Source organism: Hordeum vulgare, chromosome 1H, assembly GCF_904849725.1.
Source record: "Hordeum vulgare subsp. vulgare chromosome 1H, MorexV3_pseudomolecules_assembly, whole genome shotgun sequence".
In the NCBI taxonomy this organism is placed as follows: domain Eukaryota; kingdom Viridiplantae; phylum Streptophyta; class Magnoliopsida; order Poales; family Poaceae; genus Hordeum; species Hordeum vulgare.
In genome coordinates this window covers 6878284-6950372 of record NC_058518.1, presented here as the reverse complement: position 1 = coordinate 6950372, position 72089 = coordinate 6878284, and the positions used below count along the sequence as shown (strand labels likewise).

General features: G+C 43.8%; 2 protein-coding genes and 1 pseudogene across 2 annotated transcripts; all 3 read right to left on the bottom strand.

Moving 5' to 3' along the window:
* Window positions 1–11569: 11569 nt before the first annotated feature.
* On the bottom strand, window positions 11570–20334 carry LOC123404039. The gene is made up of 2 exons (XM_045097954.1): window positions 20206–20334; window positions 11570–14671 (listed from the first exon to the last, which is right to left on the bottom strand). Exons 1-2 carry the CDS (start codon window positions 20283–20285, stop codon window positions 11575–11577), a joined length of 3177 nt encoding a protein of 1058 aa, XP_044953889.1. The 5' UTR covers window positions 20286–20334; the 3' UTR covers window positions 11570–11574.
* A 19974-nt stretch (window positions 20335–40308) lies between these two features.
* LOC123395057 lies at window positions 40309–44022 on the bottom strand (annotated as a pseudogene).
* A 130-nt stretch (window positions 44023–44152) lies between these two features.
* Window positions 44153–47197, bottom strand: LOC123404030. The gene has a single exon (XM_045097942.1). It carries the CDS (start codon window positions 47195–47197, stop codon window positions 44183–44185), a length of 3015 nt encoding a protein of 1004 aa, XP_044953877.1. The 3' UTR covers window positions 44153–44182.
* Window positions 47198–72089: the final 24892 nt, after the last annotated feature.

Genomic DNA, 72089 nt, shown 5'->3' with positions numbered 1-72089 from the left:
CCCAGGCACGAGCCAACTTGTGAGGTCTTTGCTGATCCACTCGGAGCACCAGGTCGCCTGCTTGGAACGTGCGACTCCTGATGTGTCGTGCGTGAAAACGCCGTAGATCTTGTTGATAAATGGTTGAGCGAGTCAGTGCCATCTCGCGCTCCTCCTCTAGAAGGTCCACTCCGTCTTGCCTTGCTTGTTCTGCTTCAGCTTTGGAGAAGAGTTCGACTCGTGGAGCATTGTGAAGCAAGTCACTCGGAAGGACTGCTTCTGCTCCGTAAACGAGGAAGAACGGTGATCGCCCTGCAGATCTGTTCGGGGTTGTGCGAAGACCCCAAAGCACTGAAGGTAGCTCGGTGACCCATGCGCCAGCGGCATGTCCCACCTCTCGCAGGAGTCGGGGCTTCAAACCTTGTAGAATAAGTCCATTCGCCCGCTCTGCTTGTCCATTGGATTGAGGATGCGCCACGGATGCAAAATCCACTTGGATACCTTGGCTTGCACAGAAACCTTTGAATCTGTCCGAGTCAAAGTTTGTCCCGTTGTCCGTGCTTATGCTGTGAGGTACACCGAATCTGGAGATGATGTCCCTGACAAACTTGATGGATGTTAGGGCGTCGAGCTTCTTGATGGGCTTAGCTTCAATCCATTTTGTGAACTTGTCGACTGCCACCAACAAATGTGTGTATCCTCCTTGGCCTGTCCGGAATGGACCGACTGTATCTAATCCCCATATTGCAAACGGCCATACAAGAGGAATTGTCTTCAACGCAGATGTTGGCTTGTGGGACTTGTTGGAGTAGAACTGACAGCCTTCACATCGGTCGACCATATCTTTAGCCATTTCGTTTGCCTGCAGCCAGAAGAAACCAGCTCTGAATGCTTTGGCGACGATCGCTCTCGAAGAGGCGTGATGACCGCAGGTTCCCGAGTGAATTTCTTCCAGGATTAACTGTCCCTCCTCTAGGGAGATGCATCGTTGAAGAACGCGTGAAACGCTTTCCTTGTACAACTGGCCATCGATGACAGTGAACGACTTTGACCTGCGGACTATCTGCCTGGCCTGGACTTCGTCTTCTGGTAATTCCTGCCTCAGGATATATGCAATGACCGGTACAGTCCAATCGGAGATGACAAAAAGAATCTCCATGATCAGATCAACCACAACAGGTATCGACTTCAGTCGGATCTGTCGAACTCTTTGGTTGTACTGGTTCCTCTATGAAAGGATCTTCTTTGACTGAGGGAAGGTGGAGGTGCTCGAGGCAGACGTCACTCGGGACTGGTCTCCGAGTGGATCCGAGTTTTGCCAACTCATCAGCTGCTTGGTTCTTCAGTCGCGGAACATGGTGGAGTTCTAGACCTTCAAACTTCTTCTCGAGCTTCCTCACCACATTGCAGTATGTGGTCATGGTGGGGTTCCTGACGTCCCACTCTTTCATCACTTGATTAACCACCAAATCCGAATCGCCATAGACCATCAGGCGACGGACGCCGAGTGTGATGGCCATACGCAGTCCATAAAGGAGAGCTTCATACTCTGCCTCATTGTTGGAGGAATCAAAGTGTATCTGCAGCACATATTTGAGTTTTTCGCCCTTTGGCGATACGATCACAACGCCAGCGCCGGAGCCATTCAACATCTTGGACCCATCGAAGAACATTGTCCAATGAGCCAAGTAGATGTGGGTCAGTTGCTGCTGTTCTACCCATTCTGCTATGAAGTCAGCCAGGGCTTGAGACTTTATAGCTTTCCTGGCCTCGAACTTGATATCGCAGTACAACATCTCCATTGCCCACTTCGCCACTCGGCCTGATGCATCCCGATTGTGGAGGATTTCCGCCAACGGAGCATCAGAGACGACAGACACCGAGTGGTCTTGGAAATAATGGGCTACCTTCTTCGCAGTCATGTAAATCCCGTAGATAAGTTTTTGATAGTGGGGATACCTCTGCTTGGAAGGAGTCAGGACTTCGGAGACGTAATACACTGGCCGCTGAACTTTGTATGCTTTGCCTTCTTCTTCTCGTTCGACTGTAAGAACAACGCTGACGACTTGATTTGTAGCCGCAATATACAGAAGAAGGGGCTCTTTACTGAGCGGAGCAGTAAGAACCGGCTGGGTGGAAAGTAGGACTTTGAGGTCGACGAATGCGACTTGGGCTTCGTCTGTCCACTCGAAAGTATCTGATTTCTTCATGAGTCGGTATAGAGGGAGTGCTTTCTCGCCGAGTCGACTGATGAACCTGCTCAAAGCCGCTAGGCAACTTGTGAGCCGTTGAACATCGTGTATTCTGATCGGCCTCTCCATTTGGACGATGGTCCTGATCTTTTCGGGGTTGACATTGATCCCTCGTTCGGAAACGAAGAAACCAAGTAACTTTCCGCTGGGAACGCCGAATGAACATTTGGCGGGGTTGAGCTTGATATCGTACCTACGAAGGTTGGCGAATGTTTCTGCCAAGTTAGTCAGCAGGTCGGAACCTTTGCGTGACTTGACTACGATATCATCCATATACGCCTCCACATTCCGACCGATCTAGTCGAGGAGGCATTTTTGGATCATGCGCATAAAGGTAGCTCCTGCATTCTTCAAACCGAATGGCATAGTGATGTAGCAGAAGCACCCGAATGGGGTGATGAAGGCTGTTTTTAATTCATTGGGGCCATACAGACGGATCTGATGATAGCCCGAGTAGGCATCAAGAAATGACAAACGCTCGCAACCCGCAGTCGAATCGACAATTTGATCGATGGGGGAGAGCGGAAAATGGTCTTTCGGGCAGACCTTATTGAGGTGCTTGAAGTCGATGCACATTCGGAGCGACTTGTCCTTCTTGGGAACCATGACAACATTGGCGAGCCACTCGGAGTGGTGAACCTCGCGAATGAAGTTGGCTGCCAAAAGCTTGGCTACCTCTTCTCCAATTGCCTTCCTCTTATGCGCGGCGGACCGACGCAGGCGTTCTCGGATAGGCCGAGCGGTGGGATCCACATGCAGTCGGTGCTCAGCCAACTCCCTGGGTACACCTGGCATGTCAGAGGGTTTCCATGCGAAGATGTCCCAGTTCTCACGGAGGAATTGGGTGAGCTCGGCTTCCTATTTAGGATCGAGGGTGGTGGAGATGTTCGTCGGGGCAGTAGTGTCGCCCGTCGGGTGGATTCTGACCTTCTTCGTCTCTCCCGCCGACTGGAATGCGGACTCCGAAGCTGGCTTCTTCGAACGCATCAAGTCAGCGGGGTCGACTGTTTTCTTGTACTCGTCAAGCTCGAGGACGGCCATCTGTTGGTCGGCAATTCTTGATCCCTGCTGCAGACACTCTTCGGCCCGCTGTCGATTGCCCATGATGGTGATCACACCTTTCGGGCCTGGCATCTTCAGCTTCAGGTATACGTAACATGGACGGGCCATGAAACACGCATACGCTGGGCGGCCCAGAATTGCGTGGTAAGCGCTCTGGAAGTCCACCACTTCGAACGTCAGCTTTTCCTTGCGGAAGTTCTTGTCGGAGCCGAAAACGACGTCGAACGCGATCTGGCCGAGTGACTTGGCCTTCCGTCCAGGGACGACTCCATGGAACTGCATGCTTCTCTCGCTGAGTTTGGACATCGGAATGCCCATCCCCTTGAGAGTGTCGGCGTACATGATGTTAAAGCCACTGCCACCGTCCATGAGGACTTTGCGCAGTCGGACTCCTTCCACCACTGGATCGACGACCAGAGCCTGTCTCCCTGGAGTGGGTACGTGCGCCGGATGATCCGACTGGTCAAAGGTGATCGCAGTCTGAGACCATTTGAGGAACTTGGGGTTGGTAGGGGTGGCCATGTGCACCTCCCTGTTCACCAGCTTCAATCGACTCTTCCTCTCAACGTCAGCAAAAATTATCAGTGTTGCATGGACTTGGGGGAACGGTGTTGGAAATATGCCCTAGAGGCAATAATAAATTAGTTATTATTATATTTCTTTGTTCATGATAATCGTTTATTATCCATTCTATAATTGTATTGATTGGAAACACAATACTTGTGTGGATACATAGACAAAACACTGTCCCTAGTAAGCCTCTAGTTGACTAGCTCGTTGATCAAAGATGGCCAAGGTTTCCTGACCATAGGCAAGTGTTGTTACTTGATAACGGGATCACATCATTAGGAGAATCATGTGATGGACTAGACCCAAACTAACAGACGTAGCATGTTGATCGTGTCATTTTGTTGCTACTGTTTTCTGCGTGTCAAGTATTTGTTCCTATGACCATGAGATCATATAACTCACTAACACCGGAGGAATACTTTGTGTGTATCAAACGTCACAACGTAACTGGGTGACTATAAAGATGCTCTATAGGTATCTTCGAAGGTGTTCGTTGAGTTAGTATGGATCGAGACTGGGATTTGTCACTCCGTGTGACGGAGAGGTATCTCGGGGCCCACTCGGTAATACAACATCACACACAAGCCTTGCAAGCAATGTGACTTAGTCTAAGTTGCGGGATCCTGTATTACGGAACGAGTAAAGAGACTTGCCGCTCAACGAGATTGAAATAGGTATGCGGATACTAACGATCGAATCTTGGGCAAGTAACATACCGAAGGACAAAGGGAATGACATACGAGATTATATGAATCCTTGGCACTGAGGTTGAAACGATAAGATCTTCGTAGAATATGTAGGGTCCAATATGGGCATCCAGGTCCCGCTATTGGATATTGACCGAGGAGTCTCTCGGGTCATGTCTACATAGTTCTCGAACCCGCAGGGTCTGCACACTTAAGGTTCGACGTTGTTTTATGCATATTTGAGTTATATGGTTGGTTACCGAATGTTGTTCGGAGTCCCGGATGAGATCACGGACGTCACGAGGGTTTCCGGAATGGTCCGGAAATGAAGATTGATATATAGGATGACCTCATTTGATTACCGGAAGGTTTTCGGAGTTACCGGGAATGTACCGGGAATGACGAATGGGTTCCGGGAGTTCACCGCGGGGGGGGGGGGGGGGGGGGGGGGGGGCAACCCACCCCGGGGAAGCCCATAGGCCTTGAGGGTGGCGCACCAGCCCTTAGTGAGCTGGTGGGACAGCCCAAAAGGACCCTATGCGCATTGGAAGAAAAATCAAAGAGAAAAAGAAAAAAAAGGAGGTGGGAAAGGGAAGAAGGACTCCACCTTCCAAACCAAGTAGGACTCGGTTTGGGAGGGGGAGACCTTCCCCCTTGGCTCGGCCGACCCCCTTGGAGCTCCTTGAGCCCCAAGGCAAGGCCCCCCCTCTCCCACCTATATATACGGAGGTTTTAGGGCTGATTTGAGACGACTTTTCCACGGCAGCCCGACCACATACCTCCACGGTTTTTCCTCTAGATCGCGTTTCTGCGGAGCTCGGGCGGAGCCCTGCTGAGATAAGATCACCACCAACCTCCGGAGCGCCGTCACGCTGCCGGAGAACTCATCTACCTCTCCTTCTTTCTTGTTGGATCAAGAAGGCCGAGATCATCGTCGAGCTGTACGTGTGTTGAACGCGGAGGTGCCGTCCGTTCGGCACTAGATCGTGGGACGGATCGCGGGACAGTTCGTGGGACGGTTCGCGGGGTGGATCGAGGGACGTGAGGACGTTCCACTACATCAACCGCATTTCTTAACGCTTCTGCTGTGCGGTCTACAAGGGTACGTAGATCGAATATCCCCTCTCGTAGATGGACATCACCATGATAGGTCTTCGTGCGCGTAGGAAATTTTTTGTTTCCCATGCGACGTTCCCCAACAAACGGATCCTCCTTATCCTCCTCATCCTGTTCATTGTCCTTTTCACTCGGTTGCCCTTCGCCGAACCCCTGGATCAGGAGGCGACACTGTCGAGTGGTATGCTTCGAATATATGGGGTTGCCCTCTTCATCCATCTTCGTATGAACCGGACATGGCTGGTCCAGGATGGGATTATTGAACTGCTTCTTCTTGGGGGTGAACTGAGCCTTCCCTTTGCCCTTGAACTTGGCGTTGGTTACGGCTGCAGCTTTTGCCTGCGGAGTGGACGGAGCTTTCTGCTTCTTCTTCCGAGTGTTACTCCCATCTCCATCGGCGACTGTTTTGTGCTTGCCGCTTCGGATGCGGTCCTCTTCTTCGCCATTTGCATAGCGTGCTGCTATCTCCATCATCTTGCTCATGGAGATGTCACCTGTTCGGCCGAACTTCAGGTACAGATCCCTGTACCGCACGCCTGCCTTGAAGGCGCAGACTGCTTGATGCTCTGTGACGTTCTCCACCGTGTGGTAGAGAGTTGTCCAACGCTGAATGAAATCACACAGGGGCTCATTCTGCTTCTGGACGCGGTGCTGGAGCTCCACGAGGCCAGCAGGGCGCTTGCACGTCCCTTCGAAGGTCCTAATGAACACTCGGGCCAGATCTGCCCAGCTGTAGATGCTTGAGGGGGCCAACTGGTTCAGCCATGCTCGCGCCGAGCCGTCGAGCATCAGAGGGAGGTGCTTCATGGCGACATGGTCGTCTCCTCCTCCGATCTGGACTGCCACTCGGTAATCATCCAGCCACGTTTCTGGCTTGGACTCTCCTATAAACTTGCTAATTCCCGTCGCCAATCGGAAGTTGGGAGGGATGTCAGCCGATCGGATGGCTCGAATGAAACACTCGGGACCACAAACGATGGTCCTGCTTCCACTCGGACGGTCAATATCATAACCATCGCGGTGGGATCGGCCCCTGTCGACCCTCCGCTGGGCGATATGCCCTCTCACGTCGGGCCTTGGGTCGTAAGTGTCACCAACTGAACGCCGATCATCATGATGTCGGGGCCCGTCGGGCCCACTCCGCGAAGGGGTGCGTGAACGGCGACGATCTTCGGGATTTATGGAACGGCTGCCTCCCCTGTGTCGCTGACGAGAACCAGGGCTATGAACTGACCGATGCGTATTCGCATGAACTGAACTATTGTGGATGTTGTTGTGCGACTGGGAGACAGCCGAATTTTGCTGCTGCGCCGTGTGCAACAAGGCGCGGATTTGCTCGATCCCCCTGCCAGCTTCTGAATCAGTCGGCTGAAGGGAATCGGCTATCTTGGCAGCCGCAGCCAAGTTGAGGAGGGGTGTGCAGAACAACTCCAACTCCACGTTGCTCCGCCGAGTGTGCCGACTCGCAGAACGGCGAGGCGGACGACGCGTGCCGGACGTTTTGCCGATCTCGTGCTCGTTCCGGCCAGCTTGACGGGGATCTTCATGGGAGTTGGCCATGTGTACTTCTGCTGCAGGCCCGCGAACTGCGTACTCGGAAGGAAACTCAGTCGGAACCGAGTCCGAGCGCTGGGACGGCGGGGCAACCACAACCGACTCTAGAACCGCCACTTGTGAAGACGCGTTCTGGCGCGCCTGGGCGTGTTGCACCCAACGCTGGAGCCGCGGACGACGGGACCGCTTGTTGCGTCGCGTGACGGCGGTGTAGGTCGACATCGGAGCCGAGTGCTGGAGAAGAAGAACGCCGCGGGCGCCGGCACGGAAGTGCGTAGCCCCGCGGCGGGAAAGCACCTCGACGTCGAGAGGGGTGTCCCGAGGCCATGCCGAATCGTCGACGATGAAGGAGAGAGCGCCGAAGAAGATCTCGTGACCCATGCTCGAATCTCCACCGGATGACATGACGAAATGATGTAGTCGCAAACTCGCCGGAAGTCGCTTCGACGCCTGCCCCACGGTGGGCGCCAACTGTCGTGGGTATAAGTCTGATAGTAGATATGTAGGGTACGAAAGGATGGGCAGAGCCTTAGCTACGGCGAGGTTGTATGAGTTCAGGCCCCTCAGCGGTGGAGGTAATAGCCCTACGTCTCAGTGCTCTGGGAGCTTGTTGTCGAGTGGAATATGGAATACAATGAGTTGCTCACCATTGCACCAGTGGGGGAGGGTGGCTTATATAGAGTGCGCTGCCCTCCACAACGGTTCGGTGCACAGGGGTGGAGTAGTGGCGAATAAATGCCTACGTTACAGGTAACGTACGTCTTAAATGCTAATAAAGGCACATGAAAACGTATGACCGTTTCCCTCGAGGGGGGTTACGATGCACCGAGTGGAATCCAGTCGGTTAGTTTGATAAACTCCGAATGCTAATCTCCGACTGGATGGTCGAGGATCTGTTACCGACTGGATGAAGGGAACTCCTTAGTTCAGTCGGAACTGACTAAGGGACTTGTCCCTTATGAGGGGTAGTCCTTGGGTTGGACCTACAGGGCAGGCCTATGACCCTACCCTAGGACTATGACCCCATCAGGAAGTTTATAGGTAGCCGCTTACTAGTAGCGCGACTTTATACCCCTCGCAACTGCTACTTACTAGTAGGGCGGGTTTTTACCCATCGCTACTACTAAGTTGATAGTAGTAGCGCGGGTTTTTACCCATCACTACTACTAAGTTGATAATAGTAGCGCGGGTTTTTACCCCTCGCTACTACTAAGTGGTCTCAACCGTGCCCTCTGGGACATGCAATAGTAGTAGTGCGTGGTATAAACAAGCGCCACTACTAAGTTGATAGTAGTAGCGCAGGTTTGTAACCACGCTACTACTAAGTGGCCTTGAGTGTGCCCCCCGAGCTCGTTCCCCAAATCCCTCCTCTCTCATCTCCTACCCCAAATCCCTCCTCTCTCATGTCACTCTCCCCCAAATCCCGTCGCCCCTCTGCTCGCTGCACCAAGCCTCCTCCCCGCCCTCGCACTGCACCCGCGGGTCGTCCTCTCTCATCTCCTCCCCCAAATCCCTCCTCTCTCACGAGCGCCCAGCAGGCCGTGCACGAGTCACCTTCCTCCTCTCCTGGCGGACTGCCCCGTCGAGTGCTTGCCGGCACAACCCCGGTCACCCCAAGGACGTCAAGGCCGGAGCCCTCTTCTCCTCTTATCTCTCTCGTAATTCTCCTTATCTCTCTAATCTCCCTAATATCCCTTCTCTCTCTATTTGAACGAACTGTAGGAGACAGTCGTGGCCACCCTCGAGCTCTGCGCCGCCTCTCCTCATGCCGGGCCTCGCCAGCCGCCGCCTCCGCCGGAGCACCACCATAGGCGAGCTCCCCGTCGGCCTCTTCCTCCTCCTTTTTTCCTTCTCCCTCTCATGGTCTCTGTTGTCTCGTTTTGCCATGGACAGGAGCTTGCGACCTATCGCCGTCGCCCCAAGATGCCGGTGGTCGCCGCCATTGACATCTAGCACCGGAGATGGACGGATTCGGCTGCTCCCCTTCAGATCCCTCGACCCGCGACCCCCTCGTCGAGCCAACGTTAGATCTGGTCTATCGCTGCCGGTCCACGCCGCCGGTGACCCCTGCATTGATGGATCTAATCATTGCAGCCATTGACAGCATGCACGGGATCGAGATTTTTTTTTTGAAATTAATAGTAGTAGTGCGGGAATAGAGTAGCTGCTACTGCCATCGAGATTTAGGAGTAGCGCATCTACAACCATCGCTACTGCTATCACAAGTAGCAGTAGCGCGGGTAAAACACGCGCTATTGCTAAAAGTTAGTTGTAGCGCCCTAGTAGTACCGCGGGACCCTGCGCTACTAGTATGCTAAAACCAGCGCTACTAGTAGCATTTTCGCTACTAGTGTAGTGATGTGGAGGCGGACATGGGACAATGCAAATGCCCCATTTCTCTTCTAGATTTGGGTTGAAAATGGGTGATTTCACACAATCTTGTCGGATTTAGGGATCCTGTTGGAGTTTTTCTTGTCCTCACTATTCGGAATGGGAAATGGTGGGACATTTGAGGAGGCCCCTCGAGATGGCTTATTTCATGGTTGCTGGTATGGTATGATCAATAAATATAAGTTTGTATGGTGGTATGTCTACCTGTGAGAATTCCATCTCTTTTGGCCAAAATTTGCGGGAGCTACATGTTACCGGGCTTTCCGATGAATGTAATAAAGGCCCACTGACCTCTCCTCCCCCTCCCTCCTCGTGCACGGTGGCACGATGGTAGTGAGAGATCCTATTCGACGCCCGTGTGCATCCAATAGTTGAGCTTTCGCAGAAGGGTGTGCAAATGGGTCGGCCCATTCAAAGGGGTCTGATGTAAAGTTTCGTTCAAAAATAAATGTGGGTGCATGGATTCCAACTACAGACCTCACGTTACAAAGCACCAACGATTGTTAGTCGATCTGATAACTGTGGATGGATAAAACACATTGCTAACCTATAAAGTAATAGCTAGAACGGTAGATTCATTTTTGTCTGAATGAAAAATGTTCTTAAAAAGTAGAATAATGTTTGAAAATGTAAACACATTTCAAAATTTCAAAAAAACCTTTAAATACGAATAATTTTCGAAAAGGTGGACACATTTTTGAAAACGTGATCAGATTTTAATATATGCTGAACAATTTTTAAATATATAGATTGAACCTTTTGTTACATACGCTGTACATTTTTAAAATACACATTGAATATTTTGCAATATATGCTAAATTTTTTTTAAATATACGATTGAATATTTTGTGATATACTAAACATTTTTTAGTTGCACACTGAACATTTTTGAACAAATGTTGAATTTTTTTTTAAATAGAGGATGAGCATTTCCTTCAATATACAACGAAAATTTTGTATATAAACAAGGAATGGACTTTATATAATACACACAAGAAAAGAAAGAAAAAAATGAAAAAAAATAGAAAAGAAATAGAAAGAGGAAAAAAAAATCTCAGACCTGCCCAATAGGTTTCTTCCTAGTTTCATGCTCTTTATAACGAGAGTTGAAAAGCCGAGCAAAATACCCACAATACCTGCATCATATAGTGAAATGGGTCTTCACAAATAAAGTACAACACACTTGAGTCATTGTTAAAAAAAACACTTGAGTCAAGTACAACATCTGAATCAAATAAATACACATACCACTTAAAGTCACAAAGCCACACTTGATATTTATACATATATCGTGCTAAACACCAGTATTCATTACTCATTTACTTACAATAAAATAACGGATACTCCAACAAAATGTGTTCGAACAAGGACAAACAATACTGATTCCACTGAGATAAAGTGGTTGGTCAACAATAACCAGGGAAATTGGACTCTTATTTGGAAAATAAATTTTAACTCATATGGATGACATGAAGGTGTATAAGGAGGCAGGGATGTGTGTATGTAGGTGGCATGTATGCATGGATGAAGACTGCAGGGACATTATAGTATATATGGATGAATGGTGGAACACTGTTAATGAGACAGTGTTGAGAAAAGTACTCTGTGGTGTATGGTGGAACACTTAAGGTAGGATTGGGAGGAATCGGAGGCTCCAACACCCTCGGACTAGGAGTTATTTCAACACCGGCGCTGTCATGGTGATGTCATTGTCGTGGAAGTGCTGGAGCAATGAAAACTCTTGGAGGTTATACTTATCTTTGGAGCCGATAAGTATCATCTTGCGGACCAAAGTGGTTGGCATATATGCAGCATAGACGTATGGTGGAACACTGTTAACAAGGTAGCGTTTAGCAAAGTATTTTGTGGTGAATGCATGGTTGATGAACGAATGATAAACATGTTGAGTGAAATCACATACCGACTGATTGACGAAAGGATGTGTTGATGGAGCATGTGTTGATTCATCTGAGGTAGCTGCTCATCTCGGCGCACTCGTCGAAGGAGGCGAACTCCGGTGGAAGCTTAGGGTCGTAGCTGTCGAGGTGCAGGGGTGAGCCCCACTGGAGCTTGCTCCACCAGCTCCTCTCGCCGTTCACTTTGACTGCCTCCAGCTGGCGTCCTTGTAGGCGCGGGAGGTGTCGGAGGCTCCAGCACCCCCGAACATGGAGCTCCTTCCACACAGGTGCTGTGATGGTAGCGTCCTTGGTGTGGAAGTGCTGGAGCAATGGCAGCTCCTGGAGACGTATCCTTTGGAGGCTTGGCAGCTGATAAGTATCATCTTCTGTATAACTGCTGACGAAAATTGTCTTGAGGTTGTAGCAGAACAGGATGTCAAGTGTCTTGAGCCATGGTAGTTTTGTTCTATGTGGCACCACATGCTCCAATCTTGGGCAGTCTTCCAAGTGCAGGTGCATTAGGGAATTGAAGGTATAATTGTAGTATTGTTCACAGAAGAAGTATAGACTTTTGAGGTTACAAACATGCAGATTCCGTAGTTTTTTTAAGCCTTTGGTACCATTAAAAACCTTTGTCATTTTATGGCACCGACGTAGCTCGCATTCTTCCAGCTCTTGAAAATTGACATCCCAAGGAAAATAGTCGATAGAAGAAGCACATGTCACTGATATTGATTTGGTGACAATTAGAAGATACCTTAAACCATCAAGTGTAGACTGCTTCCCAGAGATATCCATGTGGCGCTCACTTCGGCGAAGGGGAATCGTGACCGGTGGCACCATTGCAATTTCATGTGCATAAAAGCTTCTGTACACATCCACATAAGTTGATTCCCTCTTCACTAACTCCTGCAACATGCTATTGAGCATGCCTTCTTCATCTTGCAGATGCATGTTGTTTGTAATGCATGGTGCGACACGAACATAGAACGATTGGAGAAACCGTCCTTCTCTTACTAAATCGACAGCAGTATTACGGAAACTATGGAAGAACTTGGGGTTAGTAACACACACATGGGAAATCTGATTAGAATGATTGCCATTTTCTTCTGAACAATGATCCAAGTAAAACACAACCGGGAGTCGGTCCAGCCTATGCCAAGGAAATCGCCTCAGGGAAGGAACACCAAGCAAGAGCAATCGCCTAAGCTGGGGAATATTAGGGATGTCAGCCGGGAGCTCCTTGATAGCTGTACCAGACAAATCTAGCTCCTCCAAAGCACCAAGATTCTTGATCTCGACCGACTCAAGTTTTTTACATCCTCGCAAAGACAAGTGCCTTATGTGAGGTGCGCCAATTAGCATGAAGGATATAAGGCTAGGATGCCCTTCCAATTTGATTCTTTGGACCCTAGAGATTTGTCTTGTGAGTGACACCAAGTTCTTGTTGTCTATGAGCTTGAGCGACTGCAGCTTATGTATTTCTTCAAATATCTTCTGCGGAAAATATTTTATTTGAGTCCCAATGACCACAAGGGTCGTTAAGCTGGATAGAGAAGCCATGGAAGGAGGTAGCTCCACAAGATTGGAGCAACTGGTCAGGATAAGCTCTTCAAGGTTTGACATGTCCTGGAAGAAATCGGGGGGAAAAGTAGTTATTTCTGAATAGGACATGTCCAGATGTATTAAATTCCACTTTTGGCTTGCCACATCTTGCGTCAGATGAGCAGACGGAACTCCGTTCATATCAAGAATTTCAAGCTGGTATAGAGTGGCCAATGGTGAGTTTGAAGTATTATTTATTGATGAGTCCGTGGCACTTGATGTGGATGAATAAGAAAGAGTTTTTAAACCATGACAGCCTCTAAGAGAAAGCAGCCGAAGGTTTATTAGGCAACCTATGGAAGAAGGGAGTGATTTTATTGGAGTGTAGGAGATATCAAGAACACGAAGAAAACAAAGCTTGGTCAAGGAACTGTCCAGCTTGGAAAGTATGAGTGATTGATGTGAGCAGCCTCTTACAATAAGTGCAGTTGCCCCCCTGCTTTCCTCTGGTCTAAACCATTCTGGGCTTACATGCCATCCATTGTCACTAGCGAATGAAATCCATTTCTTCTTCTCATCAAAGAGTTCATCGACTGTGATGCCTTCCGCAATGAGGCCATGGTATGCTAGGAATTGTGCGCCGGTATTGGTGGCTTCGTAAGCATCATTAGCAGGAGAAAAAGGTAGCTGCAACAAAGAGTATTTCTTAAACGCTTCAAGGATTACCATTCCAACTTGATGCATATTTGAACACTTGCTGCTGATAGTAGTGGTTTCTTGTTCTTCTTCCTTGATGGCCACCATAGATGGCAGGATGCCCTGGGCGGCCCAATGGTGGATGAGCTCGTCCGAGGTAACAGCTACCACTTGTGAATGTTTTGCAAAGATGGCCATGGCATAGTGGAAGCATTGGAGGGCTCTCTGATGCCAGTACTCCTTGTTTTCTTGACGGGTCATGTTGAGTATGTGCTCTGCCGATTGATGCAGTGCATAGAGGGTAAGCACCATAACATGTTCATCTTCGTCAATGGATAGTAAATGGTCGTTCTTGTTGTAGGCATCATGAGAGGCGGTCGAGATGAGCCATCGAGAATTTGACCACATGGGTGAAGGAAGCCCGGCATCCAGTGTTAAACTGTGTGACTCAATTGGCCACTGGAGGTTCTCAGCCACTAGCATGTACCTTTGGGATACCAAATGTTTGATGACCTGAGGAACAATAGTGCCCTGCACGTGCCATTCCAAATCTTCAGAGGTACGGCCATCATCATCGCACCCGTAGGTGTAGTACTGTACCTGGTCGTGCTTTTCCTTGATCCCGTTGTAATATTGGTCGAGCAGACCAAGCTCCTTTGCTGCAGCGAGGGCCAGCTGGTACTTTGTGCTCATTAAGCCTCTTCCTTGGGCTTGTTCTGCCATTGGTATGGGCTTCAGATCCACCTTTATCACGTGTTTGAATTTTCCAACGTTCTTAAGCATTTCCTCCACGGCCATGCCTGATATTGCCCGTGTGAATGAATTCATGGGCCCTACCCCAACATTCCAAGACACATAAAACCCAGTGGACAGTTCAATGACCAATTTATGATATGCAGGTCTCTTAAGGTATCCATTAAACCTGGCAACATCAGAAAATGAACTAATTACTACGACTTACGAACTAATCATAATGCGCAAAATAAAATGGTCAACAGCTAGCCGGCAATCCAACATAAATTTGTCAACCTCGACTGTGTTCGCGCGTGCATGATAACTCGAGCAGCTTGATTAATTTCAACAAGTCTATCATATCAAACTACTCACTCCATACCAGAATATACGTCGCTGAAAAAGTTGAACAACAGCTGCTTCAACGGCATATATTTCGGTGCAGAGTGAGTACAAGAAATTCATTCCAACGGACCCATGCATAATATGGCCAACGAGCAGCTTGATAACTCAAGCAGCTTTATTCCTCGACAAAATGCATGCGTATACATAATAGGGCCAACGTACCCATAAGAAATCCATCCCATTAATTAATATGACAACCACGCAACCCAATCACTATATCGCCCCCAACCAGGTGTAGCTAAGACAAGATGAACTGCGACGCGAATTTCAATGAGGAGACAGGCCTGGGGCGGTGCAGTGGCTAGGGACTGTCAATGGGCCGGTGTCTGCCTCGATGCGGCATAGTGGAAGAAGCAGAAGCCGGGGTAAGAACGACTTCCAGACTGTGACATCTTCCTTTCCCCTCTCGTAAGAAGATTAGGAAAAACCTTCCTCCCCTTGATGTCGGCTGGCAAAGCCCATGAATTCGCCTCCTCTCTGCATGCCGCTCTAGCGGCCAGTGGCGGGGAAGGAAATCCTAGTGCCTTGCCTCTGGCTAGTAGACAGATTAGTACTTTAGTCTTCACATGGATGACTCTTAGACGAATGGCAGCCCTTCATTCTTGAGTTAGTCTTCCGGGCTCCGATCCTTCTCGAGTTTGTGCCTCGGCACAGATTAGACAGAGCTTCAGCGTAGATTCATGTCACCTCGGCGAGGATAGGGTTTCTCGTCGTGCGTAAGAAATTATGAAATTTGGATTCATGTTCTTATCAAATCAACGGTTCAACGGCAACAATTGCGGCTCTAGGTGCTAGTCCATCGGGGCACGTGCATGGAGAACTTTCGACTATCATCCATAAGGCAACCACTGAAGATTCAGGATACCCGCCATGTCTTGCTACCCAGCCGCCGCCGCTCGCAGCTCCGCCACCTCCCCGAGCCGTCCCACACCATGTGTCGCCTCGTCTCCCCGCGCCGCTTTGCGCAAGCCTCTGCACCCTTGCGCTTTCCGTTGGCCTGTGCCAACGTGAACCCCGTGCTACACTGTTGTCTTGCGTGTGGCAATGGTGACAGACAGCATCAGTCGTCTCACTGAATTGCGGGTCCTAGGCCATTAGCTAGCCATTTGTATGATATTTTAATGGGAAATGAAAATACTGATTTGGGGGAAAGATGTTTTTGGCAACCAAGAAAAGATCTCACCTAAGATCTTCCCCTCAATTATATGGACACAAAGTAGAACCACTTTTTCTGAGTTTTTTTACAATAACTGTTGGAGGTTCTGTAATCATGCACCGTCTTACTCGTGTACCACCACTCGTGGCCAAATGGTTCGGTCCTGATGTGCTTACCTGATAGCCCTCGTGCCCGGCCACTAGTGGGCCTGGCCCGACACGTTTATAATCAGGCCGTGCCGATACATGGACCCTCTAAGGCGATGCTTGAGTCGGGAAGCTGGGGTGCCTATAGCCCAATAGATTGAATTTAGGACCAAAACAGCCCAATGAGCCAAATCCTATGCGTGCTAGTGTGCTAAAGCTATGCATGCCAGTGTGCTAAATGTATCGTCGAGCGGCCCGTTTACGAAGCGCGGCATACCCACCACACGGGCTGGCACGACATGAACCGTGTATCAAATGTGTCGTGTTGGGTCGTGTCGGAGGCACGTTTAGGCTAGGTTGGGTCATGTCATGTTGTGGACTGGCACGTTGGCCACCTTTGGTCACCGTCTGTCCCAATGAACATCGGTCAATTACGCGTCCTCTTCCTCTCTACCCCCACATGCATCAGCCCCTTCATGTCCGTCTACTATGTAGTCCTACCTCGCCCGATCCATCATTTCCCATTCACACTTCTGTCCCATGCTCCTGCGCCAGCCCAGCGGACCCTGTGCCAATGTGGTCGTCCATGGCCCGTTGTAGCAGGCGCCACCGCTACCTAGGCTGATGGGCGACTTCCCTGATCCAAGAGAGTCCCCAAGCTAGGCACCCACATTATCATGTTGGGGTTCTGTTGCCCATGCCGTAGCGAAAAGGATCCAGTCAACTGCCACCATGAAGTAGTGTAGATCAGCGGCTAGAAATCCACCTTGTTGATATGGATCGCCAAAAGTTGTGGGACGAGTTCACATTGCAATGGTCGTTGTAGGAACCAATGACTTGATTCTCGAACCGGTAGCCATAGAAACCCTTCAACCAGGGGGCTTCCCGGAACCCATGGTATTGCATCCAATTTAAGCATGGTTGGAAGTAATTTGCATCCACCCAGCTGGCATACTCAGCGTAAGATGAGGTGAGTGTGTAACACTTGACCGATGGAGCATGAGTACCCTATCTCTCCGGACGGAATCGAAATCAAGGATAATTATGTCCATGCCCATAAATAGTACAGTATTTGTACGAGATTTGTTTGCTCGTATGGTTATGCTCGGGTTACCAGGGATCACTAGACATGACTTTACCTAGGTTCGTGCCCCCTAGTGCACGGTAATGGCCCTACTCCTGCTTGAATTGGATTACAACAGTGGTTACAATGTGGGAAATCGGCATGCTTGGGGTGCAAGTCAACGAAGACAGTGTTGTTGGTGATACTGGTTTCCGGATCTTAGGACATTGTGAAGTGTAACGATGATCCTAAAAGGGAGTATGACCTTAGAAGAACAATCATACTGAATCGACTCAAACTTGTTTGTTATACTTTGAGATAGTATGGTCAGCATTCAATTGTTATAACAAGTTGTGTTTTAGTTCCTTAGACCATGAGAGTATCGTTGTCACTTCTTACCGTACGATTTTGAGTTTCTCAAACGTCATCTGTAACTATCTAATCATAACGACCACTTACAGGTTCATCGGAAAGTTCGACAATGGGCTAGATAGCTCGAGTGGAATTTTCTCCTTTGATTATGGTGAGATATCCTTAGGGCTTTCCAAGTGTGATGACTTCCATCGTCATCTGGCCATAGACAGGTGACATTGTCACGGGGATGCCGAAACACATCAACGAGAAAGAAGAACAAAGCCCGTAACGAGGACAACAATATAGTGAGCATGAGCATGACTCAAGAAGATACCGATGCATCTCGGGTTTTGTAAAGTATCGCGAAGCAAAGTGAATATCACATGATAACAAAAGTTCCACTCGAATATCATCCGTGTACTCTTAGCGATCGATATGGATGTCCGCGGTTTCACTATACGTCATTGAACAAAGGGGTTTCGTTCATGTCTATGTGTTTCTGAACCTACAGGGTCAAAAGATTAAGGTAATTAATCACGATATCATGAGTGTTAGTAGTGCGGGAGTGGTGAGAAGATATTTTTGAAATTGTTTCATTAATATTCAAAATAGTCTTGAGAGGATCCGGAAGCGTTTTGAGGTTATCGGTAGGGTTTTGAAGAATATCGGGCAATAGAGGGTATTACGGATAAATAATGTATAAGTGGAAAATGTTTTCAAAGATGTTAAATTAATAATGAATGGCTTATATAATAGTTAGAAGTCTTTTATAATTAATTTAATATCAATTAGCCTTAAAAGGCCAAGAGGTGGAATGCAACTTCGGCCACATGCGCCCAAGTGGAGGCGGCGCCCGCCTTTCCCCCTTGGGAAGGGAGGGGACGCCGAAATGGAGGCAGATTCTTGCACCCACTTGGCCGGCCAAGGGGAGGGGACATTCCCTCCCCATATGGCGTCCCTCCTTTTCCCCTCCACCAATATATATTAGAGGATTTCCACCCTTTTGAGCAAACATGTTTTGGAGCCACCTCTAGTTCTAGTTGATTAATTAGAGTGTGACCTTGATCCTCTAATCCTCATAATTAGATGCTGAGTGTGTTTGAGATCTCCTCCCTCTGATTCTCCAGCAATCATTATCTCTTGACGGCAATGCGTTGTTGGATCGTGAAGACCATACGCTTGCAACTCGTAGAGAGGCCATGCTTTCGAATTTACATTAAAGGGACTGTTCGTGGGCGGTTCATGGGATCATTCATATACGTTGGACGGACTCTAAGTATGATATACACCGACTCGTCTTCTATTGTTGCAACTTGGAGTCGTAAACGATGAATATCTAAAATGTTATTGCATCTTCATGTGTTCATGGTTGATTGTAGGGCAATTTTTTTATTTTGTACTGCATTTCCCGACATCCTCCTCATGTATGTGTAGGATTCCCGACCAATTAGGTCAGTGATCTCCATATGGGCCCCCAAGGGTATGCATATACCTATGCACATATGGCATGTATACTATGTACATTGTATATGATATGATAGTATGACTACCGGTCGTTGGTAGTTGTGTTTTCATCTAAGCCCAGACTAATGAACTCATGCTAACATTTTGTAGAACCGAATAATGTTTCCCTTTATATGATGACTGGAATGGCTCGAATGCATGCACAATGTTCTTTTACCAATATCGGTACAAATCTGCTCTAGTTTTGAAAGTCTCGTTGTAAGAATGTATCCGTTCAAACGGATTGTCATTGGGATACAAAGTTTGAAAGTCATCACGTTTTTACAAATATTGAAAGAAGGCAGTTCACGTACAAGTACCAATATATAGTCCAAAGCCCGTAACGCAATTACGATTCGCTTGTTCAGATGCCGCATACACAGTGACCCAAACTTAAATCGTCCAGCATTCTTGCACAACAACCTAATACGTGGCTTCCAATCGGAATCATGTGTGGCACATCTTATGCACGCAATATATATCTATATATGTTCTACTACAAGTGTTCTGTCCAATTTGTAGTTGATGTGATGTCTTGTTGAATTCTGGAATTTATTTCTGGTAAACTATTTTGTTACAGAAAAAAAAAGATATATTCAGTAAACTATTATGTCAAAAAAGGGGAAAAAGTAATTTCCAAAATACACCCCATAATCAAATGGAACCTTATTCATCTTAATTTGTTCATCAGCATGTTAGTTCTTATCTATTTCCAACTACTCCCATCTGAAAATACTTGTCATAAAAATGGATGTATCTAGATGATTTTAGTTCTAGATACATCTATTTTTGTTTATTTGTGTGACAATTAATTCCGGACGGAGGGAGTATTTACATCGACTTTTGTTGCAGGCAACATCTAGTTGTATTGACGGCAGGGGCAAAGCAACCTCAAGATATAAGTTCGGCCTCTGCTTCTATGGTAGAGGACTATATGTGTTCGGGGATAGTGTATCATGTTGATTTACTCTAAATGAATGTCTTATGATTATTAAATAAATTACCACTTCAAGGTTTTTCTAACAAAAATGGACATGGATAAATAATAATAAAAACATGTAGTAAAATTAATGATTGTAAATTAGAAAGTTACATACCAAAAATCTTTATCTCTCAGATCATCACGCCATTTATCCCGCACATGGTCAGGCCATTTTTTCCATGAAGATGATGCCATAACTTATGTTCAGTAGTGTAACCAAATTAACTTTCTAGGTTGCACAAATTGAGCTGGAAGAAAAACATGACGCGAATCGGTTATTCATAAGGAATCACATTATCGCCAGCATATAAGCAGCCAAACAAAGTTTATATATAATGTGCATAAACTGGATAGTACTACTATTAGAACCTTGTCAAGATAAGAAAGTACAGTTCAGTCTAAGACATGTTAAGAAAAGTAAAGACCAAAACAGTGCTGGCTGCCATTTATGGAGGCGAAAGGAACGAGAAGAAGGGTACCGTCCATGGCTGTTTCTCAAACAGAGGTTCAAGGAAGGAAGACTCCAAATCTACGGTGGTAAGATGGTCAAGGGGAGATACAAGTGGGGCAGCTTTTGATTTTCTCGGTGAGGAGTCTTTTACTTGGAGCGAGAGGATCATCGGAAACAGTTTTATTCACCACGAATGTCAGTCAAGGATGTTGATTTTTCTGTTCAATTATATTTTAAATGCTCATATCTCTTGATAAGACGGAGATTTTTTTTTTTTAGAAAAGGAGGATTGCCTCCAGCCTCTACATCAGCATGATGCATGCGGCCCCTTTATTAAACAAGCAAACGAAGTGCGGTTCAACATAGTCTCGAACAAATAAACGTAAGATGGAAAATTAAAACAAAAGTGCCACAACCGGCAAAATGGGCCTAGATTTCTACTCATCTATCCTATTAATGGACTGACATCCAAACCGATTGAAGATATCCTGCAGTACCCAGTAAATAAGACGGAGATGGATAGACAGTTCTAAATGTTGCTTCTGTGATCAAGATGAAACAGTCAAACACCTCTTTCTTGAATGTACATGCTACTATGGCGCACTGTGCACATAGCTTTCAACATTACTAAACCAATAACCATTAACATGCTATTTGGGACGTGGCACAACGGAGTTGACGGAACTATAGCTAAGCACATAAGGACATGAATATGTGCGCTGTTTTGGGCTATTTGGAATACGAGAAAATATCATATTTTTAATGGTAAGGTTTCCGATAATTTTTTGTATGTTATTTACAGAGCTACAGCTTGGATCCGTACGTGATCATTATTCAGCCATGTGAAATCGAGGGAGCCTATGACTATTGGGTGCAACCGATGGGAGACGGTCGCACGGGCTATCTTTAGCCGGTTTAGATGACGAGTTACTAATAGACTAGGTGTATAGGCATCGTAGTCTATTTGTTTCTTTTCGCCGGATGTGGCAGTCCTACACCGCCCGAGTGCGGTTTTCTTTTTACTGTGTTTCGAATTGCAGCACTTTAGACCTTGTTTACTTTCTCGTTTAATAAAATGGCTGCATGTGTCGATTGATGCAGAGGCCGGGGGATGATCCTCCTTATCTAAAAAACAATATCGCTTGCTTGTCGTCTAAATTTCTTTGAATATCATTTGTAGGGGAAACCTACATAAAAAATGCGAGGCTCTGACACCGGCGTATTCACTTTTGTCTACAGAACATGTAGATAGGGCATAAACAGTCGATAAGAGAAGGTATGAACTCTTTGCTCTGGAACAGATGGAAAAATATATTGATTACATACAATTATGTTTTTAATTACTCTCTAGCAATACTAGTCATTCTCTTGCCACCTAAATTTATTTCAAGAATCAGTGAAGACATAGAGATTGGTATACAATTGTATTCGGTACAGATAAAGCTAACCACATATTTACCTCTCAGCTCTGGGCTGGCCTTCTGAGAAGCTTTGGACCGGGAATAACTTGTCACATGCAGGATCTTAAACTACATATGGAATAACTTGGATCAACAGGGGAAAAGACCAGTTTTTTCTATTGATGGCTAGAAAAAATATTAATCATAAACTAGGTATGAAACCACAAAATAGAGTGATAACACCATTGCGAATTCGAATCAAAGTAATGCTTCTAGCTAGGACATAAATGAAAGAATTTTGATGAACAATATTGAAAATTTTAGTTGCAGAAAAACGGAATGGCTGGGAAGGAGAGGGCGAGAGGTTTAAACAAATGCACTCTTATGACTTATATATACCAAAACTGAGAAACTGAACCATCGTATGGTCCAAAGACGGGATGTTTGATTTCAAACTTTTTGCTCAATAGATAAATTATTTAAGGAATGGAACACATCATGAATATGATTGTGAGCATAAACATGACACTGACATCTCTTACCTGATAAATGACGGGGCTATATACATATGACATAAATATTGTAAGCACAATCATGTATAGAATGGACTATATACATATGACATAATACTTATTCATTAACCATCAATGTATGTTTTACCTCACAGCGGCTAAGAAACATGAACTGGGGATAAGTTTGTATAGTATAAATATTAATTGTCCATGTTTCCGCTTAACAGCTGCAGACTAACTTCCTTGTACGGTCCTGAGAAAACACAAGGTAATTGACCTTGCTTGTTATATAGCCAGAAATGCTTAAAAAACACAATGGATGATATATAAAGTACCTGGTCATTGAATTAGGCACCGTAATGTGTATGTCAAGAAATGGTCCGATCAACCAAATTTATTTAAAATATCTCAGTAGTGGGACAAGCCAACAATCTTTTGTTGTTTCTGGTGGAGCTGGTAACTAGAAAAATCAAGCAATCATAAATGTGGAAAGACAACAAAGGGGTGAAACCAATGATTTTGTTTTGTTTGGTTTTTCCAGTATTTATCGGTGGAGAAGAGAACGAAAGCCTGGACAAGAGAATAACACAATAGTAATGATGGAAAGCCAACGACTTCTTTTTGTTGTATTTGTTTATCAATCGAAAGCTCGAGCTAGATAAAAGGAGTAGTTGCAGATTTGAAAAAAGAAAGGTAAAGGGAAACACAAATGATATTTTTTCAATGTTTATCACTAAGAACTGGATTGCAGTTTGACTACAGAAGAGCAAAGGCAAAGTGGAGCATGTAATCAACTTGTTTTTGTATTGATCACTAGAAACCAAGAATATTTTTGTATATGTGAAAGGACAACAATGAACTGCAACAAATATATTCTTTTTCCTCTTGGAGCGAATAGAAAAAGAGATTAATGGTTGAACATGCACATATTGTTTTTTGTTGTTGATATCACTAAGAACAAAGACTATTTTCTATATGCAGGAGAACAGGAATCGAAAGGAGGAAACACCAACAATTTTTTTTATTGATGGCTAGAAAAAAAGATTAATCCTAGACTGGATGTGAAACCACAAAGCGGGTCAAAATACCAACAAAAATTCAAACTGAAATGATCGTGGGAGAGTGTGGTTCTCATGTGTTGTGGTTTGTATCGGTTCTGTTTGTTGGTGGTTGTTGCTTTATATATAAAGCAGGGCGAAAACCTTTTTCGATAAGTTGGTCATCATGGCACTGGCTTTCAATCATGTGCATTACTTATTAGTCATTAGTGAAGAGGTTGCTTGCGTGGACTAAATTCCCCAGCCAGCATCGACTTCCCTATGGTAGTGCATGCATGCATCTGAGGGTGTCCATGCCTTTGGCTTGAAATAGATATTTGAACTGAGTACCAGATTGAATTTGTGCATGGTATCTAACATGTGTGCATACTAAATAAGGACTCTTCTAGATTATTCAGTTAGCTTGAGGTATTGTGTCTTCAAACATGTAGTTTATGTGTGCAGCAACTAAGAAAACACAAGCAAATTAACCCTGCTTGTTATATAGCCCATAAATGAGTAAAAAAAACACAAAGGATATGTAAATTACCTGGTTGTTGAATTAGGCACCGTAATATGGACGTCAAGAAATGGTCTGATCAACCAAATTTACTTCAAATATCTCAGTAGTGGGACAAGCCAATAATCTTTTGGTGTTTCTGGTGGAGCTGGTAACTAGAAAAGGAAGCAATGATAAACGTGGAAAAACAATAAAGGGGTGAAACCAATGATCTTTTTGTTTTTTTTCTGTATTTATCCGTAGAAAAGAGAACAAAGTCTGGATAAGAGAACAAAGTCAATAATGGAAAGCCAATGACTTATTTGTGCTGTTTTTTTTATTATCAATCCAAAACTAGAGCTAGATAAAAGGAGTAGTTGTAGCTCTGAAAAGACAACGGTAAAGAGAAACACAAATGATATTTTTTCAATGTTTATCACTAGGAAACAGGATTGCGGTGTATATGCGGAAGAGCAATGCAAAATTGGAGCATGTCATCAATTTGTTTTTGTATTGATCAATAGAAAAAATATTTTTATATGTGAAAGGACAAGAATGAACAGGGAAGCAACAAATAATTCTTTTTCTCTTAAATGACTAGAAAAAGGGATTAATGGTGGAACATGCACATATTTTTGTTTTTGTTGATCACTAGGAACAAAGACTACTTTTTATACGTGGGAGAACAACAATCGAAGGGGCGAAACACAAACAATTTTCTGTATTTTTTGTATTGATGGCTAGGAAAAAGAATACTTCTAGACTGGATGTGAAACCACAAAAGCAGGTAAAAATGCCAACAAAAGTTGAAACTGAAATGACGCTTCTAGGTATTAGAAGACGCAGCAATAAGAAGAACAGTGTCAAAGTTTTGGTGGTAGGACAAATAATGAATGGCTAGGACAGGAGAGGGCGAGGCGCCTCAACGCCCAAACTCATCACTTATATATACACAATACTTGAACATCAACAGGAGGAAGGACGTGATGCTTGGAACAGCAGCAAGCAAAGAATATAGTTCTCTGAAAGATAAAGAGTTAAAGGAAGGAAACAAATCATCAATGACGAAAGAATAATAGGGATAATCTGCCATGTGCACCAAGGCCAAAGGGGCATTATGTGAAGTCAAAGTTGTGTAATGTTTAAAGTGTAGCTTTCGGGATCAATTCAGCTCTGAGATTCATGGTTCTAGATCCCTATGGCCCTGCCGCTAGGTATTCACGGTGGATGGTCATACTTTTATCTGGTGAGTCAAATAGATAGGCCGTAGATATTTGGGTGGTGAGAGAAGAATTCAGGAGTCGATGAAACAACAAGTCTTAAATCTGTGATCGGTTATCCTCCATATGTTTTACATACACATAGCACACCAGACAAAGAAAAGCAAAATCAAAAGAAGAAAGGGATGGCAGAGCCACAAGCTTTTAAGATGGAATAACTTGGTCATCATGGCAATGTCTTTTAATCTTGTGCATCACTCATTAGTGAAGGTGGTTTGGTGAACTAAAAGCATCAGCCAGCTAGCATCGCCTTTCCTATGAAAGTGCACACATCATCTGAGGGTGTCCATGCCTTTGGCTTGAAAACTGAAATAGATATTTGAACTGAGTTCCAGATTGAATTTGTGCATGCTATATATAATATGTATGCATACTATATTTGGACACTTGTGGATTGATCGGTTAGCCTGAGGTATTGTGTTCTCTAACATGTAGTTTGCTTGTGCAGTGACTGTTGAGAATAAGCCGCAACGGAGCTCAGACGCGTGCGTTTGTGCACGCTGGGCGCGTCGGTTCCTAGCCGCGGCGGGACTCAGCCGCGTGTGTACGTGTCGACTGTAGGTGTGTGTGTGAGTCAGCGCGTGTGCGTGCGCATGCTGGAGTTAGTTGGCGCAGGCTGCGTGTCAGAGACCGCGTCGGGCGCAGGACCGGGTCATGCGTGGACGTGTTCGTGCACGTCGGGAGCGTGATCATGGAGCGCGGGACATGGGGGGTGCGCGAGTGGGGGCGCTCGGTTCGCTGCATGCCGTGTCAGGGCGCGTGGCTATATAACCTTCCTCGCCCGCAGTTTGTAAGTGTGGGATGATCGAGTTTGTGCTCGAGGAAAAATAGAAAACACCGTCGCTGCGGCAGGGTGTTTGTGTGTGTGGAAACTTCTGTGTCCCCCTCCTATCCGTTCCTCCATGTCTCTGGTGGTCGTCCTCCGACGGCGGTTCCATTTTTATCAAAAGAACTTCCATGTACACTCCTAAACTAAAACCCACAAATCACTCTACTTTTAAAGCATTTGGAATAAGCTAAACTAGCAGTGAGAGATGAAAGGATGAAGTAGCTAACGTTTTAGAACACTTGTGTAGTTGGTGCACCGTCAAACCTAGACAAATCTTGAGGAAAATGAAGCTTGGAGGAGAAAGCTTAAGTATGGCTCGGGCATTTCATCGAACACCTCCATGTGCATGCATAGAAGGGTGGCAACAAGAGCATGACATGCACACCTTGGCCAAAAAACAGAGGACAGGGTCGGCAGGGCGAGGGTATATGCATTTCTTTGGATCCGGTTGGTGACCAGAACCGGAACAGAAGACTAACCTTTAGTACGGTTCCAGCCACCAACCGGGACTAAAGGTGCTCCGCTAGGAGCGAGGACCATTGTTCCCGGTTCGTGTCTGGAACCGGAAACAAAGGGGTCAGACGAACCGGGACCCTGACCCGGCCGGCGCACTAGCCTCACGAATCAGGACTAAAACATCCATTGGTCCCGGTTCGTAATTGAACCGGGACTAAAGCCCTTTTCTCGGCTGGACCAAAGCCATGTTTTCTATTAGTGCATGTCCGAAATTTTAATATAAGAAACTGTACCGGGTAAGATTTGTAGAAATAATATTGATTCATTAACAATCAACGTGTGTTTTACCTCTGAGCGGCTAACAAACCTGCACGGGGGATAACTTTTTATAATTTAATGTCATGTAGATTCTTAGATCACTGAGAAATATATATTCAGCAATTCTTAAACTGACGGCTTCCAAATATATTATAATTGTCCATGTTTCTACTTAAAAGCTAAACAGTAGCTTCCATGTACGGTCCTAAGAAAATACAAGCAAATTGACCCTACTTTTATATAGCTCAGAAGTGAGTGCAAAATCACAAAGGAGAATATATAAAGTGAATGAGTTTACAGCAGCAAGTAAAGAATACAGTTCTCAGATAGATAAACAGTTAAAGGAAGGAAACAAAACGTGAATGATCAAAGAATAAAGGGGATAACCTTCCATTGTGCACCAAGGCCAAAGGGGCATTATGTTTTTTTAGAAAAGGAGGCTAAGCCCCGGCCTCTGCATCGAAAGATGCATACGGCCATAAAAGGGGCATTATGTAAAGTCGAAATTGCATAATGTTTACGGTTTAGCTTTCAGGATTAAGTTAGCTCTGTGATTCATGGCTGTATCTCCCGATGGTCCTGCCGCCAGGTATTCACGATGGATGATCATACTTTCTATATGGTACGTCAAATACATAGGCCTCATATATTTGTGTGTGTAGCTAGGGGTGTTCCAGAACATATACATGAGGCAATAATAACCATGTTTTTTTTTCTCGGCTGGTATTTTCGGAAACCGGTGCTTCCGCTACCCACCGAAAAAATGGAATACCGAGTGAATAAATTGAATTTATTTGAATTTAAACGTCCACGTTATCTCAATTAGAGCATGTACGGCTACTCAGATAGAAGTTATCTCTTAACATTGGTGTGTGTGGCTAGGGGTGTTCTTTGTCTGTGTGGCTAGGGGTGTTCCGGAACATACACATGAAGCTACTCGGACAATTTTTTTGAATTTAAACTTCCAGTGGTTTCAGCTTTACGGGAATTTTTTCAGTGAAACCGAAAAACGGAAATTAAGGAAGAGAAATTCAGGAGGAAATGAAATGAAGTCTTAAATCTGTGACCTGTATGTTGATCCAATCCTCCATCTTTCACAAACACATAGCATATCAGTCAAAGAAGGCAAAGGCAAAAGCAAAAGAAGAAGGGCACGGCAGAGCCACAAGCTTGTAAGACCGAATAAGTTGGTCATCATGGCCTTGTCTTTTGATCCTGTGCATTACTCATTAGTGATGGTGCTTTGGTGAAATGAAAGCACCAGCCAGCATCGCCTTTCATATAGAAGTGCACTGCACTGCACGCATCTGAGGGTGCCCATGCCTTCAGCTTGAAATAGATATTGGAACCAGGTTCCACATTGAATGTGCGCACGCTATCTGCTCTGTATGCGTACTAAAGATGGACACCTCTGCATCAGTTACGTGTGTGTTCAGTAAAAGAAGTTGCGCCCAGTTCCATGCAAAGAAATCGACGATTTCATTGGCATTTTCAGGTATCCGGGAAGAAATCACAAATACTGGGCTGGGCTCTTGAGATATCATGTTCCACTGCTTGGAATGAAAACCAGGGATAGTGTCAACCACAGCTGAATTCATCACATCACATGCAAAATAATGGAGTACTTCGAGTTCTTTCTTGCATCCGCTAAGCACTTGCTTCCCTACAAAAATAATTATCCCACCGTTTCTAAATATAAGCCTTTTTACAGATTCCACTACGGACAATATTTGAATGTATATAGACATATTTTATAGTATAGATTCACTCATTTTGTTCGGTATGTAGTTCATAATGAAATCTCTAAAAACACTAATACTTAGGAATGAAGGGAGTAAACAATTGAGTAGGGAAACTCTTTTCCTTTGCAATCTGTACGGGGTGGGGGATATCTTCTCCGTACCATTTTATCCCTGGACATGAGGGGATGGGTACGTCGCCATGCATGCCGTGCTCTGCTCTCCGTCTCTTCCGTCCACCCACCACGCCACCGTTTCACCAAATCCTTCATCTCAAATTCATTAATCAGTTGCTTCTTTAGTTCATTAATCTCTAACACGCACTTTGCAGCAATTAGCATATCAAAAAAATAAAGGAGCAAATAAATAGCTGAATCATTAAGAGTTTTCAAATAAACACAAATATCATAATTAGACCTTTTGAAACCTTGAGAGAGCATAAAGGTGCTAAATCTCCTGCACCACTGTCTAGGAGATTGCTTCAATCCATAAAGAGATTTATTTAACAGACAAGCTTTTCTTTTCCAGAAATAACAAAACCTTTAGGTTAATCGAGACAGATATCCTCTTCTAATACTCCATGTAAGAATGCAATTTTAACATCTAACTGTTCAAGTTCAAAATCCCGCATGACAATAATACTAAGTAAAGTGCGAATAGAGCTATGCTCCTTATAGTCAATACCTGGAATTTGGATATAACCTTTAGCAACTAACCTTGCTTTATATCTTGCCTCATCATTAGGAGAAACACCTTCCTTTCTTTTGAAAACCCACCTGCAACGAATAGGTTTCTTCTCTCCAGGTAACCTTACTACATCCCAAGTGACATTCTTTTCAAGTGATTTCATCTCATCATGCATAGAGGTCATCCACTTATTACTATCACCGGAAATAATAGCCTCGAAATATGAAGAAGGCTCAGCATTACCTTCAGTCTCTTCTGGAACAGATAAAACAAATGCAACAATAGTCCAGTCTTCAATTAACCTTTTGGGTGCATTAATACCCCGCCTAACTCTGTCACGTGCGAGATTCCAACTAGGTGGAACAATAGGCTGATTTGGAGTGACATATTCATCATCAACGATGGGTCCATCATGTGCATCAAACTTTTCCTTATATGTATCACCTGAATCAATAACATGCTCCACCTGAACAGTAGGTTGTTGTTCATTCTCAACAGGAACATTAGTAGATGGAACATCATGTAACATGGCAGATTCATTAAGGATAACATTTCTGCTAATAACAACCTTATGTGTTTCAAGATTCCACAATTTAAAACCTTTAACACCAGATTTATAACCAAGAAATATGAACTTAACAGCCCTAGGCTGCAAGTTTTCATTATCAACATGAGCATAAGCAATGCAACCAAAAACTCTTAATTATGAATAATCAGCAGGTGAACGAGAGCATACCTTAATTGGAGTTTTCTTATTAAAAGCAATAGATGGTGAAGGTTAATGAGATAACAAGCAATGAAAGCGGCCTCAGCCTAAAAATGCCTATGCAATCCTGCATTGGACAACATGCAACGGGATCTGGAAATAATGGTCCGGTTCATACGCTCAACAACACCGTTTTGTTGAGGACTATAAGGAATGGTGTAGTAATTTTACTTTCTTTTCAGTTTGCCTCTAAATCATAATCTTCCACTCCTTAAAAGCTCAGAATTCTTGCCATTTATGCTTCAAGAACTAAGACAAACTTTTCTGGAATAATCATCAATAATAGTTAACATGTAACTAGCACGACCTAGTGACTTTATCCAGGATGGTCCCCATAAATAAGAATGCAGATAATTAAGAATACTTTCAGTTGTATGAGTCGAAGTGTTGAATTTCACCTCTTTTGCTTGCCGAAGATACAATGCTCATAAAATTTCAATTTACCAGTTTCATAACCATCAAGAAGACCTCTCTTATTTAACTCTACAAAACCAAGCTCACACATATGTCCAAGGCGCATATGCCAAAGGTTGGCAGCATCACAATTACAATTCTTTGAAATAACTGGATTAGCATTACCTGATATGGTAGAACCTCAAAGGTAATAAAGACCACTGATCAAACTTAATTCATCTTTCATCACAATAAGAGAACCTTTGGTTACCTTCAAAATGCTATCTTCACCTGAATACGTGTATCCCTTTGCATCAAGGGCACTCACAGAGATAAGATTTTTCTTCATCTTCGGAATATACTGAACACTTTTCAAAGTTCTGATTATGCCATCAAACATGTTGATTCGAATGGAACCGATGCCTTCAATCTTGCATGGTAAATTACCAAAACCCAAAACAGAACCAGCAGCAGTAGTAGAATCAAAAGTAGTAAACCAATCTCTATGCGGCACATATGAAAAGTACATGCATTGTCGAGTACACACTCATCATTGGTCTCGGCGCATCTAGCAATAACAACAAGAGCATCATCGGAACAATCGTCACAAGCAACATTAGCAAAAAAAAATTACCTTGTTTGTTACATGCCGTTAAAAACAATTCTTGAGAGAACTAATATGCGGATCAAATGAATAGAGTACATAGCACCTAGTTGTCGCTGGATGTAGACGTTGCAACCGAACAAGAAAAAAAGTAACCTTATAGCCTTTACGTTCTCAACAGGAGTAGTAGCAGGTTGAAGGCCTTCAAAGAATGGTTAATCATACAGCCAACAATCGGTTATAAGGAGTTATCATGTCATATAGAGTCAACCTAATAGCCGGCATATACAATAGTAAATTTTAGATGTGTAATACTTTAGTAGTAGTTGGCCCACCTTACAATCTCACAAAGTGTATTGGGTCTCGTGCTGCAGCTGGCTACTCACCAAGAACCCGCTTCTTTTCTCTCTCCTCCTCTCTCTCCTCCAACTAATCAAGGATATAATATTTCAATCCTTATAGCCTGCTTATGTCACCTTATTATACTTGCTCTTACGGTTGCAGCGAAAAAAAGTGACGCGAGAGGTACAATTGTTTACGTGAAAATCCTTGCAGTTGTTTACGTGAAAATCCTTGCAGAAGAAAACTAGAAAGGCACAAACGCACAATTCATTATGAGGAGGTATATATAAGGGTCAATACATGAGAGTTCTTGAAGGACAAATAAATGAGTTCTACTCGTACGCGTCGCTACCAATGCAAATGCCCACACTGTTTATACTACGTCTAGTCCAATAAGACAGAATTTGAATCATAATTTAACAGTGTCCATCCTGTATAAGAATAACAGTGGCGAACGTTTTGGTGGTAAGAGAAAAAAATGGCTATGACCGAAGAGGGCGAAGTATATCAACGCCTGAAATCATCACTTATATATACACAAAACTTTTTTTAGAAAAGGAGGAAGACTCCGAGCCTCTGCATCTGAGCGATACATGCAGCCATTTTATTAATTATTCACAAAGACCTTACAAAGTAATACATCAGTAAGACTAAAGCCACCATTTAGACAACATATGTCGCTACTTCTATACAATTGATGAAGGGATGATGATAGTCTGGGCCTAATACCAAATAGACCTCGTAGCCAAACCTAACATCTAAGACCTGATGTCCCAACCAAGCCACCTGCCGGCTATGGGGCATCCACCGGTCCGGCGCACACTCAGAGGTGGTTGCCGCCAACTGCCATCAATCCATCTTCAGAACTGTACTGATGCATCCACGTTGCCCGGTCTAGCTGCCATCAACGCCACCATGACGCCAGACAGCGTCGCCCTCCTGCGTGAGTCCATCCTCGAACATTAGACGCCTAATCACCAGGGCGCCACACCATCGAGATCTGTCGCCTTCAATGTGCAGGATGAAGCACCGCTCCACCAAAGAAAACATCCACTGGTCCACCGAACCCGCGTACACCTCCAAGAATGACGCCCCCAAGGGGGGACGACACAAGCGGGCCACCGTCTTCTGATCTATCGATCTAGGGTTTCCTCCGGAGGTAGCAGATAGTGGTCTAGAACTTCTCCTCGGCGATGCCTTCAAGAAGGGAGCGTCGCCATCGCCGGCCTTGGCATCTAGCCAAGAGCAAGTTTTCACCCAGATCTGTTTGAAGAACTCCATCCAGCTTCTTGTCCACGGGTTGCCGCCTTCTCTGCTGGAGACTAGATCAAAGGATCCAACCGCCGCCGCCTGAACGGCCGAAGCACCACCACGGTACCAAAGCAGCCCGACACTGATTGGACTGCGAGTAGGAAGACGGAGACTGTAGAGGTGATGCCTTCAAGAAGGTAACGACGCGTAGGCGTCGTCTTCACCCGCCATGACCGAAGTTGGATCACGGATTTCACCGGCAGCCGCCCGTCCCCACTCCATGCACAGCCAGCTGGCCGACCACCTCCGACGAGGAAGAAGGCCACCACCACCAAGCCTAGGGCCGGCGCCACAGGCATCCTCGTGTTGCAGATCTAGTCCATGAGCAGTGCACCGCTAACAGCGATTGAGATCAGTAGCACACCGAATCAGCCCGACTGAGTCAAGGCCAGATCCGTCGTTGTTGGTGTCGTCCTCCTACGCCGCCGCCGCACCACAACCAAGCATGTGCCGATTTGGCGGAAAAGGAGCGCCGCCTCACAACCAGATCGAGATCCGAGGAGAAAACCGCCGCCGCCGCCACGCCACAAGGGCTTTGCCCTGTGACGCCCCGGGCGACTGCGGCGGAGGGAAGAGGAGGTGGGGGCAGCTGTAGGAGGTGGGCGGGGGCTCCCCAGTACGGGGCGGCGCTGCCGCACGGGGGAGGCGGGGGCGGCTGTAGGGGCTACGGTGATCTAACTGGAATACAATTTTCTGGTCATATACACAAAACTTGAACATCAACCGGAGGAAGGACGTGATGATTCGTTATAGCAGCAAGCAATGAATTCAGTTCTCTGACAGATAAAGAGTTAAAGGAAGGGAACAAATCATGAATGACCAAAGAATAAAGGGGATAACCTGCCATGTGCACCAAGGCCAAAGGGGGCATTATGTAAAGTCGAAGTTGCCTAATGTTGGTTTAGACTTCAGGATTTATTCAGCTCTGCGATTCATGGTTGTTGATCTCCACGGTCCTTTTGCACTGATGCAGAGGCCGGAGGTTATCCTCCTTCTCTAGAAAAAAAGATCACCACGGTCCTACATTAGTTATTCAAGATGGATGATTGTACTTTTATCTGGTACGTCTAATACATAGAGGCCTTAGACATTTTGGGTTCTAATAACCCCACACGTATGGACGTTAAGGGTTGTTGTCCACACATTTCGTGCGATGTTTAAGGGAAACAACTCACACGCTTGTGTGTGGGCAAAACAGCTAACGCTCACACCACATGCATGCATGTGGGTCTCTTTTTGGATTTCTAGTTTTTAAAATGTTTTATCTTGTAAATGAAAAATCCGATTGAAGATCCATTTTCATCATTAAATTCATCGCGCCGAGATCTTTGAAATTATATCTCATATCAATATGTTTCGATGAAAACAAAATTCGTGAAACAGTTTCCACGATGTTACACTCTAGTTGCCATTGTGTTTACACTGAAGTTGTCATGTTATGTTTTAGCTATTTTTTCTTATACATTTAAAATTAAATTTTGGCATATTACAAAACGGGGAATAAAGGCACTAGACTTGCCATGAACCATAAACTAAAATTGCCAAGGTGAAAAAATTGTCATGGTCAATAAATAAAAAAAATAGTAAAAAGGAGTTAAAAATATAGCGGTATCTTTAAATCTAGAAGAAAAAATAGGTAGAAAATGTCAAGTTTAGTGTAAACACTATAACAACTACAGTGTAAACACCATGACAACTTTTGGTCGATTTTTTTTCATCGATAATGGTCAAAATTCAAAAATTGCCATGATCTATAAACTAAATTTGCCGTGATGGATTACTAAAAATTGCCATTATCCATGCATTAAATTTGCCATGGTTAATTACTAAAAATTACCATGGTCAATTAATAAAAAGTGCTGTAAAAAATAGTTGAAAATATAACGATAGTTTTCAATCTAAAAGAAAAAATAGATAGAACATGTCATGACAACTGTAGTGTAAACACTATGACAACTAGAGGGTAACATCATTGCAACTGTTGACCAAAAAAAAACTTCATCGAAACATATCGACATGGGATCTAGTTTTGAAGATCTCATCGAGGCGGATTTAATGGTGAAAACGTATTTTTAACTGGGTTTTTTAATTATGAGATAAAACATTTTTAAGCCGAAAGCCAAAAAAGATATCTACTGAGAAAGAAACGGGCGTGTGGACGAAGTGGTTAAATGCCCACACACCAGCCCGGTCCTACGTGAAAAGAAAAACAGCCATAAAATACCAAGATTAGTAGAAAGCAGAAACGGACGCAGATCCATGCGTGTGGACGGTTTGCATATGATCACACGTGTGGGCGTTATCTTTTCTCCATTTATGGGTGTGTCGCTAGGGGTGTTTCAGAACAAATACATGAGGCGATAATAACATAACTTTGAGTGCTTTCCACTTTACTGACAAGTTTTAAGTGAAAACGGGGAAAAAGGATGAGAAATTCAGGAGGAGATGAAATGAAGTCTTAAATCTGTGATCTGTGTTGATTCTATTCTCCATCTTTTACAAACGCATGGCACATCAGACAAAAGCAAAACCAAAAGCAAAAGCGAAAGAAGAAGGGCACGGCAGCGACAAGCTTGTAAGATGGAATAAGTTGGTCATCATGGCAATGTCTTTTAATCATGTGCATTACTCATTAGTCATTAGTGAAGGTGCTTTAGTGGACTGAATGTCGTAGCCAGCATCGACTTTCATATGGAAGTGCACACATAAATCTGAGATTGTCCATGCCTTTGGCTTGAAATAGATATTTGAACTGAGTTCCAGATTGAATTTGTGCATGGTATCTAATATGCGTGCATACTAAATACTGACATTTCTGGATTGTTCAGTTAGCATGAGGTATTGTTTCCTCAAACATGTAGTTTGCGTGTGCAGCAACCAAGGAAATAATTAGCACGCTATAGAAAAATAACGTCAACCTTAAAATATGCTATTAGCATGCTATAACATGCTATAACGTGCTATTAGCAAGACTCTTTACATCGATTTATTTAGCGAGGCAATTCATAGGACTCTGTAGTGTGCTATTTTTTCAGTGACAGCAACAGAGAACTATCTTGTGGTCTAGTGGTAAGCTTTCGCCTACCCCCATTTGAGGACTCATCCTGTATAAGAATAAGAGACAGGGGGCATCTTTCCCCTCTGTTCTCATTATTTTCGTGTGCAGCAACAGAAGTTGCGCTCATTCGAGCCAAGAAGTTGACGATTTCATTAGCATGTGCAGACACCAGAACGGAATCGACAGTTGCAAATATGTAATCTAGAAATGTTAAACACTATATTACTCACAAGTCACAATCACGAATGATGGGCTGCTGAGGTATCACGACTCAGTGGTGAAAATTAATGCAGATTTACTCAATCAACTAGAGCTCAATTCCCATGGGAAAAATGGGGTACTTCAAGTTCCTTCTAATAGCAGCTTCAGGCCCCTTCTAACATCGATAAAACAATTGTCTTACTCTATACTACTATTAAACAAACAAATTAATTTTTTTTAAAGCCACCCCGCAGATATACCCAGCCTAATTACCACCGTCAGATTAGCTCCACCGAATAAAATCTAATGCATACAATTAATCTAATCCCGACCTATGTGTGCAATTAGCAATTTAATAGGACTGAACGCATTCCACCCGCACAGGAATATTCCACACGCGTCCGCTGCGCGTCCCCTCTCCCCAGATCCCCGCGGATCCGCCCGCAATACGCGGTTGGATTCCACCAGCCTCAATGGTTCCCCATGACCCCATCTCTCTCTCCTCCTCGCCTCCGCTACAGAACGCCATCGGGCGAAGCTTGGCCTGCGTCGGCGATGCCGGGATCGCTCTCCTCCCCCGAGCAGTGTTGGTGGTGTGGGACAGAGTAGGCTTGGCCTGCGTCGCCGGCACCGGTGTCCCTCCCCTCCGTTGAGCAGTGGCGACCGTGCGAGATGCAACGGATTCGACCTGCGGCAGCGGCAGCGCGGGATGCAACGGGCTTGGCCTGCCCCGACGGCGGCAGGGTCCATCTCCTTCCCTCGAGCAGCAGCGGGCTCGCTCTCCATGATTTATTCGATTTGGTTTTCTGGTTTGTACTGTGTGCAGACTTGGAGTCATTCATTATAATGCATCTTCTTTGTTTGATTCTGGTTCCAGCTTTGATCCGGAGCACCAACGCGACCTCGGATAAAGCCCAAGTGAGTAGCATTTCCCCAGCCAATTTTTCTTCATGTGAGGTGATTTGTGGCTTATAGTCAGATGGAAGCACCTCTTGTCTAAAGCCACTTCACTCCATTCCTCTCTGTTACCCGAGGTCACCTCCGACGATCTCTAACCTTTTCCGGCGTGGCGGACAGCAGATCAGACTTTGACTAGTCCGGATGCGTCAACCGGGGTATCATCACGTGTGGGTTGGAGGAGGGAATGGTCCTCCACATTGCACTCCGCCGCTCTCGGGAGGACACCACCCGGATGACGACATGATTTGTCCGGCGTGACTTCATAGGGTCGGCTCAACGGGCGCACGGATCCTCGAGTGGTAGAAAGAAATACAACCCCTTAGTATTTTTGTTCTTCTTTAGCAACTCACTGTCCAAGCATCTTCCTCCTGCATCTGTTTCAAATTTCACGTCGTCTTTCCTTAGAAATTATTTGTTAGTATGCTATTTTCCATAACTTTCATTTGCATCTTTTTCTTTCGCAAGGAAACTTTCAGGGGTACACACAATTCAACACACATATTTTTTACAAAACAAATAGCATGTAATTCAACGACTAAAATCATCGTTGTAAATTATGCACCAACGAGCTGCAATAAAGAGTTTTAAAAACCTAATGCATCCGAGATTTGCTTATACTATTCTAAACTAATGGTTAGTATAAACAGAGGCAAAGCTTTTGCATTTTTCCACATGAACCATAAAAACATTTTTTTACCACATTTGACGTTACTATATCACATAATCGATTTTTTTAAGTATCATATTCAACAAGCATAACTTCCAAAAGTGAACTCAAACTGTATGGTTAAAAAATGACCACTAATAACTTCTACATCACATGGAAATGAATCAACTCATTTTTTTTAGATTTGACATATCGTGATGGGAGATCTTGGAATATTATGTGCATATTTTGAGGTTATGTTCCATGAGAAAGAGATGGGATAGATAACGGAACTAAGCAATCAACTAATGAATTATTCCGATTGTTTTATGGAGAGTTTAAGAAGATTACCTCCTGCTTAAATAAACCGTTTGACTAACAAAATCATGTCATGTGTGAAATTTATTGCACCAAGCACAAATATTCTATGATGAATCAGACACCAAACATTTATTTGATTAGGGGCTAACTCTAGAAATGTCAGCGCATGAGTACATGACTACATATGCCAATACTGAAGAAATGAGCTCTTGTAACATTACTTGTTGAGTATGACCAATTTTGCATGTGTTCTCCACGACTCAATGGTCACCACGCCGGACAGCGACCCATCAATGACCCTCACATTGACATCTATCTGTAGCCAATCAACATGGTGGGTAGAGGTTAGTGGCATCAACTAAACTGATGGTCAGATCGCAGGAGCTAGCAGAATCGTCAGTTACCTTGGTGGGAGCACATGGGTGGATCGATCGAGGTCGAACCATCACGACGATGCTTCATGGGTGAAAAAAATTAATCGTCTATTTCTACGTGGAGGTGAATACACTTCACAACCACAGAAACTTATAAAGGCTTAAAATAGACTATGACCACATCCATACGAACGGAAAACAAGCTATATTTTGCAACCCATTTCCCCAGGGGTTGCATGTCGGATAGGCTAATTGTTAGAACCAAGGTTGATCCATCATTAACGAAAGCCTCCATAAATGGTCAAATTCTGTAAAAAATCAAATAAACTATATCCAGAGGACCGTTAACTAACACAAGGGAGCAATTTTAAGCAGGGGAAATATTATGATTAACATGATTCTCGAGATGTTTTTGAAAAAAACATGATTCTTGATAAGTCGAGAATTGTACCTTTTTCAAGTTTGACCTCCTAAACACGATGAAATCACCAGCTTGCTAGTTCTCTCTGTTGGGTGCCAATAAATCTCACATATAGCCAGAATTCACCAATGATTGCTTTTCCAAAGTAATACCGAAATTCTAACTCTGCTTAGTCATGTAGCTCTTAGGTTTTATCGCTGTGAGTTGAAAAAGTATAAACAGTAAACACGTTACATGCCAGTCCGTGCGTGCGTTGCTAGCTAGTCGATCAATCAATTCACCGATCCATCTCATGGCAAAGCTAGCTAGTACGTTGTTAGCTGATTCAATCCATCTTACAGTAAGTCAGGTGTGCTATGTTTTTTGTTTTTCCATCAAGCTGCTGCCGGTGCTACACCTGAAACGCGGCGAATAACTCGTCGGTGAACGGGTCGACCTTGAACCGCCGCAGCGCGTTGACCACGTGCGCGTGCCGGACGGACGGATCCTGGACTTGGACTGCGAGGTGGAGGACGAGCTGCTCCAACAGGCTGTACAAGGAGAGAAGCAACTGTCAGAGGTGCTCCAAGCACTGATGCAGCGGGCAATCCAATAGATGAGTTCAATCCAGGAGCACCAATGCCACCAGTTTGCTTCATGAAACAATAAGATATTTGCTTGTGCTCTGGTGATAGATATACTTGTTCGTAAGATAACCAATGTGTATTTTGACAAACTGGTGCGTACCTTATCCACTCTCAGTTACAGTCAAGCTAAATGAGTTAGAACCGAAATGAAATTGTACACAAAAGTAGAAAGCTAGTAAGCTACAACATTAAAATACACCTCAAACCATAGCAATCCTAACTCCTCACTTTGACCATCAGAGCAAGATTTTGAAAAAAATGACCATTTGGAGGTGACTCGGATGAGCCTTTATAAAAATGCAGTAGCTAAAGCATGTTTGAGAAATAGTAGCCGTTGACAGATATAGGTAAGAAACAAAATTCAGGCCAAGTTTTTAACATAAGCATAAGCATGGATAATGTCTGAAATATTAGTCTTATTGGATTATAGATAATCTGATAATAAGAGTGAATTCACAAGCTACTTTGTAATGCTGATAATATGTTACTACACTATGATAGCAAAAGGTTAGTTAACAATTCCTCATTGCATGCTTAGTTCTTTGAGGCCTAAAACTCCTGAGCAGATCAAGAATACTCCATCATTTCATGTACATCCTAAAACTAATTTTGCACAGCAAATGCTGCGTAAAGGAAAAAACATTCCGGAATAGACTCAAATTTCTTTACGCGAGGAAAAAGCCAACTTTAAGACAGCATAATCAAATTAACCATATCTTCTAGAAGAAAAGAACCTGGTATAGCTGTGGTGGTGGCTGATTAGGTAATGGTGGTGGTTGGTTGGGCAATTGTTGCTGTTGTTGACCTGTAAACAAAGAATTTTGCGAATTCCCACCTGGCTGAGAAATTCCAAAGAGGAGGTGAGAAGCTTAAGCTGGGGGGGGGGGGGGCTGTACCGGTCGACGCGGTCCTTGAACTTGGAGAGGTAGCACTCGTGGTCGTCGCCGACCGAGGCGATGCGCTGCTGCGCAGCCAACTTGTCCGCGTTCACCTCCTTGAGCTCCCCCTCCGGCATGGCCAGCACCGCCGTCCGCGCGCGGTCGTAGGTGGGCAGCTTCTCCAGCACAGCTTCATGTACATCTCCACGACATTGGGCACGTCAGTGCGCGGCTTGAAGTTACCGAAGAAGGTGCCCTTCAGGGTCCTCTCATTCAGGAAGTTCATCGGGTGGGTCTTGAATTCAGCGTCCTTGTGTGGCACACCCACCAGCACAGCTACACCCTAGCCCTGTATACAGATCACAGAATTCAAGCTTCCATCTAGAGATAAGAGGCGATGCAAAATGATCATGCTTGAGTGGACGATTGATGTCTTAAGAAGTCATACATCATGAACACATTCAAATGCTTGTATCATAACATTGACGTTGCCAGTGCACTCAACACTGCGGTCAACTCCACCATTTGTCATGTCAGCGAGCACCTGAAGCATCACCATGAAGTTGTATGTCATGATCATCATTAAGCATAATGAATAACTATTTTCCTCGTGTGAAGGAACACACCTGCTGAACTGGCTTGGTGTGATCTTTCGGGTTCACAAATTCCGTGCAGCCAAACTTCCTAGCTGAACATGGAGAAAATAGAAAATCTGAGGAACTTCTCAAAACAACAAAAATAACCCCATGAATAGTAAAATAAGGAGTATTTACCTTCTTCAAATTTGTTGGCGTTCAAGTCAACACCAGTGACCCTTGATGCACCTGCAATCCTTGCATCTTCTGCAGCCTAAATCATACAAATACGACGGGCAAATAGATGCAATTCAGATGCATGTACCGGTTGCAATTGCAGAACAATCAAGGGAGGGATTAGGACACTTACCGCAAGGCCAACAACCCCTAGCCCAAATATCGCCACTGTGGAACCCTTTGGTGGTTTTGCAACATTAATTGACGCGCCAAGACCTAAAAGAAAGAATGGCAGCTCAGCATCACGAGATAAGCTGTAGCCATAATAAGCATACTACAACAGCAATACAAGTCAACTTACCAGTGGAAATACCACAGCTAAGAACACAGACTTTATCGAGGGGAGCCTCAGGGTTGATCTTGGCGACACAACCGACATGCATGACAGTGTACTAACTGAAGGTGGAAGTCCCTACGAAATGGTAAATCGGCTTGCCGCCAATAGAGAAGCGCGACTTGCCATCCCCGATCATCACACCTCTGTCGGTGTTGATCCTGAGCAGATCACACATGTTGCTCTCCGCAGACTTGCAATGTGGGCATTCCTTGCACTCCCCCGTGAACACAGGGAGGACGTGGTCACCAGGGGCAACATCTGTCACGCCCTCTCCAACACTCTCCACTATGTTGTGAGCATAAATAAGTTCAGGGGACGTGCAGCAGATAAATTTGACCAGAAATATCTCTATAAAAGGACTTCATGTCCGAGCACCTCAGATAAATAAAGAGATGGATAGATATAGCAATTCAACTAAAGCAACATGGAACAAACCCCTGATGTATCTTCACTTGTTTGAGAATCCTAGTACCAATCTATGATATTGACTTATGTCTCCATAGTTACTCTATCAAGATTCAACGACAGTGACGCCACTACGATACAGACAACAACAATTATTCAGTAACGGCTTACACATGCAGCACAGTTCTTATGATTGCTTCGCATGTTTTCAGTTCTGTGGTCGACCTATTCTCTGTCCACAAACAATTAGCACAAGCTGAAATCTGGAAATCCTAGAGGAGAACATAAACTGAATGTATTAACATCATGGTAAACATGTATACACAGAGCAGTAGTAGTTGATCAAGGAAGGTGGTTGAGACTTGAGAAACATACTCTCCAGCTTCATGGCCGAAGATCCAAGGGAACATGGGGGTCTGCCCCTCAGCATCACGGTGGCCGGCACCGTGCGGCACGGGGGCAGCCGCGAGTTCGCTGGGCGGGGGCCGAGGGCAGGCCTGAGCGGCGCCGGGAGCTGCGGCTAGCGCGCGGGGGCGGGGGCGAGGGCGGGCGACCGAGTGGCGCCGGCAGCGGCGGCTAGCGCGGGGGGGCGGGACCGGGCGGCGTCGGGAATGGCGGCTAGCGCGCAGGGGCGGCGGCGGCGGCGGGAACGGCGGCGAGCGCACGGGGGTGGGGGCGGCACCGGGAGCGGTTCCAGCCTAGAGAGGGCGGTTCTAGCGTAGACGAGGCCTATGGATCTGGTTTTCTTTACTAAATTGTTTGGTTTTCGGAGGGTTGAAAAAAAAAGTCAGTGATAGGAGAACGTGGGTGGGGGAGACGAGCGAACGAGAGGTCGAACCATCACGACGGCAGATCCCCTTTAATAGTAGAGATAAACATTTCGGTACAGATAAAATATAAATTACTTTTTCCCGTAAAAGGGTTCAGTATGTGCATCTCAGAGATGAATGTGCTCTTCCCTCTGTTCACTAATGTATATAAGTCTCAGGCCAACACTTACTCAAGCACATTGACGAAATGACTCTGGATGATGTCGCACCGTTTGCGAGCTGGGGAGATGGTGTGTGTATTTCTATGCTCTGTCACATCTTATTGACTGAAATTTTATTTTATTGTTAAATGATGCCATTTTTTTCCTATTGCAGTCGGATGAACGTGTGCTATTGCTATGCTCTGTCACCTACACATGAATATGTGTGCAAGCCGATCGAGAACCCCCTGAATGATCTCGTGTGGACGGTAAAATCCTTTATTTTTCTGACTTCAGTTTCACATAATGTTCAAACCGTTCCATGCTTGGAGCTACTTTGATGGCTATGGACTCGTGCTATTTTGGTCGGTACATTTATACTGTAATTTGAGCAGATTTAGTCAATAGTTTTACACCGATATCTGTAGGGCCATATGGGTGTAGTTTCCGTAGGATGTTCAACTAGGACAAATGTTTGTCGTGGTACACTAGCAAAAGAAATCTGCAGTTCATTTTGAAAGCTGCTTTGTAAATTTAATCAGAACGAAATATTTCTGTTCTTTTACAAATCTCAGCGTCTCTTTTTTAATAGATCCCGGACTTGTGCAATAGGTTTCTTCCTTATTTCCAGCCCTTTATAAGGCGAGTAAAAAGCGAAGCTAGATACCCACAAAACTGGCAGCATATAATGAAATGGGTCTTCACAAATAAAACCAGCAGTGCTGGTAGGAGAACAACACACTTGAGTCAAGTACAACATCTGAATCAAATAAATACACAAACCACTTAAAGTCACAAAGCCACACTTAATATTCATTACTTATTTTCTTACAATAAAATAGCGGGCACTCCAATAAAATGTGTTCAAACAAGGACAAATAAAACTGATTCCACAGGAGATAAAGTGGTTGGACAACAATAACCAGGGAAATTGGACTTTATTTGGAAAATAAATCTAAAATCATATGGATGACATGGGGGTGTATACGGAGGCATTGATGTGTATGTAGGTGGCATGCATGTTATGGATGGAGACAAGGACACACATGTAGTTGACATTACAGTATGGGTGTATGGTGGAACACTGTTAATAAGGTAGTGTTGATAAAAGTACTCTCTGGTGTGTGGTGTAACACTTAAGGTAGGCGTGGGAGGAATCGGAGGCTCCAATACCGTCAGATGTGGAGTTCCTTCAACACCGGCGCTGTCATGGTGATGTCGTTGTCGTGGAAGTGCTGGAGCAATGGAAACTTCTGGAGACGTATCTTTGGAGTCGATAAGTATCATCTTGCGGACCATATATACAGCATGGACGTATGGTGGAACACTGTTAACAAGGTAGTGTTTAAGAAGGAATTCGGTGGTAAATGCATGGTTTATGAACGAATGATAAATATGCTGAGTGAAATCACATACCGACTGCTGGACGGAAGGATGTGTTGATGGAGCATGGGTTGATTCATCTGAGGTAGCTGCTCATCTCGGCGCGCTCGTCGAAGGAGGCGAACTCCGGGGGAAGCTTGGGGTCGTAGCTGTTGCGGTGTAGGGGTGAGCCCCACTCGAGCTTTCTCCACCAGCTCCTCTCGCCGTTCACTTTCATTGTCTTTGGCTGGCGTCCTTGTAGGCGTGGGAGACGTCGGAGGCTCCAGCACCCCCGAACATGGAGCTCATTCCACACAGGTGTTGTGATGGTAGCGTCCTTGTTGTGGAAGTGCTCGAGCAGTGGCAGCTCCTGGAGACGTATCCTTTGGAGGCTTGGGAGCTGATAATAAGTATCATCTTTTGTATAAATGCTGATGAAAATTGTCTTGAGGTTGTAGCAGAACAGGATGTCAAGTGTCTTGAGGCATGGCAGAGTTGCTGTATGTGGCACCACATGCTTCAATCTTGGGCAGTCCTCTAAGTGCAGGTGCTTTAGTCTATTGAAGTCAAAAGAATAATACACTGCAGAGAACCAAACTAGCCTTTTGAGATTACAGACATGCATATTGCGTAGTTTTTTCAAGCCTCGAGTTCCATCTAGAACTCCTATCATTTTATGGCACCAACGTAACTCACATTCTTCAAGCTCGTGAAAATTGAACTTTTCAGGAAAACAATCAATAGCAGTGTCACATGACACATTTATTGATTTGGTGACACTTAGAACATATTGTAAACCATCAATTGCCGTTTGTGTCCCCGTGATCTCCATGTGGCGCTCAGTCCTGTGAAGGGGACTTGAAATGGGTGATGCAATTGCAATTTCCTTTGCAAAATATCTGTTATATACATCCACATATGTTGATTGATTCCGCAGAAACTCCTCCAACTTGCTATCTAGCCTGCCTTCTTCATCTTGTAGTTGCCTAGTATATGTAATGCATGGTGCGACTTGAATATAGAATGATTGGAAAAACCGTCCATCTCTAACTGAATTCACAGCATTGTCACGGAAGCTATGAAAGAACCTGGGGTCAGTTACACACACTTGGCTAACTTGATTAGAGTGATTGGCATTTCCTTCTGACCAATGATCCAAGTAAAACACATCCGGGAGGCGCTCCAGCTCATGCCAAGGAAATCGCCTCAGGGAAGGAACATGCACAAGGAGTAATCTCCTAAGCTGGAGATTATTAGGGATGTCGGATGGGAGGTCCATGATAGCTGTACCAGACAAATCTAGCTCCTCCAAAGCACCAAGATTATTGATCTCAGCAGACTCAAGTTTTCTACATCCACGCAAAGACAAGCTCCTTACGTGAGGTGCGCCGATCAACATGAAGGATGTAAGGCTAGGATGCCCTTCCAATTTGATACCCTGGATCCTAGACAATGGTCTTGTGAGTGAAATCAAGTTTTTATTTTCAATGAGCTTTAGTGATTGTAGCTTCTGCATTTCTTCAAAAATCTTCTGCGGGAAGTACTTTATTTGAGTCCTTGTGACCTCAAGGGTGGTTAGGTTGGATAGAAAAGCCATGGATGGAGGCAGTTCCACGAGGTTGGGGCATGTGACAAGAATAAGATCTTCAAGATTTGACATGTCCTTGAAAAAATTGGGAGGAAAAGTAGTTATTTTGGAATTGGACATGTCGAGGTATATCAAATTGCTCTTGCGGTTGGCCATGTCTTGGGTCAGTTGAGAAAACGGAACTCCATTCGTATCAAGAATTTCAAGCTGGTATAGAGTGGACAATGGTGAATATGAACTAATATGTGTTGACGAGTCTATGGCACTTGTTGTGGATGAACTGGAAAGAGTTTTGAGATCATGGCAGCCTCTAACTGAGAGCAACCGAAGGTTCTGTAGACAACCAATGGAAGAATGGAGTGATTTTAGTGGAGTGTAGGAGAGATCAAGAACACGGAGAAAACAAAGTTTGGGCAAGAAATGGTCCAGCTTGGGAAGTATGGCCGACTGATGTGAGCAGCCTCTTAGAATAAGTGCAGTTGCCCCCTTTGTTTCCCCTGGGCTCAACCATTCTCGGCTTACATGACATCCATGGTCACCAGAGAATGAAATCCATTCCTTGTTGTCATCAAAGAGTTCATCATCTGTGATGCCTTCCGCAATGAGGCCATGATATAGAAAGAATTGTGCGCCGGTATTGAAGGCTTCATAAGCTTCAGCAGCAGGAGAAAAAGGTAGCTGCAACAAAGAGTACTTCTGGAACGCTTCAAGGATGACCCTTCCAACTCGATGCATATGGGAACACTTGCTGCTGATGGTGCTGGTTTCTTCTTCTTTTATGAAGCACATACCAGGCAAGATGCCTTGGGCGGCCCATTGGTGGATGAGCTCGTCTGAAGTGATAGCTGTCGCTGCCACTACTGAATGCTTTGCAAAGATCGCCATAGCATAGTGGAAGCATTTCAAGGCTATGTGATGCCAATACTCCTTGCTTTCTTGACGGGTCATGTTGAGTATGTGCTCCGCCGATTGATGCATTGCAGAGAGTGTAAGCACCGCAACATATTCATCTTTGTCAATGGATACTAATTGGTCACGTTCTAACTTGCTCTTCTTGTAGGCTTCATGAGAAGTTGCCGAGATGCACCATAAAGAATCTGTCCACTCGGGCGGAGGAAGCCCGCAATCCCGTGTAAGACTTCCAGGCTCAAATGACCACTGGAGGTTCTCAGCCACTAGAAAATACTTGTTGGTTGACAACATATTGCCAATTTGATGAACTATAGGATACCGCACATGAATAGCCAAATCTTTAGAGATAACACCATCATCGCACCCATAGGCATAGTACTGTAGCTGGTCATGCTTTTCTTTGAGCCTGTTGTATGCTTGGTCAAGCAGGCCAAGCTCCTTTGCTGCAGCGACGGCCAGTTGGTACTTGGTGCTCATGAAGCCTGTTCCTTGGTCTTCCTCTGTCGTTGCCGTGGGCTTAAGATCCACCCTTATCACGTGTTTGAATTCTCCTTCGAACATCTTAAGGTTTTCCTCCACGACCAGGCATATGGCTCGAGTGAATGAAGCCATGGGCCCTACCCCAACATTCCAAACTACATAATGACGGTACAAAGGCCAACTGAGCATAAGGAGCTCATGCAGTTCAAGGACCAACTGCATATATGCGCGCGTTTGACGGTATCCATTAAACCTGGTCACATAAGCAAATGAGTTATTAACATTATACGTAGCATTATACGTAACAAAAACGCTCAACAACTAGTTGGCTGGCCAACATCCATCTGCCAAGTGGTCCACAACAACTGGCCTGCATGAAAACTCGAGCAGCTTGATTACTTTAAACAAATATCTCATATCGAACTTATAAACTACGAGTACTTCTGTTCCTAAATATAAGATCTTTTAAAGATTTCATTAGGGGACTACATAAGAATGTACATATACACATTTTAGACATACTATAGGGTATAGATTCATTCACTTTTATCCTTATATAGCCTTGTAGTGAAATCTTTAAAACGACATATATTTAGGAACAGAGGGAGTACTATCTATACGCATGCATTTTATACTCCATTTGTTCCAAGATATAAGACATTTTAGAGATTTCACTAGAAGATTACATACGGAGCAAAATGAATGAATCTATGCTCTAAAGATCACCGCTTCGGTACACCCCCCTTACAAACCATATAAAGCATAATATGGACCTTTTACATCAACTTCGTATGTATGCGTATGTATGATGGATCCTCCTACGTATACGCCTTTCTCTTGTCTTCTATTAAATTTCAAAATTCAAAAATAATGCATCCACCAAGTTTCGGACGGTAGTTACCAATAGGGCACCACAGCACATGTGACAAATTCTAGTATGATATTTTCCTTATATAAAATAATGCAGTGGTTTTCCTATATTCATTTAAATTTTGCCTAACAGTTTTTTTTCTTTCGTTTTTTTCACCCTATTTTCATTTAAAAAAATCGTGATTTTAAAACATCTTGAACTTTTCTTAAATTCACGAGCAAACAAAATCCATGAACTTTTCTTCAAATTCTTGGAAAAAATTATTCTGAATGCACGTATTTTTTATTATTCATGCATTTTTTCCAAATTTTCTGATTGTCTAAAACTCACATGAACTTGTTCTCAAATCTATTAATTTTTTAGTATGTGATTTGTTTTATATTCGATGAACATTTTTGAATATCAATTAACTTATTATAAATTTTGTTCTATTTTTTCTGCTTTTTATTAATTCATTTTCTCCTTTTTAATCTTTATTATTCTTTTGAAACTTATTCGATAAATTGAAAATTAGTTAAGAGTACCAAAATAATAGTTTAAATAATAATTAATCAATTTTTCATATAACAGTTCATCAATTTTATAAATTCATTAGCTTTCAAGAAAAGTTCGCCTATTTGAGAAATAGTTCACGAATTTAGAAAAAAAATCATCAATTTTGTGGAAAAAAAATCACCTATTTTGAAGATAATTGAAGAAATTGAAAAAAAAAAAATTTGAAAAATAATGTTATGAGTTTTAAAAAGCTAAAGCATTTAGAAAACAAAAGGAAACCAAAAAAAGAAAAGTAACAAATAAAGAGAAAATGAAAACCAGAGAGGTAATAGTGCGTTTTCGGAGTTGTTTATTAGAATAAAAAAACATTTGTAGCATGTGAGGTTGTTTTGCCTAGTTGGTCATTGCGGTTGTGCTAACTTCGAATTGTGTGCGGTTCGAATCCTGCTACACACACATTCTTGTTAGACGGTTAAAAAATAAAGAAAATATCAATGGGCCGGCCCAGCAGGGAAGGGTGTGCGCATACGAAATAAAATAAAAAAATAAAATAAAACTACAACGTATACATGAATATGACCATCGTGTCCTTTCTTATGAAGAGGCATCGGTTAATCTGGATCGTACTTGTGTTTAGGGGGTGGACCGGAGCAGAAATGATGTCTATATACATCCGTACGTGCTATCTCACTGGAACATCTAAAAGAACTTATATTTAGAAACGGATGGAATATATGACCAACGGACCCAGAAGCAATTCGTTCCGTTAATATGTTATAAACATATATACAAAATACATGAGCACGATCGGGTGCCTTCCTTCACATATGAGGATTTTTTTTGGCAAAGAAAGCATAAGTTCTTAATGTATTCCTTAGGAAAGAATGTATGTGACACACAAAGCAATGGTAAGGCCAACATCGGAAAAAAGAATACACATAAGCTACGAAGCAATATGGTCATTAAGAACCACTTCTAGAACACAAAGATACCGAGTAGTGTTTGTTCTGTACTTGTGCTCACCCTAAACTATCTAAACTACCTTATAACCTTATAAAAGCACTAGTTAGATGCAATCCAAATCATTCCAACCCTTCAATCAACGTCATCCAATGGTATATGTTAGCTTCGTGTTTAACGGCACAACAAGTCCTAAGAGCATCTCCAATGCGAAACACGAAAATGCCCGAAATGTCTGGACCGGGCCGTCCGCACACTTTTGGTCATTCAAGGCGAAACGTCGAATCGGTTCGGACCGGAACCAACGTCTGAAATCCCACAAACTGACCCCAAATCGCAGTAGCTCTCGGGAAGTCTGGACATATGTCACGTTGGACTTCGACACCCCGATGTCACCCCAAAACCATTTCCGGTCGCTCTAGACCCCTCCACGCATTTACACCGGCCTCCCACCTACCCGCAAGTGACACCGCCCGAGAAGCCTACTCCAACTTTAAATCCATCTAGCCTACTTCGCAAATCCTACGTACCCTCACCCACTCCCCCCACCCTCTCCCAACACCACCGCACACCACACCTCCATCCTTCTCAGTGATGGGCAAGAAGATGAACAAGGAGGAGAAGGAGCGCAACCGGGTGTGGTGGCCGCTCGAAGGGTACAGATCTGACCAGCCTCGGCCACACCAAGACTTCGGATCCTTTTCATGCTGCCACCCATGGTCGCCGAGCATGTCGTCGTCCATGGATCCGTCTGCCATGAAGGAGGAGCCGATCTACTAGGATGTCGAGAAGGCGAAGCCACCCCTGCTCACTACAGCGGCGGCGATGGACGACGAGCTCGCACAACCGATGAAGATGGACTTGCGTTCGTCGTTGATCGACTGGGGTCCGGTACTGCAATCCCCTCCGTGCAACCGCGGCGTCCAAACCGGACACCGCTTCAAGTAGGAGCCACGATCCTCGCCGCGTCTACAGTCGTGGCCGTGGTGCCCGATAGCCGTCAAGGACTCTTCATCCCCATCGTCCAAGCCGCAAGCAGCGCATCATCCTAGTCATCATCCAAATGCGATGCTGAGGCGCGTCACGAGGAGCGGCGCCGGTGCACCGCTCGGCGTCGTTCGCCAAAACCCAGGTGACGCCACCCTGGATCCTCCGAGACCCATCGCTCACTACTTGGTCTAGTATACCTTACTTTAGGTTTGGTTTAAGTTGAATTTATATTAAATTTCATTGGTTTGCATTTTGTAATATAATCTTGAAGTATCACTGCTTCAAATTTGTAGTGCCGTCCCACGCTGCGGCAATTAACATAGATCCAGACGGATTCAGTTTACCTCTTCATCAACGTAACCGACACCTATGACCTGGGATGGTTGTGTTGCTCCGTCAGCAAAGCAGACTCCGTCCCTCCAACTCCCAGGTTTTTAATTCCTCCAACTGTATAACACAAGCATGGCAGCATTTATGGTCCTGTATGCTAATAGATTTCTTTGTGAAATTATGCTGACAGAGAAATCGTAGCACACACCGACAAATAAAATAATCTTGAAGCTTCAGTCTCTCTCCTTCCCCGCCGGGTGGATTATAACTATTGATTACAATCTTGCATATGCATTTCACGCAGTTATTTATGCCGATTTGGATGTGCAAATAGTTTGTTCAGCGATTTGGCGTGTAAATTCAGCGATTAAATTCGATACGAACTTTTTTTACAAACTAATATGCTAATAGATTACATTCGACTAAATTCAGCGATTTGGAGCGTTCATTTCAGCCCCTGACTACTCTCTTTTTTCTTGTGGAGTGATCACCTTTTACTTTTAATACAGAAACATACTCATAAGTTTTTTTTACAAGGAGTTGGTCTCCAAGACTATCGAAGTGTCATGGAACTTGTTCCATAAGAGCCTTTTTTATATAACTTGTTCCATAAGAATCTTGCTCAAGTAAGGATAAATAAATAATAAATAAACAGAAAGATGGGAGCTGGTAGGCATACATGTCCCTTATATAGAGCAATTTCTAAGTTTCCAACCTTGTGCTGATATGACCATACTTTTGATATCCTTCAATTAATTATCAAAGTGGTAAATAAAAATGTACTAAATCCAATTTTCATACATGCTCGTAGTGATATATCAGTCTTGCTCTCAGTTTTTTATATACAAATTAGCTGGGACTTCTAGATGTTTGGTTAATAGGATTACCTGATATTTCTTTTGAGCCAGAACCCTATCTTGCATGATACTTTACACAAGATATATAGTGTTAGGGAACAACACAATGCATTGAGCAGACAAGTTGTATATGAAAAATATCTCTGGTTTATCGGACAAGATATATAATGGGTGTCACAAAATTATTAATAGCTTTGTGAAACTTCGCTAAGAATATAAGTTAGTTATTTTTTGCTCGTCAACAATGATGTTATTTTCTTTCCTTTTTAGATATGCCAAAAATATTCTGATACAGGAAACATCATATATAGTGCAAGTTACATATTATGATTGTCTTATTATAGAGTTACAAGCCAGCTTAAAAAGTTCTGATATGTATCTCATTTCTTATTGTCGTTCTGAATACTTATTACTATAGTGTAAGGTATTCAATTTATGATCTTGCCTTCATAACAAACTTGGTCTATATTTTGTCAGTGGGTTGATGTTGACCCGGCCTGCCCCGTCCACAATGAAGGTGAAGGAGCTAAAAAGTCTGCCTCCTTCCTGGTGGAAGGCCACCGGAAGCTAAGGAAGATCGTATTTCAGATCAATCTCCAGCTGACGCAGCCCATGCACCGGGGGGGGGGGGGGGGGGGGGGGGGCAACTGGCGGTGCAGATTACCGTCAATACCCTCGGTAGGGTGCCTTGTGTCGCTGGAAGTCACAGATTAGAGGTTGCATAGGGAATTTACCCAGGTACGGACCTCTATGGTGGAGTAATACTCTACGTCCCAATTGCTATTGTTTATTGATGGTGGTATACCTCGTGTGAGATTCTTCGACGAAATTTTGCTATTGTTTATTGATGGTGGTATACCTCGTGTGAGATTCTTCGACGAAATTGTTTGCGATGTACATCATAACACATGCGGTGTAACATAAAAAAAGCGTGTGTGATGTCGTAACATCATACATATTTTGAAAACATAACTGTGTGTAAGATGTCGCACAAACAGCTTTTACAAAAGTTATGTGTGTGATATTGCCTATTATTGCACACGGTTCAAAAAATGTAAACGTATGTGATTCTTTACACACGATTTTCATAAATCATATGTGTGTGATGTATTCTATCAATGCACGCGGTTATTATAATGCAACCGTGTGTGTTGTCATGCATATGTTTTTTTCATAAAAAGTGTGTGTGAGTGTGATATAACATATCATTACGCATGGTGTTCAAAACACAAACATGTGTGATGCCATGCACACATTTTATGCATACACTGTTTGTCTTTGCACACACTTTCATAAATAGAACCATGTGTGATGTCTGAAATAAGTATTTTTCAAAGAACAGTAGTTTTTGCAATATATTTGAAGGCGAACTAACATTTTCTTTCATCATTTGACTTTGAATTTTTTTTCACTTAACATGCACCATAGAATCCTTCATGTTAAAATTTGGCACTTTTCAGAGCTCATTTGCTATATTTAAGTCATTAACTGCATTTTCAGTCATTTGATGGATATAATTCAAATTTGAACTATGAGTGCATGAAACAATACACTTTAAAAGTCATATTTATGGTATTGAGTATATTTGTATGCCTAATACAAGAAATGAATATAAATTTATATGACATATTTGGCAAGAATCAACCGCGAATATAGAGTTTATTGGTATTTAAATTATAAAAATTGTGAATGAAATCTGAAAAATATGAAACTTGGCATAGTGTCATGATATGACCTTACTATGATGTGGTAAAATGTTAGAAGGTTTCACATTTGTTTGCTGGACATCCTTTAGAAGTCAGACAACCACCAAAGCATGATCATGATTTCGAGAGTAAATGCACCAATTTGGTACTGAACTTATATTTTCCATTGCCATTTGACCTTTATTTTTTCTATAGTTAAGATACACCAAAGAATTCTCCATATTAAAATTTGGCACTTTTCAGAGCTCATTTGGTATATTTGAGTCATTAACTGCATTTCTAGTCATTTAGTGGATACATTCAAATTTGAATTACGAGTATGGAAAATAGAATACAAAAATGATTCAAAAAATCATATTTAGGGCAGTGAGTATATGTGTATGCCGCATACAAGAAATAAATATATAATTCAAATATCTATGTGGCAAGAATCAACCACGAACATTAAGTTTACTCGTATTTTAATTCTAGAAAATATAAATGATATCTAATAAATACGAAACTTGGGATAGTATCAAGATATGACCTCAGTATAGAGTATTAAAATTTTGAGAAGGTTTTCATATTTTTTTGCTGGTGTAAGGACAAAAATCAAATGACAAGAAAGCACACATGTGTGTACTGAATTTTCATTGGTGAAGAGATTGAAGCCCTATATCGATGACATGGCATGAATCCATCCGTCCACAATCCACACCCACGACAAATATCTGGGCTTATCTCTCATCACGTACTCTACCACATCAACATATATATCTAGCTAGCATAAATCCAACCTTCTGGGATGGACGATGCTTGTTCCACGCTCCGACTAGAAGTAGGACACGTCGGGACGGGGAGAGCTCGGTGTCGGGCGGTCGTGCGTGATGTGGGTGCCCTGGATGCCATGAGGATCGTCGTCAGGCGTAGACGCGAGCACGGGCACGAAGCGCCCCGCCAGCTACAGGATCTCTATGAAGTGGCACAACTACTTCAACACGTTTTGCATCCTCGAAGGCAGCGTCATGGAGGCGCAGTTCATGGCCATGTAAGCTAGCTTTCCGTGTGTCTCTTTTCAAGAATCCATCCACCAAGCTGGTTGTTAGGTAGCTTTTCAGATAGTACTAATCAAATCTTATTTTTGTATGTCTAAGTATGATGCCCTAGTCATCTAATCGATTCTTGATTCTTCTCATCCATCAAGATTCCTCAAAACATCAAACTAATCACAAAATCTCTATTGTGAAGTCCTGAACTTTCTCTTGCAATACTTTTTCAAAAAAATAATATATGCATACTAGTGTAAGGACTAATTTCAAGTAGAATACTTGAGTATGTAATATAAAAATTCATAAAAAATAGAAATGAATTCAGAAAATCAAAACAATTGCATGGTAACAATTTAGTGCGTGAGGTACGCTACAAATTTCAACTCATTTGAACGTATGTGTAGCTGTCCGAAAAAGACAAATTTTGTATGAATGATACATGAATAGTAAAATAGTAAACTTTTTTATACACCCCAAATTTTCCTTTTTTGCCGAGGGATACTCAGATATCCAAATGATCTGAAATTTGAAGCGCACCTCACACCCAAAATTCACTACCATGCAAAAAAAAAGTTGGAATTTTTGATTTTTTTTCTAGTATTTATTTTGAATTATTCATGCATAGATGGTGCAGATGAGCCTAGACACCGAATCGTTGTTCTATGTAATAATGTACTTTTTTTACCTTGCCACCCTTTTCCCATAGTTTGTCAAGATGAGATACAATAAGAAATCTAAGATGGTTTGACAGTTGATGTCATCGATGAACAAGAGACTGATGAAACTTTACAACGTAATTAGGTGCGACTGCTAGTTGTATGTGTTAGCTGTGGTGTGATGTGAGATAGTACGTATGTACTTTTGTATGTTGTATGGCAAAGCTTGAAAGAAAATCATATAGAGGATTTTAAATGTGCATTTTTGTGTTATGTTTGTTTGTGAAAAGGTGATCATAGAAAATTAATTACTGTCTAGCTAATTTAAGATTAATTAACACGACGTTAAGATGGCACATTACACACAATTTTGGATGCAATTTTGTGTGATGGCATATACATCACACACAATTTTTTATTTTTAAATGTGTGCAACGACTTGCACATTACAAGTGATGCTAGTCCCAATTGCACCATGCTTTTGTGTTGAATTGTGTGGAATGTACCCCTCAATCACAAACAATTTTGGTGGCGTGCGCGATGGACCCTCTTTATCGCATACATTGGCAAGGTGACGGTTTCTTATTGCGTCACTGAAAGGGTTTAAAAACCGTTTGCTTAGGACGGCGTTGCACCAGTGGAGGGAGTAGATGGGAACGAGAGCCCCTAGCCTCCCCTTATATACCCGTAGAGGCTAGGTTTTTAAAAACAGAGATGGGATCTAGGCCACCATTAATTATCAACTTGGGGATCAAGGTGATCCAGGGGATCCTATACTTTCCTGCGTTCTCCCTCCTGATTTTAGGTGGGTAGTCGGACTAGTGGGCACTCTGGCAGGCTTGTTGTGAAGCTCCTTGTTGGTGTGCCACCCCCGGTATATTACACCACCAGCGTCCTAGATGATGCTTCGGGTTCCCATGGGCTCCAACCTGAACGGTGTTTTTCTTCCTCTTCCGAGTCATTGATCGCATGATGGGCTTTGGTTACCTGTGACTCAAACTCATCAATGAGCTTGTGAGCCCCCTCCTCAGTGATGTTAGAACGAAGATGGTCTAGTTTGTCTTGAGTGCTGGGAAGTAGTTGTGACCCCTTCTTGGAACAACTTGAGCCTCTGCAATCACCTCAAGTCGTTACTCGAGCCGGTATCGAGTGGTTGATTGTGCCTTTATTTTGGGTCGTAGCATCTTGATTCAGTGGAGCCAGAGGATCAGCTTGCTGCCCATCGGCTACCACCAAGAAGTATCCTTCAGCGGATCACAACGCGTAGGATACGGTGATAGAGTGGGCCTCAAATCCCAGATCTAGAAATCCCTCTAGGCGGTATGAATCATCGGAAGTTGTGGGGTGAGTTCACCCAACGATACACGATTTAGGAACCTCGTCCAGCTAGGGTGTTGCCGGAAACCCATGGCAGTGCATTAGAGTTGAAACCTAGTTGGAAGTAGTTTGCATCCACCCAAATGGTGTACTCTGCGTAAGATGAGGTGGATGTGTAGCCCTTGACCGATGTAGCCTAAGTACTCCATCTCGTCGCAGGGAATTGAAGTGGACGATGTCGAGCTGCAATCTGACGATGCGGGCTCCCCACTGTAAATGCTAGCTATCAAGTGTAATTATGTTTATGTCTAGAAATGGTACAATAGTTGTATGCTATTTTTTTGGTTGTATGGATATGCTTGGGCTACCAGCGATGACTCGACATGATTTTACCTAGCCCCCCCCCCCCCCCCCCCCGATAGGGTAATAGCCCTACTCCTACTTGAATTGGTTTATCTCTCTCGATAAAATACAACATTGGTTACAATGTGAGAAACCGATGAGTTAGGGTGCAACTCAACGACTACGATGGACGAACTAGATGTATGCTCTAGATCACCAGGGCTTCTATCTCTCGATTGTTGATTGTGTAGACCTCGGTCCTCTGGTGGGGACTTGATCTCTTTTATATACCCGCGGTGTGGTTGTGGCCTCCTCTCCTTCGAGTAGGTGTCTTCTCCGTGTATCAGTAGGATTTCATACCGTGTACGAGTGGGATTCGTGGTGGTATCTTACCCAGTAACCTGCAAGGTTTTATTTTGGGAACTGGGAGCGTATGCCAACTAGTAGGTCAGTGATTTCGTGTGGGTACACAGATACCTTTGCCCATACAGACTGTACATAGTTTATACACAATATAAAATATTGTAGTACGACTACCCATGGTCATTAGTTGTGTTTCCAATCTAAGCACCAAAGTCATGCCAAGATTTTGTAAACCCTAATAATGTTTCCGTGATTCAGACGACTGGAATGGCTCAAAGGCATGCACATGGGTTTTTGACCATATAAGTACAAATTTGCTCTTGTTTTGAAGGTCTTGTCGTAAAGAATATATTCGTTGAAACGGATTGTCATTCGTATACAGAGTTTAAAAGTCATGACGTTTCAAATATAGAAAAAATGTAAATGCTAATGTATAAGCACCGATATCCAGTCCAGAGCTCATGAGAAAATTATGCTTCAATCAAGCAGATGCTGCCCAAACTTAAATCATCCAGCCTTCCTGCACAGCAACCTGCGGCCAATCCGGCTTCCGACCAAAAGCATATGTCGGATATCGATCCGACGCCTATGCATGCAATATGTATCTATATTCTTCATAGACCTCGAAAGGACATGCATTCCAAATTAACCTATTATGTCAACCTTACTCAGCTTAAGTTGTTCACCCGCATGTTAGTTCATATCTATTTCAAACTATTTCTGTCAACTTTGCAGGTGACATCTAAGTTTATTGACAGCAGCGGCCAAGCAACCTCGAAGATAGGATTTCAGCCCCTGCTTCTATGTTAGAGGACTAGATGTGTTTGGGGATAGGGTATCATGTCGGATATGTGTTTGCATTGGTAGATGACTAAATGAATGTGTTATGATTCTTAAGTAAAATAATCACTTTAAGGTTGTTGTAAAAAAAATTACATAGATAACCAATAAAAATGCACTTTCTAAAAGTAATGAATGTAGATTAAGAAGTTAGAAATCATACCAAAATTCTATATCTCTCAGATCATCACGCCATTTATCCCGCACATGATCAGGCCATTTTTTCCATGAAGATGATGCCATGACTTATGTTCAGTAGTGCGCCAAACTTGCTAGTACGCACAAGTTGATCTGCAAGAAAAAGATGATGTGAATCAGTTATTCATAAGGAATCACATTATCACTAGCATATCCAGCAAAACAAAAAATTCTATGTAATGTGCGTAAAGTGAATAGCACTCCTACTTGTAGAAAATCGAGACTTACTAAACAAAGAACCTTGGCAAGATAAGAAGGTACGGTTTGGTCCAAGACATACTCCCTTCATCCAAAAATAACTATTTCTAGCCTAGTGCAACTTTATACTAGAGTTAGCACAAAGTTGAGACACTTATTTTGAAACGGAGGGTGTACTAATTAAAGTAAGGACTGGAACAGAGAGTGATTGCAGCCCTACTTCTTGAGCAATGAGCATTGAGCAGTACGTTGTACTTGGACGGTGGTAGCTGCCATTTAAGGAGGTGGAATGAATAAGGACAAGGATGCCCTCCATGGTTGTTTCTCGAGCAGAGCTTCAAGGAAGGAAGATTCCAAATCTGTGGTGGTAAAATGGACAAGCGAAGATACAAGTGGAGTAGCCTTTGATTTATCTGGGTGAGGAGTCGTTGACTTGGAGCAGAGGAGGATGGAGAAAGAGTTCTATTTGGAGCACGGATATCCGTTGCCGGTGTCGATTTTTCTGTTAAATTCATTTTTACATGTGCATAAGTTTTGCTTGTCGTCTACATTTATTAACATCACTTTTAGGGGATTTCTTCAGATGTCAGGCTGTGAGAACCTCTTCAGTTTTGTCTACAGAACAAGATCAGGCACAAACAGATTGACATTAGGACATGTACGAAATCTTTGCTCTGGCCCAAATGAAACAAAAATGTTTACGTATTATTATATTTAAAATTATTATCTTAAAATACATGGAATTTTCCTAGTATAGGGATTTTTTTAATAGAAAAACAAACATCTAAATTTATCTCAAGCAACACTGAAGACATTGAGATTGTAGGCGGTCGAAATCAGTAGAAATTAAATTAAACACATATTACCTCTCAGATCTTGCCTTCTAGATCACGAAGAAAAACAATCAGCAAGGCTTAAAATGAAGGGTGCAAAACAAATATTGATTCTCTTAAATTTTGCTTGACTATTGCACACTAATTTCCTTGTACAGTCCTGAGAAAACAAAAGCAATTGACATCATTAGGTGTTATACCACCAAGAAATAAATAAGAAAGAGACAAAAAACTGATGGTCGAATTGGACACTGTACGTCTGGAATAAGAATGTCAAGTGATAATTTCCTTTTTTGGCCGGTAGAATGTCAAGAGATGATTGATCTGATCAACCAGATTTACTTGAAAAAACTCAATACTGGGAAAGAAGTCTACAATCTCTTTGGTGTTTTTGTTGGAGCTGATACCTAGAAAAGCAAGCAAATTAAACGTGAAGAAACAACAAATGGGGAAGACAATTTCTTTTTATTGATCAGTGCAAAAATGAAATTAAGTCTAGATAGGACAAGAACACAATAGAAAACACGAAAAGCCAGTAATTTTTTTACACATTTCATAATTGGAAGCTAGATAAAAAATAATAGTTGCAGATCTGAAATAACAGCAGTAACAAGAAACAAAGTTGATTTGTTAAAATATTGATTACTTTCTAGAAATAGGGATTGTACTCTAGATGTGCAATATCTATGGTGAATGGAACAGGCAATAAAATGTTCTAGTTTTCTGTATTGATAACCTGAAACGAGGACTAGTTTGGATGTGTGAAAGAACAACGACCAACAGGGAAAGAACCAATGGATTTTGTGTATTATTTTTGAATTGATGAATACAAGCGCGCATATATTTTATTTAATTTTTATTTAACACTACAAACAAACAGTGTATTTTTTTGTATATGTGAAAGAACAAGAATCAACACAGGGAAAAAAGGCCAGTTCTTCGTGTTGACTGGCTAGAAAAAGGATTAATCATAAACTAGAAATGAAAGCTTAAAAATGAGTGAAAACACAAATGAGATTTAAAATTAGAGTAATGTCTCTAGCTAGTACAGAAATGAAAGAATTTTGATGAACAATATCGACATTTTTAGTTGCAGAAAAGAAAAATGTCCGGGAAGAACAGGGTGGAGGGTTTCAGCGAATGCACTATTATCGTTGATATGTACATAAACTGAGGAACTGAATCACAAAATGGAGCAAATAGTAAATTTGTGAAAAGATAACTGTCAACAACGGAACAAATCATGAACGATTGTAAGCATCAACTTGACATTGGCAGCTATTACGTCAACAATGAATGGACTATATACATATACATTGTAACATAACCATGTCCGAAATTTTAATATAGGAAATTGTACCAGCTAAGAGTTGTAGAAGTAATACTGATTCATTAACCATCAACGTGTGTTTTACCTATCAGCGGCTAACAAACCTGAATTGGGAATAAGTTTGTATAATATAATGTCATGTTGATCTTTAGACCTCTAAGAAATATATATTCAGAAATACTTAAACTAAGGGCTCCCAAATATTTATTAATTGTCCACGTTTCTTCTTAAAATCTAAACACTAGCTTCCATGTACTGTCCTGAGAAAACACAAGCAAATTGACCCTACTTTTATATAGCCCAGAAGTGAGTGCAAAATAACAAAGGAGAATATATAAAGTACCTCGTGGTTGAATTAGGCACTGTAATATGGATATCAAGAAATGGTCTGATCAACCAGATTTACTTCAAATATCTCAGTAGTAGGACAATCCAAACAATCTTGGGGGTGTTTCGGGTGGAGCTGATAACTAGAAAACCAAGCAATGAGAAAAGTGGAAAAATAACAGAGGGCTGAAAGCAGTTTTTTTCAGTATTTATTCATATAAAAGAGAATGAGCTCTGGACACGAGAATAGAACAATAGTAATGATGGAAAGCCAATTATTTTTGTTTTTGTGTTTTTTTATTTATTGAAATATAGAGCTAGATAAAAGGAGTAGCTGTAGATCTGAAAAAAATGGTGAAGGGAAACACAATGATATTTTTCAGTGTTGATCACTAGGAAAGGGATTGTAGTGTAGATGTGGAAGAGCAATGGCAAAGTGGAGCATGCAATCAACTCTTTTTGTATTGATCACTATATAAAAAAGAATATTTTGTATATGTGAAAGGACACCAATCAAAAGGGAAACCACGAATAGATTTTTTGTTTTCTCTTGTAATATTGACTAGAAAAAGGGATTAAAAGTGAAACATGCACTTTTTTTTTGTGTTGATCACTAGAAACAAAGCTATTGTGTATATGACTAGAAAAAATATCAATCCTAGACTGGATGTGGAATCACAAAAGCGAGTGAAAGCACCAACAAGAGTTGAAATTGAAATGACACTTCTAGCTATTAGAAGACGAAGGAATTAGAACATGGTCGAATGTTTTGGTGGCAGTTGAAACAAATGGCTAGGACAGGGGAGGGCGAGGAGTCTCAACGCATGAACTCGTCACTTATATATACACAAAACTTAAATATCAACCGGAGGAAGAATGTGATGCTTGGTTACAGCAGCAAGCAAAGAATAAAGTCTCTGACAGATAAAGAGTTAAAGGAAGGAAATAAATCATGAATGACCAAAGAATAAAGGGGATAACCTGCCATGTGCACCAAGGCCAAAGGGACGTTACTTAAAGTCGAAGTTGCATAATGTTTTAAGGTGTAGCCTTCAGGATCAATTCAGCTCCATGATTCATGCTTCTAGATCCCCACGGTCCTGCCACTATGTACTCGCGGTGGATTATCGCACTTTTATCTGGTACGTCAAATAGATAGGACTTAGATATTTTGGTGTGTGGCTGGTGTGTTCCAGAACATATACATGAGGCAATAATAACATAACTTCAAGTGATTTCTGCTTTACCTGCAAGTTTTAAGTAAAAACGGGAAAGGAAATCAGGAGGAGATGAAATAGACTTAAACCTGTGATCTGTCTGTTGATTCTAACATCCATATTTCACAGATGCATAGCACATCAGACAAAGCAAAGCAAAAGAGAAAGGGCAGGCCAGCCACAAGCTTTGTAAGACGAAATAAGTTGGTCATTATGGCCGTGTCTCTTATAATCATATAAAGGAAGGTGCTTTGGTGAACCAAAAGCACCGGCCAGCATCGTCTGTCCTATGGCGCTATGGAAGTGCACCGCACACATCTGACGGTGTCCATGCCTAGGGCTTGAAATTAATAGATAGTTGAACTGGGTTTCACGTAGAATTTGTGCACGCTATTTCCTATGTATATATCTATACCTAATAATAAAACGGTTATTGCTTCCGTCGAAAACCCACCATGTTATTTTTATAAAAAAGCCCCTGTAATTTTTGTTATTCAACCCGCGCTCCATCATTTATCTGCAACGCAAAAGGAAAAAACGATTCGCTGCAAAAATTATACCCGTACGCATCGCCTCCTCCCGTCGACCCTGGGCCACCCTGACCTGTGTCCAGGTCGCCGCCACACCACTCGCCGCCGCGTCCGACCTCAACCGCCATCGCTGCCGATCTCAACCCACCCGCCTCCGCGGATGTACCTCTCCCCGCTCATTGCCCCCGTTGCGGCGCTCGAGCGCATCGCGTCGACCCTGGTCCACCCTGGCCTGTGCCCAGGCCGCTGCCACACCAATCGCCGCCGCGGCCGACCTCAACCACCACTGTTGTTGATCTCAACCCACCTGCCTCCGCGGTCGTATCTCTGCCCGCTTGCTGCCCCCGTTTCGGCGCTCGAGCACAGCTTCTGGATCAAATCAACGCGACAGCTACAACGACTTGGGATGATGCGTCTGCTCGATGCAGAACGGCGGCGGCGCGCGGATAAGGCGCGGCGGAGCGAAGTACTTGCAGGTGGAGGCGGGCCTCCATGCCTCACACGGGGAACTCCGAGGTTATGGCGCGGCAACGACTACTCCTTATGGCCAGATAGAGGCGTCTAACCCTCATCGTATCCCCTCCTCCGGCAGGAACTCATCATCTGGTGAGATCCCCTCCCCATGCCTCCAACCGTGTGCCAAGCACCGGCAAGAAATTTTGTTTTGTGGAAATTTGTTTGCTGATGAATGAATGTAAGATTGCATTGTTGTAGAGAGAGAGAGAATGGAACACCACCTTTAGTTTGTCATCTGATCCCACATTCTCTACCCCATGAGTAAAATAAGATAACAGTCCATTAATCAATTCACGTAGCCTCTTTGTTTTGATTTGCTTGTCCCGCTCAATTTCTCATCATGGTGGAATTAACAATGGACGGGTTGATTTCTCAACAAAATAGGATAAGACTGACTACATTAGTTAGTTAGCTTATTATTTTAATAAATCAAAATGATTATAAAAAGATTAAAAACGTGTGGTATTTTTTCTCCCGTTGCAACGCACGGGCCCTTTTGCTAGTGTATACTAAATCTGAACACCTCCGGATTAGTTTAAGCGTGTGCGCTTGCGCTCATGCAATGTTGAAACCGAGGACCAATGAACAATCATAAAACCATGAAAAGACGAATTATTTGTCGGGCGACGGACGTCCATCCCGGCAACGGACGTTGGGACCTTTTTCTTTCTTTGTATTCACTCTGCTCAGCCGAGAATAGCTGATTACATCGCCATTTATAGACCAGAGCCACGGAGCTCTCCTCCATTGAATGTGCCCCTCAAGGCCTCAACGCACGGCCCATCCCGGCGACTCGCCCACGTCCATGTGCAGCTTGGCGACTCACGGATCCTCTCGTTCGTGCCTGCTTCTTCCTCTCCGGCGGCACACGCCGCTAAGCGCATCACGCCCAGCAAGACCGACACACGATCCACTGCCGTAGCACCTCCATTGGGGACCATGCACGGGCCGACACACGACCCGACGACCTCGCCGCATAGCCGTCACTCAACGCCATCACGCTGCCGGCTACGACCAGCATGCCTCCGACGATGGTAGTGAATCCCATGATGAACTGGCGTGAACCACCAGCATGTTAGGTAATCTTGTCCTAATGCTAATAGGTTTAGTATAATCATATCAAGCTGGCCGGTGATTAGGCTAGAAATGTGTATTAGTACTATACTACTTGCATGTCGTGTATGTACTAGTAGTTTCGCTAGGAGTACTACTAGGTCCGGTTAGGAATTATAGAGTCCGAGTAGGAGTTGGAGCAGTCAGTTTGTGTTCATGGTCGTGTAGGCTTAGGAGTCAAGTTAGAGTCGGTTTGGTACGCCACATATATATGCAGCACGTCGTCAGTTCAAGGCCATGGGTTATATCGTGACTTGAGAAAAAAGAGAAAATAAAGTGGGAAAATTAGGGCACGACAAGGGCCCTTGGCTACATGTTTTTGTGTGCGCGTGTTCATCGTGATTTGATGTGATCGATCCATGGGCGAGTTCCAACATTTGGTATCAAGTTAGACATTGCAGCTGTTTGATCTGCCCAAGCCCAAGGGGTCTCCTGCGCACAAACCGAAGGTTTCATATACCGTAGAGATTTCAGGCACGAAACTGCGCTCCTGTCTTTCGCTTCTACCTTTATCTTCTTTCCCTGCTCTCCTGCTTTAGAATTGGACCTGTACAGGCGACACATGTAGCTTTGGCTTTTGAAGTAAAAGGAGGCTAGCTTACAATCATGAATGTCTTGCAGGTGTAATGATGTGTTACAAAGAATCATGTGGTTCATTAACTAATTAGCTTTTTTATTTTTTTTATTTTTAAAAAAAAGGAGAAGACCCTCGGTCTCTGCATCTGCACGATGCATGCGGCCATTTTAGAAAAGGAGGAAGACGTGAGACCCCAATCAAGACACTTGCCGGGTGAGGTGCACACCGGTCCGGCACACTCTCAGAGACAGTCATCGCCAATTGCCATCAATCCATCTTCAGAGCCCCTCATTCAATTCTTCAATTTGGATCGGATACATGTACATAGTTGATTGGTTCATTCACCCTGGCTTCCTGGTGGGATACCTTGATGAATGGGTAACAAAAAGAAAGCGTCGCTCATGACACGTTTAGCATCAGCGTAACACACGTGTCCATCAATGTAAGTAACTTTCTCACTTTTTTATACTAGTTAAAATACGTCCTCCAATCATACGATACAAAAATCCACCCAAACACCATATTAAAAAAAACTCACAAACAATTCGTTACAGATTGGTCATACCAAACATTTTTCCATAAATCACTTCCCTCACTTGCAACGTTGGCTCACTTTCTTCTTAATCTCTGATCATAAATTAACACATCCATCTGTAAGCATGATTTCATAAAGTCTGTCCATAGGAGTAGCATATCTGATAAAAAAATGCAATTTCTTGTATCCACACGTGAAACCAACTACTCCCTCCATCACAGTCTAGAAGGCACGTTTAATTCACGTGTATTTCCACAATAGACAAGGTTTAGTGCGTATTGCAATTACTTCTAGCAGCTAACTAGTACTCAATTGTACTACTTTATATACATGTGCAGTGTGAATGAATTTTTTTTAGCCCATCTTACAGCCAATCAATAACCACCTAGGTTTCAGAGAATTTTCAAGGACCGTTGTTGCCATGGCAACGTGGAATTCATATCCCTCAGCCACCGCCACTAATATCTACTCCCTCCATCCTAAAATATGTGACTTAACTTTGTACTAACTTTAGTACAAAGTTAGTACAAATTAGTTTCACTTATTTTGGGGCGGAGGGAGTACCATACTACCCCTCTCTCTCGGCTATACAAACCTCTACCTCCTCACACCACTAATGCAGTAGGATGAATGAAGAGCTTATCTGAGATGGGTCCCTTTGTGTGAAATTTGTTTCTATATTTGTTGAGTTAATAAATATTATCTTCGTCATTACAGATTTATGCTGGACCAGATGGAGAACAGGAACCTGAAGGAATGCCTCCAAAGTATGTATATATATACACACACATATCAAATAGAAAAGACTTGGATATGCCTCCAAACTTAGGTTGCCATACCGATCACGGAGGACAAACAATCGACTAAGCATAACACTAAAAAAAGTTCTTGAATGTTTATCCTTTTTGCTCACCGTTGTGTAGACCCATAAGTTTTCAGTTCATCTATAATTCTAGGAACACAAGGTTGGTGTCTTGGGGACTTGGGGGGTTCAGCAATTTTTTGTTTGCATAACTGTAGTATCCTTTGGTGAGTACAAGCTGTGACAAATGTGTTCTTCTTATATTGTATTAATCTATCCATTATTTATCTGGTTACAATTTTTTTGGTGCTGGTTTCTTTAGATTTTAGCTAATTTTCCATGACTAGCACATCCTCTTTCTACACTCTGTGTTTAGTAATATTGCGTGCTTGATCATAATTTTATGCGTTTATGAATCAAAACATCTCAACATCATAATGGAAAGGCACAATCCAAGTAAAAAAGTTGAAAAGATGGATAACACTGTTGTTATCTTAGTTTACTCCAGATCATGATAATTTTCTTAATATGATATTTTATGTTCAAGTTGCTTATGGCATCCCAGTTACTTTGTTCAGTACTCCGTAGCTTGATTATTGTAGGCCTGGGTTAGAGTAAGTAAAAGAATATAGTCACTGACATTGTTATCTGCACTGATGAGATGTATGAGTTATCAGTTCAAACCAAGTTGGTTGTTAAAAAATGTGGGAAGGAAAAAACACATATGGATTTATCAGTAGGCGAGATCTGGTAGATTTTCTACAAATTCCTATGTTTTATGTGCATTCTTGTATGGTTTAAATTTTATTATACCGAATGGTAATTCTTGTAAAAGCACAGGAGAAAATAGCAGAACAGATAGTTAAACGTGTAACTAGAGAGCACTTTGTATTTACAGCACAGGTTGTCTACTGGAGACTTTTGCTTAAACAAAATCTGAGTAACTAGATAAAAAGACTTGTCTAATGGAGACACTGTCATTCCTTGTTTTAGTTAAAAGTTAAAAAAAACTACTTGTAGGCACAGCACAGGCTCCAACACTTGTGCCTGCTAGTAGCGTACTGTTAAGGCGTGCGCTGAACAACCCGTGAGAGAGAGAGAGCATGGACTGTGCTCATAGATGTCGGCGTGATGGCGGACAAGAAGGGCGGAGGCGTTGGGAGGTGCGTCCCTCCCTGCATGCACATGCACCAGCTTCATCTGCAGCAGCATAGCTTGCTTGCTACTAGTAGTATACTAGCATAGCGTTAGCGTGGTGCATACGAGATAGGGCTGCACAATGCTCTGCTCTGCTTTCTTGTTTAAGCAGCCTTGTTTGTTTGGACTTTCTCGCCACCCCGAGCTCTACCCTCTACTCTCTCTCTCGTGCCGCGTAGACAGCCTAGTACTAGTGTATACAAACACACATTGTACATAGCGCACGCGCATGGGTATGTGTAGTATACTAGACCAACTCTGACGGGCCGACCCAAACGGACAGCGAATTTGTCTGCTTTTTGTTCGTTTGGGTCGGCAGCCCGTCCAGCGTCCGCCCTGTTTTAGATTTGGGTCGGCAGTGCGTCTGACGCGCCGATTCATTTCATGTCCGCAATCAACATCTAAAAAAGAGACCCGCTGCCGATGATGCCAGCGGCCATGTCTCATGCCAGCGCGGCATACAATGTCGACTTCAAAAAATGGCACCACAGTTCATGTTGGCACACTCAGCGGTCGGTCGGCACACATGCCAGCACACAAAAAAGGGTGAGACTTGAGTTCGAGCATGCCATCGCGGCTCCGTGATCATGCCAGCACACCTGCCAACATCCAAAAATGATGGCGCTCGCCGCCATAGATCACTCTTCATCAAACTTGAGCATGTCGGTCTGCATCTTCTCGAACCACGACCTCTTCCTTGGCGACACGGTGTTGAGATCCACCTTCACGATTTCCACCCCGGCCATCATGCTCGCGAGAGCCACTTCTTTGGCCTTGGTCTTGGCGTTGGCGGCCTCAATCTCTAGCATCTTGGCTTGCTTCTCCGCCTCCATCTCAAGCATCCGGACTTGTTTCTCTGCCTCCATGTCAAGCCTCCTCATTTGGATCTCCAAGAAGGCGTTCATTTGCGATCAAGGCGATCGATGCCGCATCCCGCTTGTCCTCCTTCTTGGAGTTGGTCTTCCCCCTCGGCCGAGCCTTCTCGCCGTCCCCAACCTCCTCCGCGGCTTGCTTCCCACGACCGACTTGAGGCCGGCATATTGCGCCTTGAACTTCTCCTCGTCTTTGATCACCCTAAAGCAATGTGAGGTTGAAGCACTTGCCATTGTATTGGACCTTGAATGCCTTCAAAGCTTGAAATGCCTATAAATGTATTTCATGCAAGCATATTGGTAAAATGATATGCAAACGAACACTCAAAAGCATAAACTTGATGACACAAAAAGAGGGCGGCTTACTAGCATACCATGTCTTGCACGCCGATGCCGCTCACGGGGTGGGCCTTCACGCTCTCAAGAGTGGCACAAAACTTGTTACACTCTTGTTGGATCACCCTCCAACACTTTGAAATGGACACCCACCCGCGCACACTTGCTATTTGGTACGGCGGAAACTTCTTGTGCTCATGGAACTCACGGTGAACACGAATCCAAAAGGTTGAATGCTTTTGTTCGGCGTCCTTCTTGGGGTCATGCCCAATGTTTCTCCAACACTCACAAAGAAGCTTGTCCTCGGCAGCCGTGTATGCCTTGGTCCGCTTGCTCTTGCGCTTCGGTGTCGTCCCGTCTGCTTGGTTGGCGAGCTCGTCCTCAAACAAAGGCTCCGCTTTGATGTCGCACTCGTCCTCTAGCCCGTAGTCCTCCGGGAATTCATGGTCGACAGGGAAGCCGTCCAGGTCCAGGCCGACCTGATCACGCATGAAAGCGGCCTGATCTTCATTGTAGCCTCGGCCATCCTGGCTTTGCGTCTCGTCGGGATCGAAGCCAGCGGCCTGCGCACCACCCTCGAAGATCATGTTCTACATGTAGTCGTCGTCGTCGCCAGACGCCATTCCGTCGAACAGGTTGCGCGCGCCCGGTAGCTAGTCCGCTGGCGTCTGCCACGCGCGTTTCCTCGCGCCTCTGGCTGATGAGCCAGCGGCCACCGGTGTGGCATTGAGGTCTATGGTCGCGGGCCCGGGCGTGGAAGGCGCGACCACGGTCACCTCGAGCGAGCACTCCCCCGAGAGGCGGGAGGCATGCGGGTAGACGTGGAAGTCGGGCACCGGGTTGCAAGCCGAAGCGGCGGGCGAGTCGGGCAGCACCGCCCGAGGGAAGGCGAATAGCCGGTGCTGATCGCGGCGGCCATGGCGGCGTTGATGAGGCTGTGCTGGCTAGGGTTTAACCCCAGCATGCAAAAGCCTCCCTCGTTGCCGCCGTGACGCGGGCGTTGATGACCTGCTGCTGCACGGCGGCGATCGCGGTGGCTTCTCAATTATTAATGCATTTGTCCACACCCAAAAAAGATATTGCATGACAATTTTTATTGAAATAAGATGGGACAAAAATAGTAGTAAAACGGTAAAACCAAATGTCAAGCACTAAGTTATTACGTTCTAGAAATAACTAAATTATTTCCTTTTCCTATCTACTCAAGACAACCAACAAGGTTAAAAAGTAAATTAAATTGGTTACTGAGTATAACTTACGAAATAATTATAAATTACTACCATGTAAAATTTAATGATAATTACTTTTCTGTCTAGCCCGTGCGAATGCACAGGTTAACGACTAGTAGGAGCTAATTTGTTTAGGCGTCGCTACTTGGCACAAATGTTTGCCCCTTGGTCCAGGCACGAAGTGTTCAACCGAAGCTGACATGAAGCTGATATGAATACTTAAAGAAAAAATAGTCTCAGTACTTTTTTAGATGGGCCGTGAGCCTACAGCTGACATGAATCCTTAGCTGGGGGACTGAATTGGATGATAAAAATCACTCGTGCTTAACCATTGATAATTCAGACTTTATAATTTTTTTATTTAGGTCCAGAATTTAGTTTGCCGTCAATTTAGTTATGAGCCTGCAAGTAACTAGATTTGATATGATTGTGAATGACTGGATCTTGAATTGTTTTTATGAAAAACAACACTAATTGAGGGATTGATTTCGTAATTTTAGTTTGACGTGTACTGCTGGATTGATTTCATATAACGTGTGTGGTTTGTTTAATGGCCGATGTGTAGCTGGATTTGTTTTGGTGAAATGAATAATTGTTTTGCTTATAATCCATTTTCCAACTGTAGTAGGGTCGACAGTTCATGCTTGCTGATTGTTGTGCGCAAGTGGAGGAGGAAGAAGGCGATGTTGTAGGCAGGTGGGGGTAAATGCATTCGCTGGTGAATGGCCTAATAAAAAATAGAAAAGTATTATTGATTTGACCTGACCACCCTGCTGGACCGGATTCCACACACTATTTCCATGATGTACACTATTTGGACCGGCGCATTGATACTGTTCACATGCATGTACAGATCGTACTGTTGATGATATGTGCTAGAATCTGCACCGGATTCTCTCCTTTGTCTCCCGTCATACAAGGAATCGTGCAGACGATACGGGAGGCAAGTCCCGGTAATACATGTTGAGTAAATAGGCAATTTTCCGAGTACATTAATCCACAAAATAATAACTAGCATGGCATTGACTAGACTAATGACATACTGATCTTGAGCTAACCTAGCACATACTACGCATATAGTGGATGCATCTATGCAAACAAGTAGTACTGCTAGGATAAATAAGAACATGAGGATAAACGAGTCATACCCTCCAATCGGCGAGTTGGCCGTAGCAGCAGCAGCGGCGGCGGCGGCAGTATCCTCTGCCGTCTTCTTCTCGGCTTCCTCGCGGAGACGATCAGCTTCGCTTGGTGAAGACATGGCGATGACGAGGGCGACGCGGACGTAGACGAAGCAGACGGACGGAGGCGAGTAGTCGCGTGATCGCTCCCCAAAAACCTAATCGCCCCTCTCTCGTACAAGAACCGGAGAGGCGAGGTTTCGGAGGCCTGCTCTCCCGTCGACCGTGTACGCGGTAAACGGGACGGAGTCGCCGGCGGCAGCAGCAGTCAAGGAACGAAGGCGTGAGGCAGATGTGATCTAATTCTCGTGACGGCTAGGGTAGGCGACCGCGTGCTTATAAAGGCGGCTGGGTGGAGAGACGTGGGCCAAGCCCACGTCCGAGTCGGTAACAGCCACGATCCGACGTCTCGGGTCGTTCCTTGTCCGCTACGTATTCTCCGTTCCTGACCGGCAAAAATAAGCGCGTAGGTATGAGCTCGGCTCGGCTCATTCCCGCGGCGCGGCGCGGCGCGGCGCGGCGCGGCGGGCGGCGGAGGAGGAGTGCGCGAGGGCACCTTCTCTTCTCACTCTCCAATAGCATGTGGAAGAGAGACCCTTATAAAGGGGTCCAAACTCTCCTCCACTAGCGGGGTGGGACTAAACTCCCACCACCTTGCCATGCCACCACCTACATGGGCCCTTGGAGATTTTTCTGAAATTCTCTAATGGGCCTAAGGCCCACCTCCAAATTTCAACAATCCCCCACCAGATCTCAAGGGCACATCGTGTTCCCTCGTTCCAATCACTGTTTTAATATACCAGCATTTCAGTGAAGACCTATTAAGTTTGAGCTTCACCTAGAACAAGTAGCTACACTCCTTTACAACTGAACAATGGACTATGCCTTGAATTGTCAGCTTGGCGTAAAAGAGCTTCACCACAAGTCTTACTAGTACTAGACTGCCGAAGGTGACCCCTCGGGTGGAGCATATTAGTCACACTCCTGGCCTATTCATGAGTTTACTAGAGATCACCCAAACCTCATAGACTGTGACCAGCAGTCAAGCTCATATAGGTGTGTTCCTCCAAAGATCGCTCTGTAGGACAGCATCTTGCTTACATATAAGCTTTAGAACACATTAAGATAGTAGTCATCCTACCATACAGTATCCGAGAGTATTGCATCTCCAACGGAGTGGGTTAGTAAAGTTACTCTCCTCAGTTCACCACTGGCTTTTTTTCCCAGGTCCTACTTCACGGGATCTCCGATCATATAGGTTGGGTTACTACCATGGCA

What these genes read in the sequence shown, in the direction of transcription:
- LOC123404030 (XM_045097942.1), bottom strand. Translation starts at nt 47,197, where the DNA reads ATGGCTTCATTCACTCGAGCCATATGCCTGGTCGTGGAGGAAAACCTT.
- LOC123404039 (XM_045097954.1), bottom strand. Translation starts at nt 20,285, where the DNA reads ATGGCATCATCTTCATGGAAAAAATGGCCTGACCATGTGCGGGATAAA. An exon ending in CTGAGAGATAAAGATTTTTG is followed by an intron (nt 14,672 to 20,205) that starts GTATGTAACTTT and finishes TGATGTTGCCAG; the next exon opens with GTTTAATGGATACCTTAAGA.